This window comes from Talpa occidentalis, unplaced genomic scaffold, assembly GCF_014898055.3.
Source record: "Talpa occidentalis isolate TD23 unplaced genomic scaffold, MPIMG_talOcc4v2.1 talOcc4.13, whole genome shotgun sequence".
In the NCBI taxonomy this organism is placed as follows: Eukaryota; Metazoa; Chordata; class Mammalia; order Eulipotyphla; family Talpidae; genus Talpa; species Talpa occidentalis.
The window spans coordinates 45,231,958-45,286,495 of record NW_023601322.1 but is presented as its reverse complement, the minus strand read 5'-3'; the positions used below and the strand labels follow the sequence as shown (position 1 = coordinate 45,286,495).

The window sequence follows — 54,538 nt, the reverse complement described above, 5'->3', positions numbered from 1 at the left end:
ATGAAATACCATCTCACACCAGTGAGAATGGCACATATTAAAAAAACTAGCAACAACAAATGTTGGTGAGGTTGTGGAGAAAAAGGAACTCTCCTGCACTGCTGGAGAGTCCAACCACTATGGAGAGCTGTGTGGAGATTTCTTGACCTACTAAACATAGGGCTTCCATATGATCCAGCAATTCCACTACTAGGAATTTACCCAAATGACACAGAAACAGTAATTCCAAAGGGCACCTGCACCCCTATGTTTATAGCAGCACTATTACAATAGCTAAACTATGGAAATAACCCAAATGCCCAAAAATAAATGACTGGATAAGAAGATGTGGTACATATACCCAATGGAATATTACTCAGCAATCAAAAAGATAAACACATGCAGTTTGCAGCAACATGGATGGAGCTAGAAGGGATCATGCTCAGCAAAATAAGTCAGAAAGAAAAAGAAAAATATTGGATGGTTTCACTAATAGCAGGAATTTAGAAAACCTAAATAAGAGACCAGGAAAAAGAGTGATCAATACAAAGTAAAAATCAAAATCGACAAGCAACTATAAACCAAAGACACACTATGGGGTGGAGGGGGAGGGGTAGGGAAAAGAAGGACTAGTGTCAAAATAAGGGGGGGGTGCAATTGTATGGGGAATATAACCAAAATGAAAATGCATACATTGTACAAAGATGAAAAAAGATGTAAGAATTATATAAAATAAAATATTTTTTAAAAAAACAAAGATCTGTTAAGAATGATAGGCTATTTCACTTTGTGGCTGAAGATATCAAATAAGAAGCCAGTGACATAATTTGTGTAATAATTTCCTTGCCCTAGATTCCTTAAATACTAGCTTTAGAAAGATTTATGTGTCTTTATGAATTTCTTAGAACTTTGAATTGTTTCTTTCTTAAATAGAGATTGACTTCATTAATGCTTATTAATATCAGATAAGTGAAGCTGTGAAACTATGTTAGTTTGTCCCTTATCAAAGTCATGTAACAGTAAGTCATCTGTTACATTTATTATTCTACAGTTTGAATACAGTAGCAGCTATAAATTAAATTCATGTTTTGCCTATTCATCCCAAAGAAAAACTAGACTTTAGTTCCAATATGTTGGTGAGCTATGCAGACAAATCTGCTTGATTTGTCTAATTATGAGGAGAAATGAACCTCCTATTATTCAGTTTGACTTCATCAATAACTCATTTAAAAAGCATAGGAGATAAGGAATGAATGAACTATTTCTAGACAGAACTTTGGGGCAACCATGGAAAGATGAAGGAGAGCTGTGAAAATATTATCTAGCATAGAATAAATAATTTCATCCATGTTAATGCTCAACAATGCATACCTGAAAATTAATAGTATGTTGCAATGTTACCTCAATAAAAAAATAAAGAATTCCACTGAGATATTCTTATCCATTTAATGTTAATCCCATTTTGCAATACAAATAACATCTCTTTGGCCTCCCTGGTGGCACAAGGGGTTAAGCACAGCACTGTGAAGCTGTTCTCAGCTTCTGCAGCAAGAGTTCAATCCCTGGCCAACCAGGGAACTACCCACATGGCTCAGCAGACCTCTCCTGTCTCTCCCCCTGCTCCCCTCAGCAGTGTATTTCAGTCAGTCTGCCTGTTCTGTTTTCCACTCTGTCTCTGGTGAGTCTTCTCACCACCCCCACACACCTCTGGCCTGTACCCCAGTTCTTGTATGCATAAATAAATAAATCTTAAAAAATTTAAGCACTAGCATCTAAAGAAGGAAATCAACAGCTGACTGTATCAGGAATTTTGTTAATATCTTAAAAGTATAATTTTACGTATATGTCTCCACGCTCTGAATGGCCCTGAATGGTTCCTTCATCTTTTCACTATGAACCTGAGGTTTTAAATGATGACTTAAATTATGACTGTGGACTCACCTGGGAGCTGTTAAAACTCCTGATAACTCAGGCCACATCCCAAAGCAATTAATCAGATTCTCTGAGATTGGGATCCCGGGGCCAGTATATGTAAAGCCCCCTCTAAGTAATTATTGTGTGTGGCCAAAGTTGATAAGGAAGGCTCTTGGGGATCTCTCTCTCTCTTTTTTTTTTAAGATTTATTTATTTATTTTATACAAGAACCGGGGTACAGGCCAGATGCATGGGAGGGTGAGAGGATTCACCAGAGACAGAGCAGGGAAAAGAACAGGTAGACTGATGAAATATACTGCTGAGGGGAGCAGCAGGCGAGACAGGAAAGGTCTGCTTCGCCATGTGGGTTTCTCACAGGCCAGCCAGGATCGAACCTGCGCTGCAGAGGCTGTGGACAGCTTCACAGTGCATCGCTCAACCACCTGCGCCACCAAGGAGGTCCTCTCTGGGATCTCTTATAGGACATAGCTCCCCGGGAAACCTCACCTTTGACTGCACTCCTGCCAGGACTGGTCCTTCTTCCTTTTCCTTCCCTTTCTCCTCCCTTGTCTATCAAAGCCCTCAGCTGTAAGTGACTCTCAGGTCATCTAACTCTACAGCTCCCCAGGACTCCTTGCCATCATGTCCTGCTCACCACCCCCTCTCCACCACTGTCACACCCTCTTATTCCTTCCATCCAGGAATCACTCTCTTAAAGTATGCTAGAATTGGACAAATTCTAGAAATACATAAAATCTTTTTTTTTTTTTTTTTTTGTGGGACCCTCACCTGTGGCCAGGGATCTAACTGGCGCTGGAGAGGCTGCGGGCAGCCTGGCAAACCAGCGTTCAACCGCTGCGCCACCAGGGGAGGCCCAATACATAAAATCTTTGTTAGAGTATGTAGAATGTTTCATGTTCACAAACATAAACATAGTATCTCAGTAGAAAACTGAAACGGTGTTGCCCTGTCATCTGTTCCTCCTGGGCTGATGAAGAGGTGGTGTGAGGAGACCCGTGCTTTCTCAGTGCATCTTTCCTCTCCTTTTCTCTTCGCTGTTTCATTGACATGAAACTCATGTGTTGCATCGGACAATACCGCACTGACAAACGGGAGTCGTGGAGCAGGCTGCACAATGCAGGATGCTGCTGAAGAGCAAGATCCTGGCCCTTTTATTCACACACATAATTGGTTGTAAGGAGATTAAGGAGATTAAAGAAAGGGGAAGGGTGTAGAGGATTAGGGATTGTGAGTCTGCCCTCCAGGCACTTCTAATCTACTTGATGATACACCCTAGTCCCCAGCCATGGTTCTAATCTCATCAACAAGGCGCTCCACTGATCAGCTTCTAGCGTCCCTTGTCACACATCAGTCCTCGGCTCCCCAGGCATTCCCGGTCATACTGTAACAGGGTGGTCCCCAGGAAAGGGGGAGGTTCCAGGTTTCCTGCCCCACCCAAGGGAGGGTGGAGCTGAGCAGGAAGAGAAGAAGCTGCAGAGGAGACTGAGGAAGGAAGGAAGCAGGATGGAGCCAGAAGGAGACCTGGAGGAGGCGCATGGAGCCTAGAGACATGTGAAGAAACTGCACTTGTCTTTGGTCGTGGACTGGGTGACACAGATGTGGGTGAGACCTGTGGGGAGGTGACGATGGCAGCTTTTATCTTGATTTTGATTTTGCTCTTTTCCTTCCGGGCTTGTCTGGTTGTTTCTGACCCTTTTCTGTGGGTCCCCACTGGAAGATGCTTTAGACTTGTGGCAGGCTTTGGGGCCTTGCTCTGGGCCAATCCCATTTGGATGGAGTTTTACCCACAAGGGGACGGGTAACTTTGGGTGCTTGATTTAGAAACTAGATTCTTTGCCTTTCCTGTATTGTTTCCTAATTGTATTAAAGTTGCTTCCCATTTAAAGTCTCATATGTTTTGTGTTAATGCGGCGGATGGCAGAACCCTACGTAGAATAGGCAGGTTTGCGGGGTTTGGGCTGCCCCTCTCCCTGCCCTGTAACAATACCTCGTGATGTATAAGTTGGGAGTATATGTTATGCATTGGTCCTCAGCCCCCCGGGCGTTCTGGACATACCTTGTGATGCATAACCTTCCCAGTGTGATCCAGCTTTGTGCTCTTGTTTGATTTGAAGGGCTAAAGGGTTTGGGCTCCTGTTCCGAACTGGCCAGGCCATTTTGACCTTGTTTAGGTGACAAAATGATGGACGAGTAGGCTGCCTAGGAGTAGCAGACCCACACTCATGCTTCCACCTCTACACCTTTGTGCTTGCTGTTTTTTTTTTTTCTTCCCTAGAAGATTCTTTACCATGATCTCCCATTTGACTCCCCTCAACTCCTTCAAGTCATTGCCTAAAAGTTATTCAATATGTAACACTCCTGTGCTAGTAGCACCTGTGTTTCCTGCTGCCTGTACTAGCACCTGCTCCCTCATATTTCCAGACTTCCTATTTCCCTTCCCTGCTGTACTTTCCTTCCTAGCACCTATCTCTAAGTGACATAATATATATCTCAGTTATCTAATTGTTTCTTGTCTGCCTCCCAGAAAGGAATAGCTGTATGCTGTATGTTTTGTTCATTGTCATAGGTGGCCTACAATGCCAGCACGAAATGGATATGAATAACTATCAAGTTCATCCATTCATCCTATGAAATAACTACTATTTTTATTCTGATTGTATAGATAAGGAAACTGAATCTTGAACCACAAAATAACCCGCCAAAAAAAACCTGGCTATTAAGTAGTAGCAATGGACTTTGTGTTCAGTACACAAAGACTGGGCAGTTACATGCTGACTACTCCACAGTGTATTTCTTTTTCCTTAAGTGGCAGATTTGCCTCCCAGCTTTGTCTGTGAAGCTTAAATTTTGAGGTAGATTAAAAAAATAAAAAATATTATATTGATGGGCTTGGGTTATTTCTGTTGTCATTTGGCTAACTGTTCAACTTCATGAAAAAAAATCTGAAATATATTTTAACTATTCGGCCTGAATACTACAGAGGATCACAAGGTACTGAGGGAGAACATGCCAAATGTGCTCAAGGAACAGCAAAAACATAGTATTGGGGAGAGGGGGTGTAATATGCCCTTTGCACAAATCTATGAGAACAGATGACAATTGGAGAAATTTTTATTTTCATTTTTCACAGTTATTCTGTTGAGAGTAAATTCCTTGTAAATGAAAAATAGCTTTTTGATTTTACAAAGGTGGAAACTATAATTTTAGCTCACCAACACTAAGGCTAGATGCTTTACAGATTTTTCTTTTAATAGTTTTAAGAATATCTGGCATCATGATGATAATTTTAATATATAAAAATATTAAATTCTAAACCAAAATGAGTTGATTCCATATGTGCTACATACATTCCACAGTTTACTAAACATCAAAAATAACAGTTTTCATATGGCAGACTTACAATTTCAATATGACAAAACACCCATTTCAATAAAGAAGCAAGAAAATGATCATACGTAATCGACATATGGAGAATTTGATAGTTATTTCCACCCAGAATTAATAATAGTAGACTTAATTGGAATTCCAGTTGCAAATCAGAAAACTGTCATTCCTTTGGCATACAATGTTTCATACAGCCTGGAGAGTCATGTGTCCTGATATTGTCTCAGAGCAGAAGGGTAACTGACAAGCATCAGTCCATATGTAGATGAAGAATAGTTCCATACTGCCACAGACCAGCTCAGCGGTGGCGGGAGATCGAGACAGTCTCAGGCTTGAGTGAGAACGAGCAAAAGGTGGTCGAAGGAATTAGGGCGGGGGACAAGAAAGAATGACACACAGACACACTCAAGGGAGAGTGAAAATCTGAGTGTAATTTGCTCAAATCATTACGCATATTTATACATTTTCAAAAGGCATTAGGTCACACAAAATCTATTTTCCCAGCATAACAATGTTTCTTGTTACCTAGGCATAGAATACAATTTTCTAGCTAATAGTTTACAAGTTGCTAAGCATATGTGGTTACATTTCCTGAAACTGATTTTTACATATATAGAAAAAGTCAGGTAAGAAAATTAATTATGGACAAGTTGCTAAGTTACTACTTATTCAGAAACAATGATTAACTGGTTAATGGTTAAACTGCTTTGTAGGTAATTCCATCAGGCTTGTTTGTAGGCAATGCTCTTAGCAGCCTTGTTTTCAAGCAAAGAAGGGGTTTTTTACTGCAGGCTTATTGCCTAGATTGGGCTTATAGGCTTGTAGGCCTTGTTTGATCTGAACGCCAAAGTTTATTATGATGAAGCCCCTCGGGGACTGCGCCTGTCTTAGGTCGTCAGGAGTCACAGACATGAGGCTGGCCAGTGCCTTCTTTAGTCTGCCCCCAATCTTACCCGTCATTGACTGTCCAGTCCAGCGCACAGGGCAAGAGGGTCTTACGTACTCTATTTGTGAGCATCCACAGTACAGCCACTCTTTATTTCATCCAATTACTGGTGAGCAATGGTGGCAACAGTGGCATTGCCAACCATGGAGGCAGGAGCTGCCACACCATACACTGAAAGTGTTAACATTTTTTTTTAAAAGCTCAGAGGAGACCAATTTCAGCTTCAGTAACATGCTGGCTCAAAGAGAACAAAGTATTTTGAATATTAATATAAGAATATGTTTCTCTCTAGAGGGTAAGATAGTCTTTGCTCAAGGACAAAAGTCAAACCTTAAGGTTTGTCTTCCAGAAATGAAGAAAACTCTCAAGTGTAGAACAATGCTCTATTCTGGTATAAATCAAATAGCTAACCTTTGCAAATAACACAAGGTAGAGAGAAAGAAGAAAAGGGGCAACCCAAATTATTCTGTTTTTAAGAATGCAACACTAAGAATAGTCAAATAATATTCTTTGGCACTCGGTATTTTCAGAGTAGTGAGAGGATTTGCTTATGGCATTTGGTGGAACATTTTTCCTTGTGCAGGTGTATTAGTCTGGCTGTAATAACAGCACAAATGACAACCTCACAATGACTTACAAAGCAAGTGTTTATGTTTTACAGGTGTGTGTGGATACCCCAATACCTGCGCTTGGCTGGGCTGGAGTTTTGGGTCAGCTTCATTCTCTTAAGTTTGTTTGTCCTTCAAGGTCCTGTGCTGAAGAGGAAGTACCAACCTGGGTATGGTCCTCTCCTGGGGAACCACACAGGCACAGGAAGAGTGGAACATAGGCTGCTTCTTAAAGCCTATTCTCAGAATTCACACCCTCCTGCTCATATTTTGCCCTATGTCTTCCCATATCCCCCTATCCAAAATCGTCGAAGTTTCCAAGGTCAGAGTGATGGAGAAATCAACTCTGCCCATCCATAAGAAACCCTAATTGATTTAACATTTCCACACATCTCTCAGGGGACTGCTCCATAACCACCCCATGCCCTGGGTCCCAAGACTGCACCACACAAGGCCTCACAATCCTTGAAGCATTTTCCACTGGGAATGAAGCTGTGTGCATCCCAGGTGAGGAACTACAAGCTGGCAGCAGAATTGTCAAACTGAGTCCCAAGTAAAGAGGAAGCATTCTTCAGAGAACAAGGAGACTTCCTTCAAGAGCTTCAGGTCTGTGCATTGCAAGAAGGCCCTGAGCCCCCATCTTCCCACAAGATGCCTTCCTGTGAAAGGACCTAGTGGGTATTGGGTCGCGCTGTGTTAAGGCTGGAAGCCAGGTGAAGAGCCACATCAGGGTTAGGCCCTTCCATTATGGTTTCCAAACCTTCCCTCTTCCTTCTCACAGAGTTGCTCCTTTAGACTCATCCCCATGGTCCCCATGAAGCTACAGATAGCCAGGCAGAGCTTAAGTGACATGAGCCTCTAACACATGAGAGGATTAATTCAGGCAAAACCAAGGAATCTGTCACTTGAGACATGCATTCTACCAATTGAAAACTCTTATGAAGTTTTTATTTTTTTAAAAGATGTATTTATTTATGCATACAAGAGCTGGGGTACAGGCCAGAGATGAGGGGGTTGAGAGGTTTCACCAGAGAGAGAGTGGGGAACAGAACAGGCAGATTGACTGAAGTACACTGCTGAGGGGAGCAGTGGGGGAGTCACGAGAGGTCTGCTGCTTCAGGTGGGTTATTTCCTGGCCTGACGGGGATGCAACTGGTGCTGCAGAGGCTGCGGATTACTTCATAATGAGGTGCTTAACCTCTTGCGCCACTAGGGAGGCCCTCTTCTGAAGTATTTTAATTTCATCAGATTCAATTAGTCAAATCCTAGGAAGACGTTACCTAGTTATATCCCACTCTCCCCCCAAAAAACCTGTTTTTAGTGGGCAGATAACAAATATATGCAGAATGAGTGTATATACCAATGCAAATGTGTAGTATGGGTATTGGAGGGGTTGGGGGGGGGAGCAGAAGACAAGGAACCATTGCTAAGTCCTAGCAAGGTCACTGAATGACTAAATACAGCAAAAGCTTCTTTGCTTGAAAACATAACCCTATAACATAGTATTATTATTATCCCCCAATAATAACAAAACAGTGAGATGTAATCTTACAGACTATCTACAGGCCCAGACAACAGGTCGGAGGGACCACAGTCACAGAGGTATCAAATGTGATGCTCATGCACTTTGTGGGTTCAGGTCTTGCCACTCACACTATCTAGGGTCAAGCTAAGCACATCACCCAACGAACATTATTTCATTTGATCCCCACAACTGCCCTACTAAGTGTTTTCCTTATATCCACTTCTGAGAATAAAAAGCTAAGGATCAGAGACATTTAAACAATACATCCAATAGTTGAAGTGGACACATCCGACTCTAGAACTGGTCTATTCTGTTCTGCTTCTTTCAGTGAGACCTACTAACCCCGTGCTTTTGTGTATATCAAAAAGGATGTGTATACAAGTATTGGGAAATGTTGAAACCAACGACAATTACTAGAATTGAGAATACCTAGAATGTCTTCATAATTGAATACAGCCAATCATATAATTTCCCACATTTAAGCAATTTTTTAAAGTGTTACAAGCATTACGTAATTTTCACATAAGCTGAGGATGGTACTGCTTTAATTTTTAGATGTTATATTACATGGTGTTTTCGCGAAACACTGTTAAGCCAGTGTGCTAAAACAGTATAAACGACTCTAAGGCGATGCGGTATTGCTGTCCAGCTTCCAGTATTTGGTTAAGCAGAAAACGCGGGAGCGGGAGCGACTTCCCAGGCCCCACTCTTGGGAACGGGACAAGGTCTGAACAGCAATGGAGCGATGACTTTTGCTGTACAGAGTTAACAGAGTTCACCGCGGAAGCTGCCAATGAAATCTACTGCAAGCTCGACACCGCCGAATATAGGTTATGGCCTCCAGCCCCGGTCACTTTTCCTTGAAAGCATCTGGGTAAATGCGGGAGCGAGGTTCGGGCTTGGCCGCGTGCAGCGCTTTAGGGATGCGCCCCTCATCTTAAAAGCCTGGGGTCGCCCCTCCTGCTCTGAGCGAGAAGTGTTACTTTCCACTCCTCCCGCAAGCACTTACTGCGCGCCTACCCTGCTCCGCGGCGCAGCTACAGCGCCCGCGAGCCCTGCAGCCGCGGCGCCCGGCCTGCGCGCACCCGAGGGCGGCACTGCCCACGAACATGCACACGCACTGGAGCGCCCGGCTCCCGCGTCCCCGCCTCTGTGCCGGCGCCCGGCGCGGGCGGGAGCTCCAGAGTCAGAGCGGGAGGCGGGAGATCCCGACGGAGCGGGTGCCCGCGAGCGGCGCTCGTGCATCAGTTCCTCGGCGGCCGAGGCCCCGCCTCCGGCCCGCCCAGCCCTTCTCCCGCGCGCGGGCTCCGCGCGCCCCGAGACGCGCGCGTGCGCGCGCGTGCGCAGGTCAGAGCCCTCCGGGGGCGGCCCCGTAGACTCCAACGAAAGCGTCGCAAGGTCCCGGATTAACCCTTTCCCCGCTCGCCTCCGGAGAGGCCTGCTCGGGTTCCGTGCCTGCGCGAGCCGGCGGCGCGCCTCCCCCCCAGCCCGCACCGCGCATGCACGGGAAGGGGGGGTGCCGGTGGGGGTGTTCACGGCAGGCTAGACAGTCTGTGCTCGTGCAGGAGGAGGGCTGCGACCAACAGGGACGTGCACGATCCCCCCCACCCCGCCCCCTCCCCAAACTCCAAAAAAAAAATCCAAAACACACTGCCACCCACCGTGCCCCCGCGCCCCGCGTCCATCCCGTCCCCGGCCTGCGTGCAGCGAGCGCGGGGAGCCCCCGGCGAGTGTCTGTGCTGTGCCGGGCTGCAGGTAAGCGCGGGCCGGGGGTGCGGAAGGGGCCCCGGCCGTCCGCGAGGCGGGCGCGGGGGCGCGGGGGCGGCCGGCGGCGGTGCAGCCCGGAAGAGGCGCGTTCCCGCCGCGCTCCGCCGCTCCGGCCGCTCCAGGATGTGCGGGCGGCGCGGGCGGGGACGGGCGTGGGCCGGGGCTGGGCGGCGGCGGCGGCTCGGGGGCCGCGCGGGCCGGCGAGCGGGCCGGGGCCGCGGCCCGGCGGCGGCGACGGCCCCGCGCGCGCGCTCGCCCAGCCTTGGCGGCGGAGTTCATGGCCGCCCGCGCTCGCACCGCCGCAGTGCGCCGCGGTGGGGGTGGGGACGGCCCCGAGCCCGGCGCGGAGCGCGGCCCGTCCGGCGCCGCCCCTCGGAGCCGCCGGCCCCGCCGCGCCGCGCCGCCCCCGCCGGCCGGGAGGAGGGGGCCGGGACCCCCGCGCTCGCACTCCCGGGTGCGCCCGCGGAGCTCGGGAGGCCGGCGCGCGCCGCCCCCGCCCCCGGCCGCGGGAGGGCGGGGGAAGGCCCGGCGCGAGCCGGCCGGGGAGTGCGCGGGGCGCGAGCTCTGGGCTCGCGGGCGGAGCGGGGCGCGGCGCGGCGCGGGGCTGCGGAGCCCGGCCGCACGCCCGCTCTCGCTCGCCGCCGCCGCCGGGGCCCCGCGGGCCCTCGGTCTCGCGCTTGGAGCCGCGGCCGCAGCCCCAGCCGTCGCCGGGGCCGGGATCGTGAAAGGGAAAGCAGCCCTTTCCCTGCCCGGCGCCGCGGCGGCGAGCTTTTGTCCGGGAAGCGATGCCGACGGCCCTTTCCACGCTCCTCTTCCCGGGCCGGAGAAATAAGAGCGAGGCCTGAAGAGGCGCTTCCACCCCGAAGTCGCAAGCTGGACACCGGGCAGTCGCGCCGCAGCCATTGTTGTGGCCACTGTGGGCCCGGGGAGGCGGCTCCCGCCGCTTATATAAGTTTTTCTGTGCAGGCGCTTGTGCTCTCTGCTCCCAAACGGGGCTCCGAGCGCTGGCGGTGGGACCACTGTAGTGAAAGGGCAGCTTTGTTTTGGAGATGTCGTCGGGGCTACATCTTTTCTTCCACCTACACAGGCACTTAAGGGGATCTTCCAGTTTGACTCAACCTGAGCTTAAAATTGGAAGATCTCAGTAGGAAAAAATAGTGGTCCTTGACAGAGAGAGTGGGGCCAAAAAAAGAAATTTTAAAAATCAGCATGGCTACTGATACGTTGCCATGGGTACTGTATTGGCCACTCCTCTCCCTAGCCGCATGCTATATACTTTTATCCCACAAGCCTTAGAGTTACTGACTACTGCAGGAAGTAGCTCGGTAGGAAGGTTTTGCCTGTTTGCCCTCTCTCGGGATTGACTGCTGGCCTGTGTGCATCAAGGGAACCGAGAGGTTTGTCCCAGCCCTCACACTGCAGAGGAGAAAACACCTGCTACTTTTGTCAACTAATGGGTGTGTTCGCTCCTCTGTAAGTGGAAACTTTTGATGGTTTTCAGATGATGGGCTCTAGGTTCGAGTCCCACAACACAGTTTTTGTGTAAGACCATTGCAGCCCATTCCCTTGGTTCACACACAGTTTGTGTGGTCACTGTTGAGTAGAGGAAACTTTTTCAAGATATTGGTGTGCACAATAATAAAGTCCCACGGGTAAGAATTAAAATTAACAAAAAGGTAGAAATCTTTGACCCTTTCTGTAAAGATAGAGGTAAAAACAGCTGGGGTTTCCAAATGCAAACGTAAGGACCATTGTAAATTATGTGATGCGTACTACATCACGTGGAAGTTAGGAAAGAAAAAAGCATCTACTCTTCCCTTTTCTCCGTTTACTGTTGGGTGTGTATACTTCCCTAGCATTTTCTATATTTATAAAAAATAAACTGTTTATGTGTGCCTACAGAAAACAGTGGGAGACCACATACCCAGCAAAAAATGATGGGGACCATGGGCACTCAATTACTTTTTCTGTGTCTGTGTAGCTATTGACATCTGTACAAATACACACATAAGCTTGGCAAGGAGAAATTTCATAGTGTTTCTCCAACCCAACCTTCCAATTTCCAGTGTGTAGTCCTACCACACCCCATGTGCTGCAGCCCATACCTGTTCAGAGCTGGACCTGATGCTACCAGCCATCTTCCTCTCCTCTCCGTTCCCAGCCTGAAAATGGGTACAGGTACAAGTGCCAAGACAAAAAAGGAAAGTGTTTTTTAAATAATTCTGAAATACATTCATGTTCAAAATTTGGCATACAGGAAGCTCCTGCCTCACTCTCTATGTGTCTTTTCTGTTGTAGGACTGGCGTGCCCCTGATCAGAGTTATTCTGATCTGAAGAATTTGGTGTTTAAAGCATTAAGATAATAGCCTGAGTTGTTCATGGTAACTATAACTTTGAATTTTATGTGTTGAGACTATGAGTTGTGCTTGTTTTAAAATACATATATCTCACTAACATTAGTACTTGTTTCTCTGTGGGAAATGTGTATTTTCCTCATGTTTACACTTTCTGATTGAAAGGGAACTACTGTTTTTGAAAAGAAAATATATAGGACACATTTTTTTAAAGACATAATTCTTTAATATGGTGACATGTCTTTTATGCCAGTTCTAAATTTCTTTTGCATATAAAATACAACACTTGTCAAGTACATCCAGTCTTGATGACATTGATGTCTGGACAGCAGATAGATTGGCATCCAGAGGGCATGAAGCCACTCATCCCGGTCTTCACAGATGTTACTGATTCTCTGAAGTTCTATTAAACCTTAGCCCCCATTCAGAAATGACCCAAAACTGGTATAGAAAAACTGGGAGGCAACACTGAATGGAATATCTTGGCAATGAAATCCCTTTCTAGTTCTGCTGTAGTGATTTGTCTTTTCTATCAAGAAAGAACACCAAGTGCTGTTATTCTTTTACTGAATCCTCCTCCATATGTGGAATTAGAGTAGATGCAGTAGATACTGGATTAGAGGATCTTTGCCTTAAATCTGTTTCTTTGACCTTGAAACTGGGTTGTCATTATTACCTCTAATTGTTGGGAAGTGCAGGGTTGGGAATTAGAGTACGTGGATTTGCATCTCCGCTTTCTACCAAATAACAAGAATATTGGCAGGTTCTTAACCTCACCCATCAAATGGGACTAGTAATTTGATCATTACATCTGTGAAGATGTAAAGTACATAAAAGAATGCCAAGCATGTATTATGGCTCAGTAAAAGCTGTTGTTACTGCAACTAAGCAAATACTTAGTATGAAGAGTACAAGTAGCAATTGGAAATCTGTGAGTTGTGATCAGTGTTTTCTACCCTCTCTTAAACAATGCTTAACATTAGCTTTCTGAAACTTAGATGCCAAAACTTGATCCGAAAATGAAATTCTACTTGTGTCTCTATATGGAAAAGTATTCATAATTTCTAATCTTTTAAAAAAATTTTTTGTAGGAGTTTTTCATCAGTATGTCTGAAACCATTAAATATAATGACGATGATCATAAAACTCTGTTTTTGAAAACACTAAATGAACAACGCCTGGAAGGAGAATTTTGTGATATTGCCATTGTGGTTGAGGATGTGAAATTCAGAGCACACAGATGTGTTCTCGCAGCCTGCAGCACCTACTTTAAAAAGCTTTTCAAGAAGCTCGAGGTCGATAGCTCTTCAGTAATAGAAATAGATTTTCTTCGTTCTGATATATTTGAAGAGGTCCTGAACTACATGTATACAGCAAAGATTTCAGTGAAAAAAGAGGATGTTAATTTAATGATGTCATCTGGTCAGATTCTTGGTATCCGATTTTTGGATAAACTATGTTCTCAGAAGCGTGATGTATCTAGTCCCGATGAAAACAATGGCCAATCAAAAAGTAAGTATTGCCTCAAAATAAATCGCCCTATTGGAGATGCTGCTGACACTCAGGATGATGATGTGGAAGAAATTGGAGATCAGGATGACAGTCCCTCTGATGACACAGTAGAAGGCACCCCCCCGAGTCAGGAGGACGGCAAGTCACCCACAACTACACTCAGGGTTCAGGAAGCCATCTTGAAAGAGCTGGGGAGCGAGGAAGTTCGAAAAGTCAACTGCTACGGCCAGGAAGTAGAATCCATGGAGACTCCAGAATCAAAAGATTTGGGGTCCCAGACCCCTCAAGCCTTAACATTTAATGATGGAATGAGTGAGGTGAAGGATGAACAGACACCAGGCTGGACAACAGCTGCCAGTGACATGAAGTTTGAATACTTACTTTATGGCCACCATCGGGAGCAGATTGCCTGTCAAGCATGTGGTAAGACATTTTCTGATGAAGGCAGATTGAGGAAGCATGAAAAACTCCACACGGCAGACAGGCCATTTGTTTGTGAAATGTGTACAAAAGGTTTTACCACACAGGCCCACCTGAAAGAACACCTAAAAATCCACACAGGGTATAAGCCCTACAGTTGTGAGGTGTGTGGAAAATCATTTATTCGCGCCCCAGACTTAAAGAAGCATGAGAGAGTTCACAGTAATGAAAGACCGTTTGCATGCCATATGTGTGACAAAGCCTTCAAACACAAGTCCCACCTCAAAGACCATGAGCGAAGACACAGAGGGGAAAAGCCTTTTGTGTGTGGCTCTTGCACCAAGGCATTTGCCAAGGCATCTGATCTGAAAAGGCACGAGAACAATATGCACAGTGAAAGGAAGCAGGTTACCCCTAGTGCCATCCAGAGTGAGACAGAACAGTTACAGGCAGCAGCGATGGCCGCAGAAGCAGAGCAGCAGTTGGAAACAATAGCCTGTAGCTAGAGGTGATGGGACAGGAACACTCTGCCTGAGCCACAAGACTGAGATTGCATTGTTCATAATAAATAAATGCCAGTCACTGTATTTTTGTGAAACTTGTGGAACATTGTACTCACTGGACTTAAGGCAGTGCTTGGTTAGGTATTTTGAAAACTTTTCAAGGAAATAACATTCCTTGGTTCTGACCACTTTCACTGTCTGTCTGGTGTCTAGTATTAATGTTGCCAGCGACCCCTCCTTTTTTTTTATTATTTTAATTTGAGAACTGTGTCCACTTCAGAAGTGAGAGACTTCTATTCCATTGTTAATTCCTCTTTACACTTGCTGCACTGGTGTGTGCACTGCACAGATTGATAATTGAATACATTGATTTCCTAATCGCAATTACATGTGACTTGTGGTCATAACAGCATTTTTAATAACTTAATAAAAGTACTTCATGTAGACGAAGAAAATACTGCTGGGTGGTTGACCAAGAACACTGCGCAAATATGAAAACAAGTTCTGAAATTGCAGAATGGTCTTAGATTTGGTTATATTAGATTTGTTAATTTTATATCACTGTTTTTGTGCACAAATAATGGTTGCTTTGCTGAAATATTTCTTTATTCATTTTTATACCTGTCATCAAGCTGTAGTCCCAGCTCCCCAAGGCTGAACAAATCCACCAATGAGCTGGTGGCGTGAGACTGAATTCTTGCTCTCCTGTTAGAGGCGCTGCCACTCTGCACCAGATCCAGTCTGTGGGGCGGGCCAGTGGTGAGAGGAACAGATAAGGGTTAACAGGAATGGGGCTGTCAAAGACAAGGTTTTCACATTTGCAACGATTCCAAGATTTCTAGATCACAATAATTTGTGATTGATTTGAAATTGGGTTTTTATTTAGACTCAAAATTAGGACAGGAACAGGGATGCTTCTTTAGATGCATTTTGTGTCATTTAACAGAATAGCAAACTTTTGGGCTCTTGGGAGCATATGATTTATCCTTAAAGGAGATGCACTATCCTTATTTAAATGAACAAATTTAAAGTCTTAAGTGTGTAAATAGTGTAGAAGTGTTGGTCTTATGTATTTCAAGTGAAAGTAGACAGCTGCACTTTTTTTGCACATTGGATTAAAATAACTTCCATCAGCAACAAACGTCAGACTTTTTAAACTAATATTAAAAATTGTCAGACCAAATGATTATGTTTTTGAAGTATATTTCATCACTGGTTACAGTTTTAAGTAAAAGTTGATTGCCTTTTTATAACCATAAACAGAACTATAAATGCTATTCCAATTTTGGTGTACAAATTTTTTTTAAGCATTTCTTTAGGATTATATTGAAATAACACATTTCAATTATGTTCTGTAATAAAGTACTTAGTTATTTTAGAATGTACAATTTTAGAAAAATGTCCATCTTTCCAATTTTTGGTTGCTAGGATTTTATTTTTAAACTACATTAAGGTTCATTTCATTGCTGTTGCATTAACACCTGTAGTTACTATTGTGGAAGAAATTTTATTTTTTTTAGTTGGTATATATGTTATACCCAAGATTGCAGGATGAAGATGTTAACTTTTTAAGAAAGTTATTTATTGGTAAAATGCTTAGTTTAGTTTAAAGTAATTTTTTTTAAGAATTGTTTATTCTGTCAAAAAGTGGTCCTGTCACTGTGTTTACATGCTGTAAGTAGAACAGGAGCCAATTGCCATTCCTAGGCTTTTTAACCAAAGCAGAGGAAACAATTTAACATCTTGTTGATCGCTACTCAACAAACCTTTTTTTGGTCTTTCATATTTGTATATAAAAGAAAATATGCTATTATCATTCCTGTTTTCATTTCTTCTTAGCAACTTTTCATACATCAGGATTCCCACCAAAGTGCATTTTCTATCCTATCTTCATGGTGGTTTTACAGAGTTGCAAGTTGAACTTGTGGTATTAATCTTCATTGAAACCATATGGTGGTACCCCTAAAAAGAAACTTTAATTTTCAGCACTTTATTTGTATTATGTAAATACCTTTTGTTCTATTTTGCATGAGAAATATATTTGTATTTTAATGTCTACCACCAGTACTGGGTTCATATGTGTGTTAAGGTGCATGTTTTCTTTGTTTCCTTGGAGGTTGCAAACTATGACATGGCAGGTCTCTTGTGTGCTGGGTCCTGGTCATTCAGACTGCCTGTCATTCCAGCAAGAGACCTTCAGTAATCCCCTGGATGGTGAGGCCTTCATGGTAGGCAGTTCAAGGAAATCTCCAATCTCAGGGTTAATTCTGAAATGTGTTTACACTAAATGCGCAATGTGAGAGGGAAGGACAAATCTAAATGTCAACATTACTATCTTTTATTATTTAAAAGTCACCTTTTTGTGTTTGTACAAAGAGTGTGTTGATTTTGTTTGCAAAGTTGATTTTAACTTAGATGATAAATAGCATTGTATTGACCAGGATTGAGGAAGGGAAATTTTGAGAAAGGGAAATTTGTTGCTAATTAATTTTCTCAAACTTGGAATTGTTAAAAATGATAGTTTCCTATCAAGTGAGTAAAATACTAAACAAATTTCTATCCTATTGAAAAAAAAAAAAATTGAGACTAGAATGATGCAACTGTATGTAGTTTCTATTTTAGTTGTATAAGGTCATCTCTAAGCCATTGGGAAAGTGGAATTATGGAGCAGTGGTGTTAGTGGTGATAAGTTCCTGGAGCAGCGGTAAAAACTCAGTATAAAAGTGTAATAGAACTAGTATAACAAGGTAATGGACTTTAATTCTGAATTGAGGCTTCCAGAAAAGAAAACTGAGACCTGCCAAAATCACCTCTCTACATTCACCTCTCTCCATTATCCAACAAGCCCTCTCCCAATACCATCCCCAACCTGCCTCTCCAAAAACCCCCACCAAAGGATGGGAGACATCAGGCTGGAGGTAAGGTAGTAGCCATCACAGTGTTAACTGGGTGCCTAAACTGTTCAATCAATGAACACTTTTAATGACTGGGAACTCCATTCCTCCCTGATTGTACACTCCATCTTGAGACAGCTTTAACTGCACCTTCTGTCTCTATTTTTTGCATACATTCTTATAACTGGGAGATTTCCCTTCTCAGAATTACTCAAAATAAATTTAATCCTGCATCTACTTAACTCTTCATATAGGTGAAGATAGGCTGGTTTTTATTCAACAGGCATTGAGCATTGTGGGTGGAGCTCTGGGTAAGAATCTGGAGATAAAAAGGCAGAAAAGATTTGGCCCCTCCCTAGCAAAGTTCTGTCCCTTCCCAGTCGTGTTTTAAACTTTCAGTTAAAAAATGAAGATGACATTCGCCCATCACCTGTCACTCATGATTCCCTAAAGGTCACCGCATTAATCTTATCTCAAGGACCCTGGATGTAATTTATCTGAATTGTGACAGATTTCTGCATTTGTGTGTTTCCATCATCTCCTTAAGAGCTATTCCCAGTTACCAATATTCAGGTAAATCTTTCAGTATCTAGAAGGAGGAGGAAGTACAGTTTAGTGCATGCTTCTTTCTAAGTGATGGTGATGTCCACCTCATAGTCCACTGTGAACATTAAACATGGTAGCAAAAATTTCAGGCATCACCTACCCAATTTTTAGATGTGCAATAAATGTTCCCTTTTTCCTAAAGAGCATTCTCAATAGAAAAGCCAGAAGCAAAATTTAAGTTCTCTTTTGACTTTGTTGTCTGTCAGTTATATAATCTTTAGCCCTAAACTGAAACTCTATAGAAGCTGTTTTTGTCTTAGCATTACCATACTCTTCAGTGATTGTGGCTTCTCTTTAATTTTTAATCCCCTGTCATTATAACAAGGTCATTGGGATGTAGTCAAGTGCAAATACTTGGCCTGCCCAGTTCCCTGTTAGGACAGAGTTGATTTGAAAGCTCCTTTTTTAGTCTCATGAAATCATGCACTTTAGTGGGTGTTTTTATATTTTGCTTTTCTAATATTGTGTGTACTTCAGACCACACCTAACCCTTTCCTTTCTAATTTGATGAATTCCAGGATGATCTTTTGCTTTCTTCCAAAAGAGACTTATACTACTACGTAAGAATCACAATTTTCCTTTTAGTTCCAGAATACCAGGTTACTAAATCACTTTGCTCTTCTTTGGAGGTACATAATGTACATAATCTTTCTATAAAGCTACATTAACATATATAAGTTAATAAATACTAATGCTGTGTATATGTCAGGCGTTGGACTAGATGCTAAGGGATGCAATAGTGAACAAGAAAGAGTGATATCATTACTGCCTTCATGGAGCTTACCGTCAGTATGAAATTAAATGGTTACTTTCCCAAGTTTTACAAAACTTTATACTTGTAAAATTTACAGTAATTATATGGGCAAAAAATGCATTTTTAAAAATGTCCTGTTTTGTATCTTAATTCCTAGAACATACTTAGAAAACTACAGAGTAATTCTCATTTTCTCTCAGTGGTAATGGAATTTTAAAAGAGGAGTAGTAAGATGAAATTAAGATTTATTTCTTAAAAATAATGGATCCTAGCATCAAGAAAGATACTGATGCAAAGAAAATTAGAATGAGAACTTGGATCCCAGCAGCTTTGAACAAGGATGTTATTAACTCAGGTTTGTAAGGGAAGAAACTCCATGAGCAAAATACATGATTAGCAGAAGCTCCAAATGACATCTCAAAATGGTTCTACCGTAGAGCCCATCTGCCAGGTGAGGGGGACACCCTACATAGGGTAGGATAGCAAGTAAGCTAAAGGAAACCTAGGGGAAAAAATACTCTGTTGTTTTCTCCGTGAGGCAGTCTGCCACTTGATGGAGTTCTGCGAAGGCATTCTATGCTGTTAAGCTAATTTGGAGTATAGCCATTTTCTCTTTTTTAACAGAAGGCAGAAACCTCTAACTGATTGTTCTAAGTGATTCTTACGAAGCATTGCTGGTTTTTTTGTTGGTTAGCTCTCACTTCCGGTGTCGAAACTTGGTCACTGAGTAAATCAAGAGGATCAGGAATTTAATAGTAAGCCTTACATACTGGATATTTACTGGGTATGCTATATACGCAACCTTTCTGTGCTTTCTAACAGCTCCAAGGTATATCTTATTGATAAAGACACCAACATTCAAAGAAGTTAGTCCTGTCGATGTCAAATCATTATCAGAGCCCAGAGAGAAGACTAGGTCCTTCTGCCCCTAGAGCCTGGGATCTCATCGTCATGTCATACACCCTCATAACGGAAAGGAGCAGCTGGCCCTGCACACATCCTTACTAGGGAGAAAGGGGTTTATGCAAATAGCTGCCCAAAGTTTCTATAATACATTAGTCCCAGTATTTTTATTTCTCCAAGGTAATCCCAAAGTGAGGTTCCTTAATACCTATGAGAGGTAGTAGGAGAGTGGTTTTCAGAGGCTGGTAACTATTTCTAAAGTTCAAGGTGAAGGGCATATGGATGATTCAACTCAGATTTTCACAATCTGTAGCTAAATAAATAATGCCACACATGATACAATACCACCAAAGCTGGACTTCCTGCTCCTCTTTTAAGGACATTCTCAAATTTTAGAAGCATGTCTAAAAGAAACTGAAATATTTGGGCCTCCCTGGTGGCCTAGGGGTTAAGTCTCAGCGTTGTCACCCTGGCTGTAGCCTGAGTTTTTTCCCCAGGCAAGGGAGCTAACCCACATGTGGCACAGCAGACTTCTGTCTGGCACACTGCTGCCCTCAGCAGTGTATTTCATTGGATCTGTCTCTTCTGCTCCCGACTCTGTCTCTAGCGAATTCTCTCACACCCTGCCTTTCTGTCCCAACCCCAGTTCTTCTATGCATGAATAAACAAATCTCTTAAAAAATCAAATTTTAACTCTAAAAAGTATTACTGGATCCCATGGCATCTTAATTCATCCCCTTGCTTTGGTGGAAGAGCACGTAATTATCTGAGGAATGAATCAGAATGTAAATTTTTTGAGATCCATTTTACTCTCACATTTCTTGACAGTTGAGCTATGTGGAATTCTAGGTCTGAAAATAAATCTGTAAGGCCATGAATAATTTTAAGTTTCTACACAAAGTTTTGGAAGCTAAAGGGTAATTGGATAACAAGAGACCTTCAGAGAACACTTGGGGTCTTATCTCCCAATGTGTTTATATTTAGGATTGTTGTTTACTAGGGAGCAACTTCTCTGCTTGTCTCAGGAGCATGAGGGGCAGATTCCAAGCCCATGTGAATGAACTCCCATTTCCTAATTTCAGACAGATGCAGGCTGACATCTGGCTTTCTGAGGCACTGGGTATAGGAAACTGGGGCAGTTATTATTGTAAGTAGTAACAACTTTGATTTCTGCTCCAGAAATTACACATTTTAATTACACATTTTAAGAAATTCCTTTCAAGGTAAAATTTGCAGAAATACATATATTTAAATATTTATGTAATATATGTAATAACCTATAATAAAAGGTTTTTTTCAGTAACACTACGATTCTCATACAATATAATTTTTATTTTTCTATATTACTCTATTATTTGAATATGACCATAATTTGTTTATTCAAGCATTTACTTTTGAGTGTGTATAAAACAGACCATTCTGACCAACCATCTGCATAGCATATATCTTTGGGATATATCTTCAAAATCATACGGAAAATTCTAAGATTTTGTTACCAACTGCCAAATTGCCTCTCAGGCAGATTATGTTATGTGCAGAAATACATGTATTTATCTTGAAAATTTGAAAAAATCTTGAGAAATCTAAAGACATTCTGATTTTTGATCCTTTATATGTGACCTATATGTTTTTCTCTCTTTAAACCTTGAAGAATCTTCTCTTCATCCCCATATTCTGAAATATAATGATGTTTCCTGGTGTGGATCCTTGCACTAAAAACTGGTGGGTCCTTCAGTCTGAAAACTGTCTGTTCTTCAGTTTCAGAAAGTTTTCTTTAATTATTTCATTTATGATCCCTCATCCTTGTTTTCTTTTTCCAATTTTCCTAAATAAGTCCTCTAAATTTCTTGCTATGTCTTATTTTCCACCTCTTGGTTCTCTTAATCTAATTTCTGAAAAATTTCCTTAACTTTGATGTTCCCAACATATAGATTAAGATTTAAAAAACACTTTATATTTTAACTAATTTAGATTTATGGAAATAATTATAAAATGAGTAGAGAGTTTACATTTACTTAAACTTAAATAATTTTACTTAAATAATTGCAATGTAACATTATGTCCAATAACAAGGACATTAGTGGAAAAAAACACACAAAATCCAAATTAAGTCTAATAGATTGTTCCAATATTAATTTCTTAGTTTCGATAATTATAGTAGGGCTATGTAATCCCATGCAAGAGGAGTGTATGTGGTGGTGTGGGGGTGGGCAAAGGTGGTGCCACACAGATCAGTAATACCAAGGGTTAACAGAAGACTCTTGGAGAAATATTCCTCCACATGCCATATAATACCCATATATTGATTTCTAGTAGTTATCTCAGATACATAAAAAACTGTTCTCCTGACCTGACATTTAAATCTGCAACCCTCAAAAGTCTTTCCTGTTTCACCAATGGCAATTCCATGCTCTCCAATGATGAGGCTATAAAATCTCTTAAATCCCGTATCCATTTCACATGCAAGTCCCTATCACTACTTACTGGTTCAACTTTTAAAATCTGACTTCCTGGTTCTAAGCTACCATTATCTCCTGTCAAGATATTGCAGTGACCTTCTACTAGGCTTCCTGTTCCTGCACTTGGCCCTCCACAGTCTATGTTATAGATGAACTTTTAAAAATAGAAACTCTAATTTCCTGTCCATCAAATCTCTGAGATCATTTAGGTCACTGCTCAAATATCGTCTTAGCAGTGAGGCAGCAAACATGGAATGCTCCCTTGCCGGCCAGGGATCGAACTTGTGCTGCAGTGGCTGGCAATAGCTTGACAGTGATATCTTTAACCCCTGTGCCACCAGGGAGGCCTTCCCTCTACCTTTTTATACAGATAGCAACTTCACCTACCTCCATCAGGGTATTCACTATATTTTTGTAAATTTACTATTTTGCTTATTTTCTATCTTCTCCACTGGAATATAGACTACATCATAACTAGAATTCATTCTATTTTTATCCCATTGCAGAATTCCCTAGATAATGGTAAATTTGTGTGAATTTCTCAACATTTTTGTGTATGCCTTGTAGAATTTTTCTGTATTTTTAAACATAGGAAAAAGTTATACATCCAGTTTTTATCATGCTCTTTTCTCTAAACAACCTATAATAAACGGTTTTTTTTCAGTAACACTACGATTCTCATACAATATAATTTTTATTTTTCTATATTAGTCTATTATTTGAATATGACCATAATTTATTTATTCAAGCATTTACTTTTGAGTGTGTATAAAACAGACCATTCTGATCAAATATCTGCATAGCAAATATCTTTGGGATATATCTTCAAAATCATACGGAAAATTCTAAGATTTTGTTACCAACTGCCAAATTGCCTCTCAGGCAGATTATGTCATTTATACTTCTACCAATGGTGTCCAACAGTTTCTTTTAACACATTAGCAGATAGAGAAACTATAGAATAACACTAGTTTTTCCAGATAAAATTGAAGAAACCAGTAAGAATTTGGTCCTTTTTCTTAACATTAAAAACCTTTCCTCTTCATGCTATTGTCTTGTACTCACTCTAAAACGTTGTGATACTCATTTAAACATGGTGGGATAACTTTTTCAGTAGTTTCCTGAAGACTTATCTTCTATAATATTTTCTCATAGTGACATAATCTTTGGGCTTTGTTATTTTCTATGAGAAATTTTAAATTTTGTTTGATTTTGTAATTAAAAGTAACGGCAAATATTTTATGAAAGGCCACACTATAAACCAGAAATAACTACTATTCACTTGTAAGTTCACTTTTTTATTTGTGTTTAGGATTTCACAGGCACCAGGAAGTTCTAATGCATGTATTGTCATGGAACAATGAGAAAAGGGTGAAGGTGGGTTTCATTTCTAGGAACTGCATTCTGTGAATGGCATTAAACAAAAGAAAGTTGGTCACATAAAGAAAAACATTGATAAACATTGATAAAATATTAATTCCCAATGCGGGCTACTTGTAACTTAAAGACACGACGTAGCTCACAAATTTTGGCAAATATAAACAATAGATTCAATATTTGACTTGCTATTGGAGGCCTGATATCTGAATTCAAGATGTCAGTGGAATCGTGTTCCCTCCTTGGTTCTAGGTGAGAATCTGTGCCGTGCTTCTCTCCTAGCTTCTAGTATTTGCCAATAATCCTTATCATTCTTTGGCTTATAGCTGTATCACTCAATCTCTGCCTCTGTTGTCAAATAGCTTTCTTCCATGGGTGACTCAGTGTCCTCTTCTTAAAAGGACATCACTTACACTGGACTTAGGACCTATCTAACCCAATATGACCTCATCTTTTTTTTTTAATTTAAATTTTATTTTATATTCCCCATACAATTACAACCCCCTTATTTTGACCCCAATCCCTCCTTTCCCTGCCCCCACCGCCCCAAAGAGTGTCTCTGGTTCATAGTTGTTTGTTGATTTTGATTTTTTCATTCTTATAGTTATTCTTTTTCCTGGTCCCTTATTTAAGTTTTCTAGATTCCTGCTATGAGTGAGACCATCCGGTGTTTTTCTTTTTCTTTCTGGCTTATTTCACTGAGCATGATCCCTTCCAGCTCCGTCCATGTTGCTGCAAATTGCATGTGTTTATCTTTTTTGAATGCTGAGTAATATTCCATGGTGTATATGTACCACATCTTCTTGATCCAGTCATCTATTTTTGGGCATTTGGGTTGTTTCCAAAGCTTAGCTATTGTAAACAGTGCTGCTATAAACATAGGGGTGCAGGTGCTCTTTGGAATTGATGTTTCTGTGTCCTTTGTGCAAATACCTAGGAGTGGAATTGCTGGATCATATGGAAGCTGTATGTTTAGTAGGTCAAGAAATCTCCACACAGCTCTCCATAGTGGTTGGACCACTTTGCACTCCCACCAGCAGTGCAGGAGAGTTCCTTTTTATCCACAACCTTGCCAGCATTTGTTGTTGCTAGATTTTTAATATGTGCCATCCTCACTGGTGTGAGATGGTATCTCATGGTAGTTTTGATTTGCATTTCCCTGATTACAAGTGATGGTGAACATTTTGTCATATGCCTATTGGCCATTTGCATTTCCTTTTCAGAGAAGTTTCTTTTTAGCTCTTCTGACCATTTTTTGACTGGATTATTTTGTTTTCGTTGAGTCTCATCAGCTCTTTGTAGATTTTTGTGATCGGTCCTTTATCATTAGTGTTGTGTGCAAAAATGTTCTCCCAGTTGGTGGGGTTTTTCTTTGTTTTGGTTATTGTCTCTTTTGCTGTGCAGAAGCTCTTTAATTTGATGTAGTCCCAGCTGTTTATCTTTGCCTTCACTATCACTGCTTTGGGTGATGTGTCTGTAAAGATGTCTTTGATGTACATATCCCGTAGTGTTTCGCCTATATTTCCTTCTATGTATTTTATGATTTCAGGTCTTATGTCTAGTTCTTTAATCCATTTTGAGTTGGTTTTTGTGCATGGTGTTAGGGAGTAGTTAAGCTTCATTCTTTTGCATGTAGCGACCCCATTTTCCCAGCACCATTTACTGAACAAACTTTCTTTGCTCCAATGCATATTCTTTGCTTCTTTGTCAAAGATTAGTAGACCATAAATCTGTGGGTTTATTTCTGGATTTTCTATTCGATTCCATTGGTCTGTGTGTCTGTACTTATTCCAATACCATGCAGTTTTGATGATTGTGACTTTGTAGTATAGTTTGAAGTCTGTGATGTCTCCATTCCCTTCTCTTTTTTTCAGGAGAGCTTTGGATATTCGTGGTTTTGGTGATTCCATATGAATTTCATCAATAATTGTTCTATTTCTTTGAAGAATGACATTGAAATTTTGATTGGAATAGCATTGAATCTATAGATTGCTTTCGGTAGGATGGCCATTTTGATAATGTTAATTCTTCCGATCCATGAGAAGGGGATGTCTTTCCATTTCTTTGTGTCTTCTTCTATTTCTTTTAACAGTGTTTTATAGTTTTCTTTGTCTAGGTCCTTTCCCTCTTTTGTTAGATTTATTCCCAAGTATTTGATTTTTTTTGTTTCAATAATAAAAGGGATGTTTTTTTTGATTTCTTCTTCTTCAGATTTGTTTGTGTATAGGAAGGCTACTGACTTTTGAGTGTTGATTTTGTATCCTGCCACTTTACTGAACTGATTAGTTGAATTAGTTTTTCTGTGGAGTTTTTGGGGTTCTCTATGTATATTATCATATCATCTGCAAATAGTGATAGTTTGACTTCTTCTTTTCCTATGTGGATTCCTTGTATGTCTTTCTCTTGTCTTATTGCTCTGGCTAGGACTTCCAGTATTATATTGAAAAGCAGTGGTGAGAGTGGACATCCTTGTCTTGTTCCAGATCTTATTGGAAATGCTTTCAGCTTTTCACCATTGAGAATGATACTGGCTGTTGGCTTGTCATAGATGGCCTTTATGATGTTGAGGTATGTTCCTTGTATCCCAAGAATTTCAAGGGCTTTTATCATGTTTATCAATGTTTTTCTTTGTTTTTCTTTTTTTGTACTTTGTTGAAAGCTTTCTCGGCATCTATTGATATTGTCATATGGTTTTTATATTTCTTTTTGTTGATGTGTTGGATAATGTTGATTGATTTTCGGATGTTGAACCATCCTTGTGCCCCTGGAATGAATCCTACTTAGTCGCGGTGAATTATCTTATGGATACATTGTTGGATTCTGATAGCTAAAATTTTATTGAGGATTTTTGCATCAGTGTCCATTAGCGAGGTTGGCCTGTAGTTTTCTTTTTTTGTATTGTCCTTGTTCAGTTTTGGTATTAGTGTAATGTTGGCTTCATAGAATGTGTTTGGTATTATCTCTTCCTTCTCAATTTTTTGGAAGAGTTTGTGAAGGATAGGCACTAATTCATTTCGTAATGTTTGGTAGAATTCATTTGTAAATCCGTCAGGTCCTGGGTTTTTGTTTTTGGGAAGGTTTTTGATTACCATTTCAATTTCGTTGCTTGTAATTGGTCTGTTTAGGTGTTCTATTTCTTCTTTATCTAGCTTTGGGTGATTGTAGAGTTGTAGGAATTTGTCCATCTCCTCTAGATTGTTGAACTTGTTTCCATATAACTGTTCATAGTAGTTTCTGATTATTCTTTTGATTTCTGCTGTGTCTGTTGTGATTTCTCCTCTTTCATTTGTGATCCTGTTTATTTGTGCTTTCTCCCTTTTTTCCTTTGTGAGCATACAAGAACTTTATGCATACAAGAACTGGGGGTACAGGCCAGAGGTGCAGGTGGATGAGAGGATTTACCAAAGACAGAGTGGGGAGCAGAACAGGCAGATTGACTGAAACACACTGCTGAGGGGAACAGCAGGCGAAACAGAAGTCTGCTGCGCTGCCGTGTAGGTTGCTTCCAGGCCGGTCAGGGATCAAAGTAGCTGCACAGGCTGCGGATTGCTTCACAGTGCTGTGCTTAACCCCTTACACCATCAGGGAGGCCCCCAGTATGACCTCATCTTAATGTTACTGTCACCTCTTGGGGCATCAGTATTAGGAGGCGTGGGATGAGGGAGTACTCAAAGTTTATGTGGAGTGATGAGAAAGCATAGAGGGCTACATGGAAATAATGTGCCCCCCTCCATCCAGGGCAATCTCATATTTATTAGCATCAAGGATAAAGGTGGGGCAAGTAAGTAGGTGATGTGCATTCATGGGGGAAGCAATTATTGGGGATGTAAATTGGGGTAGAGTAATCAGGGGTATCTCCTGGGGGGTTCCATTGCTCCTGCTGATCAAAGCTTGTTGTCTCTATTCTAATATCTGCCTGCTGTTATCAGCAGATGCCGGTGTCCTGATACGTTCTTCATACCAGGACTTTTGCCCTTGGTGAGAGGCCCCTGCATGACCCTACACCCAGCTGACAAGCAAGAACTCTGGGCACCAAGACAATATCCCCAAGAACAAGGGAGAGGGAGACTGCAAATATCTTTTTTCTATATAAGGGTTCACAATGAATTTCCAGTAGACTTGAAATTTGGAGTGGTATTCAATAGAGTGCAGACCCTTTTTTTTACCCTCCCTCCAAGTTTTTATTTTCTTTCTTCTAGAATTTTAATCAGTTATAGATAAGCAATGAACTGGCTATGTTCCTATTTGGTTTTGATGAAATTTAACAAATCATTTCTTGTTATGTTTTTCTCAGCATTCATGAATTATAAGGTCATCAATTACTCATGAAGATAGATAATTTTAAACATACTTATTAGTCAAGTTTCATGTATTTTGTTGGACTTTTTGCTTGTCTTTAATTATCTTGCTCTTTGTAAACTTGTTTGAACTTCAGAGGTCAGTCAATGCCTTTTTTCATAACCTCTAGTGAATTATTTTAGTTCATTTTTAATATGCCTTTCAAAGATAGAAAATATTTCTTTTAACCAATTTTTTTCTGGGTTTAAAACAACAGGGGATTTTGAGTTTGTGTGGCTGTATTTTTTTGATGCAGATATTTACAGTCACCTGGCAAAGAGGTCCAATGAGAGAAATGTGAGCCATATACTATATCATGAAAAGTGGCAGTGCCATTCCTACTTCAAAGTGAGTAGTGAGTGTACCTGCAGATCCTTCTTACTGAGTTCCATTGCTACAGACCAAAAATAAGATTTCTGTGTCTCTCCAGGGAATCAAACTATTTGGGGGAAATTAAGCAAAAAATGTAACATTGACAGGTGTGAGCAATGGACTAGAAAGTAGCAAGCATGGATATTGTTAGGAAGCTATTGGCATAGTATCATACTACAAAGTGACATGACAGTAAGTACCAGCATCAAAATCACACAGCTATTGCTTGAATGTCTCCATTAAGCCCATGCCACATTTTCTGGTTCTTGTAACATTCAGCTTCCCAGTCCCAGGTACCACATTCCTTTTTGAGAAGAGGAAACATCTTATAGGGGGAGTGTATTAATGCAACATTAGTGAAGAGGATGGACAGCATTTCCAGGGGAATTCATTCCAGGACACTTAAATATAAAACAACAAAAATAAAGCAGAAAACCAAAAGCCCACAGAAGTGTGCCAAAAGTCAAAAAGATACTTTAAACCTTCAAACTACCATGTTTGATAAAAACTTATGCATCTTTTTTTTAAGATTATTTCCCAGATATTGTTTTGCATTATATGAGTTCTGAATCACTAAGAGAATGACAAAGATCATTTTTAACCTCAAAGAGAAAATTAATCGGACAATCCTGTTTCCTAAACACTATATTTACATAGAAAAAACAAAAGTGATTAATGTTTTGCATTGAAGAAATCAATGTAATACAGACATAAACATAATCAAACTATAATATGACAAGTCAATACAGCAATTGTACAGAAGACAGAAATTCTATTCTTGTAACCGTCTGAGCAAGCTTCTCACAGTGAGATAAAATAATTTTCAAAAGAAAAATGAAGAAATTTTTCTTGTAAAGCAATTATGACACCTGATAGGCATCAAGTAAAGTTCATAATATACTTTAAAACGAACGGTTCTATTTGTAAGACATCATATTCAGTCTCTGTAAAGATTATTTTATTTGGTCAAGGAATAGAGTGGATCAAAAATGCATTATCCTTATACATCTTTTTTAAAAAAGATTATTTATGCATACAAGAGCTGGGGTGTAGGCCAGAGGTGGGGGGCGGGTGAGAGGATTCACCAGAGACAGAGTAGGGAGCAGAACAGGCAGATCTACTGAAATACACTGCTGAGGGGAGCAGAGGGTGAGACAAGAGAGGTCTGCTGCACCATGTGAGTTAGCTCCCAGGCTGGGGATCAAACTTGTGCTGCAGATAGCTTCATAGTGCTGAGACTTACCCCCTGTTCCACCGGGAAAGCCCAAGACTTATGCATCTTTTATAATGGATTATGTGCATGATTTGTAGGCATTTTGATAAAGAAGTGGTAATTATGAAGAGGCAGTATAAATTTAATTACAAATGTGTCTATTGAGTTAACCTCATTTGTTTCTATAAACATGGGAGAAGAGATAGATATAGCTCAACTTTAAGTAATTTTTTTAAAAGATTTATTTATTTATTTATACAGGCACTGGGTACGGTCAGAAGTGCAGGAGGGTGAGAGGATTTACCAGAGCCAGAGCAGGGAACAGAACAGGCAGACTGATGAAATACACTGCTGAAGGCAGCAGTGGGCACAACAGGAGAGGTCTGCGCACCATGTGGGACCCTTGCTGGGGGCCGGGGATCGAACTGGCGCTTCAGAGGCTGCTGCAGGCAGCTTTGCAGCCCAGCACTCAACCGCTGCGCCACCAGGGGAGGCCCTCAACTTTAAGTAATTTGATCAGCTCATAAAGTATAAGTCTAGGTCAGAAAACATGACCTTGATGGTAGTATAATCAGATGGGATTGCAGGTATTTGAAACTCATCCTTTTTTTTTTAAGATTTATTTATTTATACAAGAACTGGGGTACAGGCCAGAGGCACGGGAGGGTGAAAGAATTCACCACAGACAGAGTGGAGAGCAGAACAGGCAGATTGAAGTACACTGCTGAGGAGCAGCAGGTGAGGCAGGAGAGGTCTGCTCTCATGTGGGTATCTCCCTGGCCGGTTGGGTATCGAACCTCTTCCTAAGGATAGCAATCTGCCCATTCACCAATAGCATTCTAACCACTCCCCAATTCTGCTCAACTACCTGCAGTTCCTTCAAATGTATACATTCCCATACCTCTGGGCTTTGTGCAAATACTATTCCTTTGCCTGGATCAATGTTTTTCTCCTCCTTTCCCTCATTCTTACCCTTTGAATATTAGCTTTTGCAACTCCTTAGGAAGCCATCTCTGACTCCCTGTTTTAGCTCAAGCTGCAATAACAAATAGTCATAGACTGACTTAAAGGATAGCCATTTCTTTTAGCTCTAGAGTCTGGGAAATCTAGAATCAAGGCACCGGATGATCTATGGTCTAGTGAGGGCCATGTTCTAGTTGCAGCCTCATATGGTGAAAAGCACAGAAAGGAAACAAGCTCTGGTGCCTCTTATAATGGCATTAGTCCCATTCATGAAGACTCTACTCTCACAACCTAATCACTTTACCAAAACCTTACCTCCTAATACCAGCACATTGAAAGATAGAATTTCAACAAAAGAGTCTTACAGGGACTCAAATGTTCAGTCCATAACACCCTCCAAGGCTGAGGTTTAGGGTGCACCTTTGTGCTACCACAGGCACACTCCCTCCCTCCTGTGGTCCTGCATTTTTTTTAAAGATTGATTTATTTATGCATACAAGAACTGGGGTGTAGGATTGAGAGGATTCACCAGAGACAGAGTAGGGAACAGAACAGGCAGATTGACTGGCCATGGAGCAACCCACATGACATGGCGGATCTCTCCTGTCTTTGCCCACTGCTCCCCTCAAGAGTGTATTTCAGTCGGTCTGCCTGTTCTGTTCCTCACTCTGTCTCTGGTGAATCCTCTCACTCCCCACATCTCTGGCCTGTACCCCAGCTCTTGTATGTATAACTAAATAAATCTTAAAAAATAAATAAATTTTAATAGTAAATAATTTGAGTGACATCCAGTGCCTGAATTTCTCCCATCAAAAGGCATGGTATACGAGACTGCCATGGTTTTAGAACAGAAATGGAGAATGTAGAAGATTTAACAGGTTTATGAGGGGGGCAATTTTAAATTTGGCTTACAGAAATCCTAACCATGGAAATCATTTACCAGTGTGGGCTATACCAGTGTCCACCAGGGTGTGAAAACTCAAGCCTTTTTCCTAAATTGGATATGGCAAAGATTGATTGAGTGGCTCATTCAGTTTCTAAAGGGTTCCCGTATCAGTTGCTGGGTTACAACCAGACACAGGGCAAAGGCAGTGAAGTGTGCTTGGCAAGAATACATGACCGCCAACCTTTCAGCAGGGCCGAGCCCAATACTAAACTGGAGAGTTTTGATTCAAAGCCAAGCAGGAACGGGTTTGTGGGGAGCACAGTGGCTCACAGTCGCCCTCCTGACATAAAGGGTCCCAACAAGGCTGTTTCCCATCCAAACTAGCCAAAGGTCTGTCCGCTTCAGTGCATCCATGAAAGCCCTTGTAATGAGCCAAAGCGGGGCTCCACCACCCCATGTAGGAAACTGCCCATTCCTCTATCATCCCAGTGATGGGACCAATCAAAAATGCCACCTTTAGGGTCATTCCAGTTCAGGGTCTTGTGGTTTCTAAGAAATTTATGTAAGAGTTTCTTTGGATCAAAAGCTCGGAAATCTGTCTATGTACCACATCTTCTTGATCCAGTCATCTATTTTTGGGCATTTGGGTTGTTTCCATAGCTTAGCTATTGTGAATAGTGCTGCTATAAACATAGGGGTACAGGTGCCCTTTTGAATTAATGATTCTGTGTCCTTTGGGTAAATACCTAGGAGTGGAATTGCTGGATCATATGGAAGCTCCAGCATTAGCAGGTTGAGGAATCTCCACACAGCTCCCCATAGTGGTCGGACCAGTTTGCACGCCCACCAGCAGTGCAGGAGAGTTCCTTTTTCTCCACATCCTCACCAACATTTGTTATTGCTAGTTTTTTTTTTAATATGTGCCATTCTCACTGGTGTATGATGGTATCTCAATGTAGTTTTGATTTGCATTTCCCTGATTACAAGTGATGTTGAACATTCTTCCTTATGACTGTAGGTCATTTGCATTTCCTCTCTGGAGAAGTTCCTTTTTATTACTCAGCAATCAAACAAGGTAAACTCATGCAATTTGCAGCAACATGGATGGAGCTGGAAGGGATCATGCTCAGCGAAATAGGCTGGAAAGAAAAAGAAAAATACCGGATGGTCTCACTCATAGCAGGAACTTACAAAACCTAAATAAGGGATCAGGAAAAAGACTAATTATAATACAGTAAAAATCAAAATCAACAAACAACTATAAGGGGGGGAGGAGAAGAGGGATTAGGGTCAAATTAAGGAGGGTGGGAACTGCGTGGGGAATATAACCAAGATGAAAATGCATACATTGTGCAAAGAGGAAGGGTGATGTAAAAAATATATAAAATTTAAAAAAATTAAAAAAAAAAAAAAAGCTCGGAAATCGGGCGGAAACGCTCTTAAGAATTTGGAGAAAATTCACCGAGAAGGCCAGAGGGGTAAATTGGCTTCGGACAGCAGCCGCAGCTCGTCCCTCCAGCGCAGGGGCTGGTTCTGGGTCAGCAGCTCCAGAGCCGAAACCCGCAGCGCGTCCGCTGCCCCTGCCCGCAGCCCCACCCTGGAAGCGTCGCCGGAAGTGCGTGTGGGCATCAGGGTGGGGTCCCGGCGGCGCCGCCGAATCGGAAGTAAGGTCCGGATTAGGCGGCGGCCGGTGGGCAGGGCCTCCCGATCGCGTCGCCCGCCAGAGAAGCGGGAGTCCAGGAAACTGCGGGAAGGAAGCGCGAGGAGGGGATCTGCGGTGAGCGCGACCGAAGGCGGAAAACCGATCGCCGCGCGCGGCGGAGGAATCTGACTTCGTGGCTGCGCACAGCGACTTCCGGGAGTTTCCTCCGCGGGGCGGGCCCCTGGCGCTTAAAGGAGCGCGTCGGCTGGCAGTGACGCGCGCGCGCGAGACCACCGGCGGGGCCCCCCCCACGTCCCACGGTTCCCGGTGGTCCCCCTCTTCACTGAGTGTGTTCACATGTTTTGCTCAAGTTCTCACAGCTACGAGGGGGCAATTCAAATGAATCCGTATGTGCCTCCACATTAGACTATCCGCTGGGGCTTCCAACCCGAGCAGACGAGGTACAGCTGTTTTTCATGAAGTTCCTCTTGGGTATTAGGCATCGCACACAACCCCACGGACTCTTTCCGCCCCCGTGCCCCCAGCGAACAGGAGACGGTTCCCAGAATAATCAAGCTTACTCGGCTACCAAGTTGATCGGAAAGGGAGATAATGCTTCCTAGGTGCCAGAACTTTTGAAGATGAACTTACACTCCGGTGGTGGCAAGGTTCATAGGGAAAGACCATGTCTAGAGTGATGCCATTTATATTATATTAATGGGGGTGCGCACAACATATGATCAGTTACAATTTACATACCCTGGCTGCGAGCTCTGCAGCTAGTTTGCCATACAGGTCTGCTCTAATCTTACCACTCAACTAGTCTCATTTTTTTCAACTGTGCCATATACCAGCTATTGGCTTCAGCCGTGTGTGTGTGCAACCAGAATTTTGTTATGTACACATACTACTTGCAGGTTGCCTTACTGAGTGGAATTCTACCAAGAGGACTCCAGGTATTTTCCAGTATCCAGACTTGAGGCACTGCAGAGATGGACACCATGTATCCTCTGGTGCCAGAGCCATCTAAGATAAAAATGAGGTTAGAAGATTTCGGTAGGGAGTACTGATGTGTAGGGGATAGTCCATATTCATGGACTAGGAAACTCAATAACACACTTTGATGAGTAGTCACTTTTCTGCAAGGAACATAATTTTTTTTTAACTTTTAGAGATATGAACTAGTACTTTCTGCTAGAAGTTTCCATTCGTCAATTTACATGGGTATGGTAGGTTTTGATTTTGGCTTTTTATTGATTTACTTGGATTTTATGGTTGGAGACTTTTGTAGTAATAAGTACATTAATGCAATATTGTATTTATATAAATATATTTCCTAATGAAATGACAAGTCATAAATTGTGTTAGACATTTTGAAAAGCAAAATAATTAAGCTATTTGATATCAGTAATTAAAGATATATGAACCTTGAGAAAGTAAAAAGGGCGCCAAAAAATTGGCCTTTGGGTGGTAAAAATTTCTATTTTATATGGATTTATTATGGAAAATAATTACTTTATATATCTCTGGATTTTTTGAAAAGATTTATTTATTTATGAATACAAGAGTTGGGGTGCAGGCCAGAGATGAGGTGGGGGGAGGTCAGAGGATCCGTCAGAGACAGAGCAGGGAACAGAGCAGGCAGACTGGCTGAAATACACTGCTGAGGAGAGCAGCAGGCAAGACAGGAGAGGTCTGCCTCTCCATATGGGTTTCTCTCTGGTCGCCAGAGATTGAACTCATGCTGCAGAGGCTGTGGATTCCTTCGTAGGGTGGTGCTTAACCCCTTGAGCCACCAGGGAGGCCCTATCTCTGGATTCTTGAATGGCTTAATTTTATTATAATTTAAAAAATTAAAATGAAAGAAAAAAATTAAAGAAATATAAAAGAAATACTTTTGATTTGTGACATATTAGTAATCTAAAGGAATTCTGGAAACAACAAAGATGAATAGTTTAACTCAGAATAAACAGTAGTGTTATTTTATATCTCGAAATTATTCTTCGTTGTTGAGGAAGACAATACATGGTTGTATTCAATTTAGCTAAAAAAGGAAAACCATTTATGGAGTCAGTATACTTTATACTTTATAGGATTACTCTTCAGCTACAGATAGTATCATGACGTCACTTAGAGTTTCAGAGTCTGGAAACGGCTTAGCGTTTTAAAAGAACATGTCTACAGGAGTCTAATCAGTTGGGGACACAAACACAGAATCAGCAGCACACTTGGTTTTATTTCTTAAAGTTTGTTGTTTTTTTTTTTTAGCCTTAAGTTTTTTTTTTTTTTTTTTCTTTTTATATGGATCTACCCTGTTATGGTTGAGACTCACTGTGTTTCACTCATTTACTTAGTCAAAAAAATTTCAGGGATGTCTGTAATTAAGTGTTATGTGTGATGAAAAATAGTATTAGCTGATAACTGTACATTTTTCTAAAATGGTTGTAACGATTTAGATTTTCACCAACACTTGGCATTTTTAGACCTCTTAAGTTTACCAGTGTAGTAGGAATAAAATTTATCTAATTGGTTATTTTAAATGACATTTCCTTGATTACTAATTTGAGCATGTAAATGTTTAATTTTGTTGCTAAATTAAAGCATATTTAGTAGCTGAATTCTCATCTGAGGTCCATTCACCTTCCCTGTGTAGGAATTTCAACAATTTAACCTCTCCATACTTTAGTCTCTCTTTAAAATGAAGGTAATGATGACATTCATTAAGTTTAAAGAAGATAATGTACTTAAATCTTTTAACATAATGCTTGGTACACTGTAATGATTCAAAAATGTTAAATAGCTTTTGTTATCTTGTTTTAAAGTCCTCAGGAGAAATTTACTGTCTTGAGGAATTTAACATTTGGGTAATCCTTCTGGAAGCTAAAGGATGTTATTTCAAGGCTCTCTGTTGTGCATGATTTTTTAAAATTGAAGATGAAATTTTCATAAAATAACAGTAACCATTTGAAAATGAAAAATTCAGTACTATTTAGTGCAGTAGCAATGTTGTGCATTTTTATCACCCCCAAAGGAAAGTCTGTACACATGAGGCAGTTCCTCCATCCCACCAGATGCCCTGGTGACACCAGTTTGAGTTTTGTCTGTAGAAATCTTCTTATTCTGGTTATTTTCTATAAATAGAATCATACAGTATATGACCTTTTTAAAAATTCTGGCTTCTTTCTCTTAGCATATGTTTTGTAGTTTCTCACATTGTACCACGTATCACTACTTACTCCTTTTTATGAGTGATACATGTTTTCTTGTAAGTATATACAGTTTGTTTATTCAGTTGTTATGGTGATAGACATTTAGGTTGTTTCCACCTTTTGGCCACTATAAATAGTGCTGCTTTGAACTTGTATGTACTTGTGTGACTACTTATTTCGAGTTCTTTGGGCATCTACTACAAGTTAAATTTCTGAGTTTATGACACATGTATGTTCAACTTTTTGAGTAAAGTACAAGTGTTCCATTTACCCCACCTATCATCAACACTTATTATTTAACAAAAAGGTGTAGCTATCTAGTGGGTGTTGAGTGGTACATCATTGTACTTTTTTTTTTTTTAAGATTTATTTATTTATGCATACAGGAACTGAGATACAGGCCAGAGGTATGGGGGGGTGGCGAGAGGATTCACCAGAGACAGTGAAGAGCAGAACAGGCAGACTGACTGAAATACATTGCTGAGGGGAGCAGCGGGTGAGACAGGAGGGATCTGCTGCACCATGTGGGTAGCCCTCTGGCCGAGCCGGGGATAGAACTCATTCTGCAGAGGCTGTGGACAGTGCTGTGTTTAACTAACCATTGCACCACCAGGGAGGCCCCACATCATTGTACTTTAGATGAGCATTTCCCTAACCATTAATGATGTTGAGCATCTTTTCATGTTATATACTTGCTAGCAATTTATACATCTTTGGAGATCTGTCTTTAAATTTTTTGCCCATTTTTAAATTGGTTTTTCCTTTAATGGTTGAGTTGTGAGAGTTGTTTATACATTCTTGATATTGGACCCTTGTCAGTTTTGCTAATCATATATTTTCCCCCATTCTGTAAATTGCCCTTTCACTTTCATGGCACTATTATTTGATGGATAAACTTTTTTTTAAGTGAGTCCAGTTTATCTATTTTGTTGTTGTTGTTTGTGCTTTTGGTATCATATCAAAGAATCCATAGCCAATCTAGTCTCACAAAACTTAGCTTTATGTTTTTTTTTTTTGAAAAGGTTTATGGTTTTAGCCTTTGTACAAAGGTTGTTTATACATTTCAAATTAATTTTTGTTTCTGGTATTAGGTAAGGGGTCCAACTTACATTCACATATGGATATCCAGTTGTCTCACCATCATTTGTTGGAGAAACAATTCTTTTTTTTTACTATTATTATTTTTTTAATATTAGAAATCAATTCTTGTTTATAAATTTTAAAAAAATACAAAAAGATCACATAGAAACAAGTTGGGATAACAGAGTTGCTCTCTTTTCAATCCATAATATCTTATGACTATTACTGCCTTCATATTTCTGGATTATAATTACAGATATAATTATTTATATACCTTTTTCTTAAACTATGAATATCTTGATCTACTCCATCATATTATTTCTTTTTTTAATTTAAATTTTATTTTTATATTCCCCATACAATTACAACCCCCTTATTTTGACCCCAATCCCTCCCCTCCCTGCACCCCCACCACCCATAGAGTATCTCTGGTTCATAGTTGTTTGTTGATTTTGATATTTTCTTTCTTATAGTTATTCTTTTTCCTGGTCCCTTATTTAAGTTTTCTAGATTCCTGCTATGAGTGAGACCATCTGGTATTTTTATTTTTCTTTCTGGCTTATTTTGCTGAGCATGATCCCTTCCAGCTCCATCCATGTTGCTGCAAATTGCATGTGTTTATCTTTTTTGAATGCTGAGTAATATTCCATGGTGTATATGTACCACATCTTCTTGATCCAGTCATCTATTTTTGGGCATTTGGGTTGTTTCCAAAGCTTAGCTATTGTAAATAGTGCTGCTAGAAATATAGGGGTGCAGGTGCTCTTTGGAATTGATGTTTCTGTGTAGATACGATTCTTTATTAGTGGTCTTGGCATGCTTGTAGGAAACCAATTGGCTGTAGATATATAGGTTTATTTCTGTAGTCTCAATTCAATAGAATTGATCTATATGTCTATCTCTATGGCCAAATTGATTAACCACTGTAGGCTTTTTTTAATTTTAATTTTAATTTTTTTTCCAGTGGCTTCTTTAGAGTTTTCTACATAAAGGGTCATATCATCTGAGAATACAGTTCTACTTCTTTTCAATTTGTATGCCTTTTAATTGCATATTTTTTGTTCTAATTTTCTTACCTGCAGTGCTAAAGAAATATACAGGTGAGCATCCTTGTCTTGTTCTAGTTTTGGAATGAAAACTTTAGCCTTTCACTACTAATTATGGTGATAGCTGTGGGTTTTTCAAATATGCCCTTTATCAGCTTGAGGACATTTCCTTCTATTCCTAGATTATTGGGTGTTCTTGTTCATGAAAAATAATGTTGAATTTTTGTCAAATTATTTTTCTCTATCAATTAAGATGGCCATGTGTTTTTTTCTTCTTCTATTAATATTTTTATATATTGAACCCTTCATGCATTCTTGGGATAAAATCCACTGGGTCATGTTAGTCATGTTATCTAATACTTTTACTATGCAGGATTTGGTTTGATAGTATTTTGCTGAGGAATTTTATATAAGGAACACTGGTATGTAGTTTTTTTTTTTTTTCCTTGAAGTGTCTTTGGTTTTAAGGTGAAATTAGCCTCATAGAATGAGTTAAGAAATGTTTTCTACTGTTTATATTTTAGAAGAGTTTGAGAAGAGTTAGTATTAATACTTTAAATGTTTGGTAGAAGTCACTTGTGAATCCATCTGGTTCTGAAAGTTGTTTGTTTTTGTCTTTTATCGCTGATATACTTTCTTGTTTCAAGTTTGTTCACATTTCTGTTTCATCTCAGTTTTGGTAATTTGTGTGTTTCTAGGAATTTTTCCATTTCATCTATGTTATCTAATTATTGGTAGACAAAAGTATTTTTAATTTTTTATTATTCTTTTTATTTCTGTAAAATTGGTTGTAATATCTCCATTTTAATTTCTGATTTTAGTTATTGCATCCTTTCACTTTTTTAAGATTTATTTATGCATACAAGAACTGGGGTACAGGCCAGAGGTGTGGGGGTGAGACATTTCACCAGAGACAGAATGGGGAACAGAACTGGCAGATTGACTGAAAAACACTGCCGAGGGGAGCAGTGAGCAAGTCAGGAGAGGTCTGCTGCACCATGTGGGTAGCTCCCTGGCCAGGGATTGAACTCATGCTGCAGGCTGCAATAGCGTCATATGTTGCGTTTGAGCCACTAGGGAGGTCCCATTTCTTTTTTTTTTTTTTTTTACTTAGTCTAGCTAAAGTTTGTCTATTTTATTGATTTTCTTTCTAAAACAAATATTTGATTTGATTCTCTATGTGCTAATCTTCCTTATTTCCTTAAATCTGCTAGCTTGTGGCTTAATTTGCTTGTAGTTTTCCAGTTCCTTTAAGTTAGTTATGGACTGAATTGTGTCCTTTCCCTCCAAATTCATATGTTGAAGCCCTAAACCTCAGTATGACTGTAGTTGAAAATAAGGCCTTTAGGGAGCTAATTAAAATTAAATGAGATCATAAAGACAGTTCTCTTTCTCTGGAGACTAATACATTCTTATTTTATTCATTTCTAAGTCTTCATCAACCAACCAAACATGTATCTTTCAAGTGACTCCTACTCAAAAAAGCAAAAAACAAAAACAACACAATCCTTATAACAAATAAAAACTAGGATCACAATTTTTTGTTTGTCCTGGTTCTCTACTTCCAGATATTTTAGAGGAGTAAGAGCAAATGCATTGAATGACACTGCACACTGCTTTGGACAGTGACACGTTTTTGTAGAGAATGTTCAATTTATGAAATTTATTAAGGTGGGGGGGTGGTGGATGATTTTGCAGTTATCAGCACTGGTGAGGTAAGCTGGCAGACCACAGGTAAAGGTTAGATTTGACATTGCTGCTCTGAATCTGAAGGCTAAAAGTTCATGCAGAATCTCTAGTTGCAACCTGGAAACATAGTTCTTTCTTTGGGAAATTTCTGACATTGTTTGTAAGGCCTTACTCTGAGTGAGACTTACCCAATCTTGGAGAGTAATCTGCTCTACTTAAAGTCAACTGAATATTTTTATCACATCCAAAAAATATTTTTTCAGCAACATGTAAACTACTCTTTAGTCACCAAAGTCTTACCAAGTTGATACACAAAATCAACTGTGTTGACATTTGATTAATTTGGAATACCTGAAGATATTGGAAGAGAATGCTTAGTGGACATTTCTGAGCACTCACCTGAGTGGTTTTTGTTGTTTTTTTTTTTTTTTTTTTGACTCTTTTAGATTCTTTCAGAAAACAAGTTAAATCAGGAATATTTCAAAATGATTATTTCCTTTAGGCAAGTAAGTGCATATCTGTGAGGAGTTTGTTATTCAGAATATATTTGAAACTACTAAGAGCAATTATGACAAAGGATATTGTAACTATCACATAAATAGTTGTTTTTGTTGTCCAAGATGTACCCTTTCTTAAATGTTCACTCTCTTTGGGGGATCATTTATAGCAACTCAAACTGTGAATCAGGAAACAAGAGGTCCCCTGATGTAACATTAAAAAGACAGTGAGATCTGTAAACTATAGGGACCTGATGAATGGATAACCTAGGGGATTGAAATAGCATTTTTAAGTGGGTATATTTTTCTTGCAGGTGTCCCTGGTAGACATTTCTTCTATCTCCTGGAATGGGCTTTGTTTTCATGTGGGACCCATAGTAAGGCAATGGTCCCTTTTGGTCATTTGTCAATGTGTCTGGATCCCCATCTGTATTTACTAACTTTACAGATTACTTAGTGGTGTCGCATGAATAATGTGTGAGTAAGCATATGGAAAGGATTAAATGTGAAAGCATACAGAAAGGATTAAACGTTAGAAAGTAAATGATATAGGTAATAATTCTTTATCAAAGAGATGATAGAATGTGTAATGGAATTCATCAGGGGCCACATGTTGGATTGTGAGTTTTGTACAATATTTACTTGAATTTTTGTATTTTAGGCAAGGGATAGTTTATTGAAATTTAGTTTTCATTGTGAAAAGCAAAACATTAAGGAATTCATTGAATTCAAGGTTTTAATAGTAGAGGCAATAATATGGCTTATGTAACTGTCAAGTTTAAGTATTTCTTTAATAGACAGAATTTTAGGATTGATTTATTGTGAAAATATTTTGATTTATTACAGAAAATAACAATCATGAAAAATGTTGAGAAAATATTTTCTTCTGACCTCCCCCTCTTTTTCTGCTTTCCCTTAAATGTTGATATTTCCCCAAATTAGAACTTTATCTTTTCTTCCTCTATATTCTCTCTCTGTTATTTCAGTCTGGATACTGGCTTTAATCACTTGTATTCCTAAATTTCCTTACATTTGCCTCTAGCTTTCTTCTGATCTCTGGTCTACTAGTCCTAGCTGTTTGGATATGTTAGAAGAATCTCAAAGTAGATATGGCTAAATGGAAGTCTTCATTTTTACAGCTGTATCAAATTTTGCTTCTATATCTCTATCATGGCTAATAGCATCACCATTTTTTTAGGGTTTATTTTAATTAAATTTTTTTGAGGTAACATTAGGAATCCCTCCATTCCTCCTATCATGGTGTACCCACTACCAAATTACCCATTAAGTTAACCGTAGTTTCTAGATAAACCCCAAAATCTTGGTGTCATAATACAATAGATGTTTATTTCTTACTAATTAATGTAAAGTCTAATCAATGACAATATTTATGATAACAGGTGACATATCAGGATTATTCTAGGCATTAGGGACACAACACTGAAAAAGAACAGATATAGTTGCTGTTATTCTGAATCTCATGCTCTAATAACATGGGCAAGTGTCATACAAGAAAATTGGCATTGAGGCAGCATGGTCCCTGAAGAAAGAGCACTTAAGTTGAGATCTAAAGGACATGAAGTCCTTAATGAGCTTGATCTTTCTTGATAGAATTTTGAGATAAGACAAAGGAACCAGGCAGACATAGATTAAAATATCATCTTATTACATCTGATCTTGGCGTTGATTGCTTAGACCTGCGCCAGTTCCCAGACTGGGCTAGCCAACTCATTCCTGTGTCAAGGACCCAACCAGACATAAGAGCTCTTCTGGAGAGTAAAGTCTATTACTAGGACTCAGGGCTCAGGGTGAAAAGGAAGAATGAACATAATTTTCTCTTTCGGCTGCTATGTCCTTGGACATAGACTTTTGTTTTAAACACCTAGGTGTCAGAGTGCTAATGTAACCAAATTTATCTAAGTTCCATAAGATTCTAGTGGTTGTTGAGAGAGCTAAGATTTTACCTGATTTCAGACTTAGTCTGAGCCCATTTTAAGTGGAGATCAGACTCTCTTCTATATCTGTTACTGAAGATGGTACAGACAGGAAGCACATTCTGTTGCTATTATTGACAGGGTTCTTTCCCCAGTCTAATATGTGACACTTGGGTTAATATATGTAAATATATGTCACTTGGGTAAAGGTATGGGGGGTTATATTATCCTTTCTATTTCTGTATATGTTTGAAATTTTCAATGATAAAATTGTAAAAATGTATATACATATGTGACTTCTATTTATATATACACATATATGCCCACATTAATATATTTAAATATAACAAAATATATGTACACAGAGACTAGTATTAATAAGCTTGTTTTATTTATATAAGCTTAAAAAATCAAATTAGTTCAGTGCACTCAATTCAAATATTCACTTATTTAATGCACATTTAAAAATAGTTATGGTCTCTACCAAGTGCTGAGAAAGGTGCTGTGTGGTTGGACTGAAGGATGAATAAAGCATTGGAAACCTCCCATGGAGGGAATCAGTGTGTGATGGCTTATAAGGGAGAAAAACAGATAATCACAATGCCATGTATTATAGTACTAACAGAATGGTAAACGAGGGATTATCTGGATCATGGGAGAGCACCTTGTCCTGCATAGAGCAGGAAGCTTTCAGAAAAAGGTTTGGGATTTGTTAGAAAAAAAAATAGTAATTAGCCATTCAGTGAAGAGGAAATGTCAATAGGTCGTTCTGAGCAGAGGGATGAACATGAGCATGGATAAAGATAGAAGACTAGGAACATCAGGGAGCATCTGTGTGCAGGGAACTAGATATAGTTCAGTGTTGCATAAGCATGAAGTGCAAGGTTTGTAGAGATTAAAAGTTAGTAGGTAGGGTCCACATCACACTTTTAGGTCATATTTAGAAACTTGGATCTTTTGTCTTATAGACAATGTACATTATCAACAGTTTTTCTTTGATGGGAAGTGACATAGCTGCATGGTAAGTGCAGCATTTTCTACAGATAACTCTGGTAACTGTTGTAAACCAAGGGCCAATATGGCCCTCACCTGTTATTGTAGATAAGTTTTATTAAAACACAGTTATGCCATTGCTTATGCTCGACTGCTGCTTTCAAATTCTGAATGCAGACTGGAATTGTTGGGAAAGAGGCAAATATATTTACACAGATGAGTATGAAAAAATAAGAGCAGGAGACCAGTTACCATGCTATTCCAACAGTCCAGGTGAGGAATAATGAGGGTTTAAATTAGGCAAGTCTGAAAAGAATGGAAAGTAGGGCCTCCCCGGTGGCGCAGCGGTTGAGCGCTGGGTTGTGAAGCTGCCCGCGGCCTCTGCGGCGCTGGTTTGATCCCCGGCTGCTCCCCGGCCACCAGAGGAGGGTCCCACATGGCGCGCAGACCTCTCCTGCCGCCGGCTGCTCCCCTCAGCAGTGTACTTCGGTCCTTCTGCCTGTTCTGCTCCCCGCTCTGGCTCTCGGAATTCTCTCACCCTCCCGCGCTTCTGACTGTACCCAGTGCATGTATAAACAAAACAAACAAACAAACAAAGAAAGAAATAAATAAAAACATGCCTCCATTTAAAAAAAAAAAAAAAAAGGGAGACCCCCCCCTAAAAAAAAAAAAAAAAGAAAAGAATGGAAAGTAGCTGGCAATTTTTTTTTAAGATTTATGTATGCATACAAGATCTGGGGTACAGGCCAGAGGTGTGTGGGGGTGTGTGGGGGTGTGTGTGAAGATTCACCAGAGACAGAGTGGGGAGCAGAGCAGGCAGTGACTGAGATATATTGCTGAGAGGAGCAGCGGGCAAGTCAGGAGAGGTCTGCTGCACCATGTGGGTAGCTCCCTGGTCAGCCAGGGATTGAACTTGTGCTGCAGTGGCTGCGGATAGCTTCACAGTGCTGTGCATAACCCCTTGTGCCACCAGGGAGGCCCAGTAGCTGGTAAATTTAACAAATATTTAGAAAATAAAATCAGTCAAGATAAGGGTCACTTGCAGAATTGTAATATAGATAAAAGTGCTGCCACCAACTAAGAGGGTGAGAATAGTGGAGAATGTTACAATGGGAGGAAAGATGACAAAGTCAGTTTTGAGTAAAGTAAGTCTAAGATCCCCTACATCCACCACCTCAGGAAGGTCTGAGGTTGGGGGTAGGAATGTGGATATCTATTGCAGTATGGTGATTAAAAAATAAAGATTATTCAATGGTTTGTTTTTTATCTATGCCAGCATATCCCTGGATCACTCTTATCCCATATAGTTTGTTGCCATGTTGACTCCAGGAGAGATATATATGTATATAATGATTTATTTTATTTATTTATGCATACAAAAGCTGGGGTATAGGCCAGAGGTGTGGAGGTGGTGGTGGTGAGAGGAATCATGAGAGACAGAGTGGGGAACAGAGCAGACAGATCTACTGGAATATACTGTGAGGGGAGCAGCAGGCAAGACAGGAGAGGTCTTCCATGCCATGTGGGTTAGCTCCTGGTCAGAGGATCAAACTTGTACTGCAGTGGCTGCCCATAGCTTCATAGTGATGAGACTTAACCAGTTGATATTTTAAACCTATACTATGTTGTCAACAAATACTTTTATTTGTTGGATGTTGTGTGGATGGAATGGAATGGAAATGGATCCCTATCCATTAACTCACCTGAAATTAAGTAGAAACTTTTTGACTCATATCCTCGTGTTATAGCTTGAAGATGGGTTCATTGGTCATTTTCCTTCTAGTATCACAGGGTTACTGAGGTCCAGGCCATTGCCCTCTGTGTTTGTAAAAAGAGAAAATGAGGGCCTCCCCGGTGGCGCAGCTGTTGAGCGCTGGGTTGCGAAGCTGCCCGCGGCCTCTGCGGCGCCCGTTCGATCCCCGGCTGCTCCCCGGCCACCGGAGGAGGGTCCCACATGGCGCGCAGACCTCTCCTGCCGCCCGCTGCTCCCCTCAGCAGTGTACTTCGGTCCTTCTGCCTGCTCTGCTCCCCGCTCTGGCTCTGGTGAATTCTCTCACCCTCCCGCGCTTCTGACTGTACCCAGTGCATGTATAAACAAAACAAACAAACAAATAAATAAATAAATAAAACATGCCTCTGTTAAAAAAAAAAAAAGAAAATGATATTCAGGAGAGAAGAGAACAACTCTATATTCAGTCCTGCTTTGTTTTTTAATCTTTCTTACTTGAGTTTAAATTTTGGCTATACTATTCACAGGCTGTGTGACCTTTGCAAAATTATTTAATTTCTCTGTGCCTCATTTTCCTGTCTTTAGAATGAGAACAATCACAGAATTCATTAAAATAAATTCAGACAAAGAATTTACATACAACTTGGTATCATCATTCAACATGCATTTATTGAATGACTGCTGTACAGATAAGTCCATGCTTAGATGTGAATACTGTGATAATAAAACAGGTAAGTTTCAACCTTTTCTACTGGAGAGGATACCTCTCTTTTAGGTCTTTGAATCTTTAGTATCTAACACTGTTCTTAGTATATAATAAGATATTGAATGATAGGCCTTTCTGCAATGTGTCATTTGACATGTAGGTTATTTTGAGTTGTGGTCATTTAAGGCTCTGCAGACTCATGAGAAAGCTTATCACTACCTTAACCACCTAAAAGAATGAAAATTGGGGGTCTTACCCAGAATTAGGACTTTTACCAGAAATAACCTCTCCATCAGGCAAACCTAACTATACAGCTGGAAAACATGTAATTACAGAGCATCTGGTCATCATGAGTCACCCCATCCTCCTCATGTGAGTTCTTTCCTCTTTCCCTTGAGATTCCAGACCTCTGACCCCCTTCCCTTAGTCCCAAATGGCATATATACCTTATTTTGTCTGAATGTCTTTAGACTTTTTATATTATAGTGGGATCCCCATACATAGGTATTTAAATTTGTTTTTCTTCTGTTAATCTGATTGATGTTAATTTATTATTTTACCAGTCAAAAGAATCATGAAGGGTGAAAAGAAATGTTTGTCCTCTCCTGTACCTTTTCAGTCAAGCGCAATCTACTTCTCCACATCTCCAAACCCTGGCAACTATTACTCTGCTTTCTGTCACTACAACTTCTTTAGCCTTTTCTAGAATTTTATATAAATGGAATCAAACAGTGTGCCTCTGTTGTATCTGGCTTCTGATGTTCAGCATGTTTCTGAGACTGATCCAAGTTGTTAGCTCTATGTGTCACAGTTTATATAGCCATATAATGTTAATGGGCTTTGAGGTTGTTTTCACTTTCTGGCTGTGATGAGTAAAGCTTCTATTCATATTCATGTATAAGTCTTTGTGTGGACACATTTTTCACTTCTCTTGGGTAACCACCTATTATTGGAATGTATGGATTGTAGGGTAAATGTACGTTTAATGTTTTAAGAAACTATCAAACTGTTTTCAATATGATTGTAAAATTTTATATTCCTATGAGTGATGTATGAGAGTTCTAGTTTCTTCATGTCTCAGTAACACTTTGCATTGTCAGTTCTCTTAATTTTCCCCATTTTACTGGGTATGTAATAATTTCTCACTGTGATTTTAATTTATATTTCTCTGATGGCCAATAATGCTAAGAAGTCATAATTGCTTATAATGTTATGGCAATATTATCATGTACTATAATTCTAACACGGTTGGTATATAAATATTTTGGCAAGTATTAGTTGGGTTGTTGTCTTCTTGAGTTGCAAGAATTATAAATGTATGTCAGATATACATAGTGTGAATATTTTATCCAAGTCTATAACTTGCATTTTTATTTTCTTAACAGTGTTTTTCAGATACATAGAAGAAAATTTTAACTTTGAACCACAATTTATCAATTATTTTCTTTTATGATTTGTGTTTTATCTAGGAAATCTTTGTCTATCTTGGGTTGCAAAGAATATCTTTTATGTTTTAGATGTGATTTTTCAAAATAAGTTTAAAAATTAACCAATAAATTTTGATTGCTTATTACATCTACCATGGTCTAAAAAATAACACCATAACTCTCCCAATTCTGAACTGAGCCCTTTAAAAGAGATGAAATGCTTTGAATTAGTGTTTAAATTAGTAAGCGTTTCCAAAGGTAGAGAGTAAATTCATTCTTAAACATACAGCCCAGACGAACAGGATATAAGAACACTCGGTTTCTTAGTGTGGGCTGTCATGACACTTAAGAAAGTTTGTCATTCTTTTTTTTTTTTTTTTCTCCTCTTGTTTTTAAAAATCTCTTGCTTTTCTCAATATGCCACTTTTTTTGCTTTTTGTACCCTTCTGCCTTTATATGATCTTGAAGTTAGTTCTGTTTCCTGTTCCTGCCTCTCTTCCACTAATATTCCTCTCCTATTTCTTTTTATTCTATCTTTATCTCTTTTCTTCCACTCTTTGATTTTTCTCTTTTGAAGCTGACTTCATGTGACGTCCATAAATGGATAGATTTATGCATTCAGAATTTATAAAGTTTCATTTTGTCTGTTTACAGTTTTGAAGGTGAATTGAATGTTAGGTGAGTTGAACATTTTATGCTTCTTATTAAAAACTAGCCGACGTGGCTTTAAGGTGAATGTTGTCCTTAACATTGATTCTCCCTCTTCTGTCATCAACATTTTTTGGCAATTTGGGAGAACATTTTGGTCCAAAAATGGACAAAAGTTCTTCAAGCAAAATTAGATATTTTAAAGGAAAAAAATTATAAAATTTTAACTGTTCTAATGTACTTTTTCAAGTAAGGAGGTTCTGCTGATGTTCCCTTTCAAAAAACATAGTTGTTATAGCATCCCTCTTGAAGCATCTCAAAGGACTCGTGAACAAATTCATAAAATGCAAACTGACAGAGACATTGTCCTATACTATTTAAGCATGCAAAAATACTTTAATATTTCCCATTTCTTTTTCTAATGTATTAGTCATTATTTTTATTCTTCCTTTCCCTTTGTTTCATCTTCTATCTTCATTTCTTTTCAATTCGTGCTCTTTCCCTCTCTGTATATTTTTTTAACAGCTCTTACAGATTGGAGAGTACAAGATTAGGTTTTCAATGTCTTCTACCTCATTCAGTATTTCTATTTTTATATTTCTTTGTACCATATTTTCACATTCCTTATCTTATTGCTGCTTTACTTCACGTCTATACCCTATCTTAGGCCCAATTCAGTGACTTCGAGCAGTTCTTAGGAAAAGAAAAGAGATTCTAGCATTTCATTTTTATATTACTTGAAACCTACAAGTCTAGACATTTGGAAACAATTATGGTTTAATGCTTCATAATGAAAATGTTTCTTTGCAATCTATTTCAAATGTGCTTAGAGATGCTAAACTTATTTGAAATTTTATTTGGTTGAATAATGCCTTTTTTTTTTTTTTTTTTTTTTTTTTGGTGGGATCCTCGCCAGTGGCCAGGGAAGGAACCAGCACTGTAGAGGCTGCGGGCAGCCTTGCAGCCCAGTGCTCAACCGCTGCGCCACCAGGGGAGGCCCTGGTTGAATAATGCTTTTAAAGTAAGTATGGACTGGGAAGAATCAGGTCCTGAGTGGAGCCAATGTGAGTTGCTAATAATGGGAACAGTGGGAATATTCTAGAATGGGTTTCAAACTTATCTATTTATTTAAATTTCTAGAGACAGAATAGAGTAAATAAATATTAGCAGGAATGGATGGGGATGTGGTAAAGTCTGAGGGTTGTAACCCTAATCTGCCTTTGGTATTTTCTTTGGAGGCTCTAGTGAAAATAATCAACATTTCTTAGTGTATCCATGTTCATTTTTTTTTTTGTTATGAAAAATTATCCCAAGCCTCTAAGTAAAATATTTTGTTCTATTAGGGTGTGTGTGTGCATGCCTTCCAATCATCTAATACCTTGTCAAGTATCTCTATAGTAAGAGTGCCCAGTTTGATAATTCAGCATCACAGCAAGAAAGTCAGGGCATCAAGTCCAACTTGGTTACTATCTCGCTTCCTATCACTATTCCTGTCATTGACTGGAAATAAAGGTGCTAGAATGAGGTAGGAAGTGGTAGCCATGGCTGCTTCTCTGGTAAATGACTAAGTAAGGAAGTTCTGCTTATGTTCCCTTTCAAAAAAACATGGCTGTTAGAGCATCCCTCTTGAAGCATCTCAAAGGACTCATGAACAAATTCATAAAATGCAAACTGACAGAGACATTGTCCTCTACTCTTTAAACATGCAAAAACACTTTAATACTTTTATACTTCTCTGGTAAATGACTAAGTAAGGAAGTTCTGCTGATGTTCCCTTTCAAAAAAACATGGCTGGTAAATGACTGGTAAATGGTAAATGACTATCTCAAAATGCAATGGATTATTTGAGTAGAGAGTTGAGCCACCCCGAGTGGGGATATTTAAAAAGAGAAAGAGTCAAACTGTATTGAGAATTGAAGTTTTAGTTATAGGGACTAAATAAATGATCTATTAAAAAATCTGGCTCATATGGTAGACTTAAAGGGAATTTTCGTTTTCCTATCAGGTATTCTTTTATTAAATTGATTGCTTACACTAAGAAATAAAATTCTAGGGCCTCCCTGGTGGCACAAGGATTTCAGTCTCAGCACTATCAAGCTGTCGCCAGCCACTGCAGCATGAGTTCCATCCTGAGCCAGAGAGCTAATCCACATGAAGAGGTGGACCTCGCCTTTCTCTCAGGCTGATCCCCTCGGTAGTGTATTTTAGTATAACTGTCTGTTCTGTTCCCCACTCTGTCTCTGGTGAATCCTCTCACCCCCTATACCTCTGGCCTACCCCCCAGTTCTTATATGCGTAAATAAAAAATCTTTTAAAAAAAAATAAAAATCTAGTGACATTATAAGGTATTTAAATTAAATGAACAGAATAATAACACCAGTGGTAGTAAATATTGGAGGTAATATTGTTGAATATAGATTTTACTGATGAAGTAGCATAAAAATTATTACAGTGTTGTCTTTGACCCATTGCATTGGTTTTTACTAGATTCCATTCCCTTTTATTGTCACAACAGGCTAATCAAAGGCACTTTGGGATCATTTTCAGCATTCTTTCGATTACTGTCTTAGACTCTGGCTACATTGGAAGCCTATGGGAACCCATCTAGGTTGCTTCCTTATTTAACAGTTGGAAAAATGTGCTCTGAGGTTGGAGATATAAGTTATTTCTTTTGTTTTAAATGCTGATACATCTAATACCTTGCTATTCAAGATAGTAAATTGAATAGCAACATCTGCAGTACCTGAGAGCTTACTAGAAATGTAAAATCTCAGGCCCCACCCTGATTTACTGAATCGTAATCTGTATTTTAAACAAGATCTCCATGGATTCATATGCACATTACTATTTGAGCAGTACTGATCTAACATACTTAATTGCATCCCTCTAGGGTCTCATCTATTTACAAGAGTCAGTGATTTCCTGGAATAGATGTAATTGGGTCTGTGTACTCACTTGTTTAATCCATTAGCCCATTATCACATTTAATCTTGACAACACATCTTCTAGCTATCTTTTTTTTAAAGATTTATTTATTTATGCATACAAGAACTGGGGTGCAGGCCAGAGGTGTGGGAGGGTGAGAGGATTCACCAGAGACAGAGTGGGGAGCAGAGCAGGCAGACTGACTGAAATACACTGCTGAGGGGAGCAGCGGGTGAGACAGGAGAGGTCTGCCGTGCCATGTGGGTATCTCCCTGGCCAGCCAGGGATCAAACCCGCGCTGCAGAGGCTGTGGAGAGCTTCACAGCGCTGTGCTTAACCTCCTGCACCACCAGGGAGGCCCTCTTCCAAGTGTCTTAATCCTTATATTGCAAAAGTTAAATAAGTAACTTATCTAAGGTTATATAATTTGTAATTGGTGGAGCTGTTCTAGCTGTGTCTGACTGATTCCAAAGTCTTTTTTTCTATTTCTATATCAGTGTTTTTTCTTGAACTTAGTTTTGAGTAATTGTTTATGAACTAGGAGAATAAAGTTCATTAAGAAAAGGTTGTAACCACTATGGAGAGCTGTGTGGAGATTTCTTGACCTACTAAACATAGAGCTTCCATATGATCCAGCAATTCCACTACTAGGTATTTACCAAAAGGACACAGAAACATCAATTCCAAAGAGCACCAGCACCCCTATGTTTATAGCAGCACTGTTTACAATAGCTAAGCTTTGGAAACAACCCAAATGCCCAAAAATAGATGACTGGATCAAGAAGATGTGGTACATATACACCATGGAATATTACTCAGCATTCAAAAAAGATCAACACATGCAATTTGCAGCAACATGGATGGCGCTGGAAGGGATCATGCTCAGCAAAATAAGCCAGAAAGAAAAAGAAAAATACCGGATGGTCTCACTCATAGCAGGAATCTAGAAAACTTAAATAAGGGACCAGGAAAAAGAATAACTATAAGAAAGAAAAAATCAAAATCAACAAACAACTATGAACCAGAGACACTCTATGGGGGGTAGAGGGCGGGGAGGGGAGGAATTGGGGTCAAAATAAGGGGTCACAATTGTATGGGGAATATAAAAATAAAATTTATAATATTATATATATATACCATAAGAAATAAAAAAGAGAAAAGGTTGTAAAAGGGAACCCTTTTGAGTATGTTAAAAGAAATGGATGATTTAAATGTTATTTCAAATATTCACACTTCCCCTGATGGTAAAGCAAAGAAAACAGAGTGAGGCTTCACTGATCCCTAACTTTTGTGTAACTGGGGGATGTGAGAGGTTTGCATCCTGTCATGTACACACTTCATCCTGCCCATCAGCTGACGCGCATCTTGTGACTGCTGAGACAGGTCCCATCTGTTCCAGCCTCTGTTGAGCCAGGTATTAAGAGCAGTACTGGTTGTGTTATGTTGAGATTGCCCATATGCTTTCATGCAAACTGTAGTTCAAGAGCTGTAAAAACTACTTGCATTTTCAATTTATCAGATGGCTTTGAACAAAATCAGTGCCAATAAGGCTATTTGAATGCTATATATTTGCCAAAAGAGTGTAGAATTATGGCTACAAACTAGATTTTTAAGAAGTATTGTATTTTTCAGGATAGCTATATTTTCCAGGGAGAGCAAGTACACAAAACCCATACAACATTGGAAATAATCCCTATTACTCTTTGTTCTTGGAAAAAACATTCAGCTGCAAAAACAGAGAATAAAACCCAAAATGACTGACATCTGCTTTTATATGGAGGATCCTGTGACGCTTTAGCTCTGGGGTTGGAATACACATTGGCCTGTTTGAAGTTGGATAACATCTAGTGTGAGCTGTCCACACTGCACAAGCATTACTTGGGGAACTATATAGTGCCTTAAAATGAGCAATAGATTAGAATCATGAAATGACTGTGCAGCCTGACCCAGTATTTTTATAGTAGACCTGGATGTATATGGATTGGGGCTTAGTTTTCAGCTGGGTTAAAGTAGGGGAAGCAGTAAGTTTTCTTGATTGGTTTCAGGGTTGTTCACACACTGGTGATTCATCCTTTCATAGGATATTTTTTTGTGGGTGGAGACTTGCATCACTGAGTTCTCTTTTTCTCTATGCTGGCCAGCCCTGCTTTCCCTGAAGTGATAACCTTGAAGGCTTTTAAACTTAGGACCTTTCAGAGGCCAACTGGTGGCCTGGGAGGAGGCCTAGTAGCGATGCCCTCCGTATAAGCTTCATAATCACCCAGTTCTTCCCTCCTGCTCTCTTCCTGGTGTTGGCAGAAGACTAGAAGTCGGGGGAGAGAGGAGAGTTGGACCCCAAATACCCATTAACTTGGAGATCCCACCTTTCCTTCCGAGCTAAACCAACTTGAGTAACTGAGAGTCAGTTTTGAGAGTAATGCTCTTTGAGTAAAAAAAAAAAAAAAAAAAAAAAGACAAACCCGTGCTAAATGTCAGTTCAATATCCACCGGGCTAGCAACAGCAGGTAATTAGAAGCAATTAGCTGTCCCCTGCCGGGAGGCTGGGCAATTACCTTTTCTCTCTTCCTCTTCCGTCCTTCCTCCTTCCGTGGAAGCGGAGAAAGTGTTTTGCTCCCTAAGCAGCAATGTACGCTGCGCTGGCACACGAAGGAGGGATGAACTGAGCAGGCATTCCGTCTCCTCCTCCTGCCGCCGCGGTGGCCCCCGGCGGAGCAGTGCATTGTGGAGGCTGAGCGCGCCGCAGCGGCTGAAGCTTCGGCCCCGGGAAGACGCTGCAAGGAGCTGTCCGAGGTTCTGACCGGTGACCGGCCGGAGCCTTACACCGGAGCCCTTCAAGTCCTGATCTTCCGCCCGTCCCTCTGTCTCTCCTTACCTGGGGGCATAGCGGCTGGAGGAAATCATGGTATTCGCTCCAGGTACACCTGCAGTTTGCATTTTCACCAGGTGTCCAGGCGGGGAGCGGGGGAGAGAGGGAGAGGATAGGGAGAAATGGCCTTTACCTTGTGGTTAACTGCGTTTCGGAGTTACTGTCTGTGAGTTTGGGGCTAGAGAGTGCTTCTGTACAGTCTCTTTGCTCATCTCCCAAACCCCACCTTATTATGTCCTCGAACAATCTCCTGTCATCCTTTCACTGCTGCTTTTCTCATTGGGCTCCTCCACATCCCATCCAAGCTCAGGCACCTTGTGAACTGGGACCTTTGCCAGGAGTTCAGGCGCTGATGTGGACGGGATGGTGGAGAGGTGGGGCAGTTTAGCGGACTTCGGGTTAAGTTGGTGAGAATTTCATTTACTCCCACTTACCCCGCTGCAGAAGT

The 54,538-nt window shown here is 40.2% G+C and overlaps 1 protein-coding gene and 1 long non-coding RNA gene across 4 annotated transcripts; both read left to right on the top strand.

Annotated features, from left to right (window-relative positions):
- Nucleotides 1–9,912: 9,912 nt before the first annotated feature.
- Nucleotides 9,913–17,515, top strand: ZBTB14 (zinc finger and BTB domain containing 14). Of its 3 annotated transcripts, none has more exons than XM_037508796.2 (3): nucleotides 9,913–10,132; nucleotides 12,443–12,526; nucleotides 13,591–17,515. In XM_037508796.2, exons 2-3 carry the CDS (start codon nucleotides 12,524–12,526, stop codon nucleotides 14,935–14,937), a joined length of 1,350 nt encoding a protein of 449 aa, XP_037364693.1. In that variant the 5' UTR covers nucleotides 9,913–10,132; nucleotides 12,443–12,523; the 3' UTR covers nucleotides 14,938–17,515. The 3 variants fall into 3 exon arrangements, with proteins under 3 accessions (XP_037364693.1, XP_037364692.1, XP_054550149.1); XM_037508795.2 differs by having other exon boundaries at nucleotides 9,983–10,132; nucleotides 12,211–12,526; XM_054694174.1 differs by lacking the exon at nucleotides 9,913–10,132 and adding an exon at nucleotides 11,602–11,617 and having other exon boundaries at nucleotides 12,211–12,526.
- Nucleotides 17,516–33,612: 16,097 nt separating this feature from the next.
- On the top strand, nucleotides 33,613–49,315 carry LOC119243821 (uncharacterized). Its single transcript, XR_005124839.2, has 3 exons — nucleotides 33,613–33,802; nucleotides 46,104–46,249; nucleotides 49,216–49,315. It is a non-coding gene; the product is annotated as an uncharacterized LOC119243821 (long non-coding RNA).
- Nucleotides 49,316–54,538: the final 5,223 nt, after the last annotated feature.